General features: G+C 53.6%; 3 protein-coding genes across 7 annotated transcripts in view; 2 read left to right on the top strand and 1 right to left on the bottom strand.

Annotated features, from left to right (window-relative positions):
- The first annotated feature begins 1,998 nt into the window (after nucleotides 1-1,998).
- On the top strand, nucleotides 1,999-39,778 carry CNTFR (ciliary neurotrophic factor receptor). 4 transcript variants are annotated; one of them, XM_032860418.1, is made up of 10 exons: nucleotides 1,999-2,150; nucleotides 10,033-10,142; nucleotides 21,989-22,070; nucleotides 26,259-26,492; nucleotides 33,161-33,278; nucleotides 33,452-33,618; nucleotides 34,836-34,999; nucleotides 38,274-38,454; nucleotides 38,871-39,039; nucleotides 39,133-39,778. In XM_032860418.1, coding segments are annotated over exons 3-10 (1,116 nt in total). In that variant the 5' UTR covers nucleotides 1,999-2,150; nucleotides 10,033-10,142; the 3' UTR covers nucleotides 39,134-39,778. The 4 variants fall into 4 exon arrangements, with proteins under 4 accessions (XP_032716309.1, XP_032716310.1, XP_032716312.1 ...); XM_032860419.1 differs by having other exon boundaries at nucleotides 21,986-22,070; XM_032860421.1 differs by lacking the exon at nucleotides 10,033-10,142.
- An 18,885-nt stretch (nucleotides 39,779-58,663) lies between these two features.
- On the top strand, nucleotides 58,664-60,656 carry ENHO (energy homeostasis associated). The gene is made up of 2 exons (XM_032860417.1): nucleotides 58,664-58,853; nucleotides 59,848-60,656. Exon 2 carries the CDS (start codon nucleotides 60,005-60,007, stop codon nucleotides 60,233-60,235), a length of 231 nt encoding a protein of 76 aa, XP_032716308.1. The 5' UTR covers nucleotides 58,664-58,853; nucleotides 59,848-60,004; the 3' UTR covers nucleotides 60,236-60,656.
- A 52-nt stretch (nucleotides 60,657-60,708) lies between these two features.
- DNAI1 (dynein axonemal intermediate chain 1) overlaps nucleotides 60,709-60,948 on the bottom strand; it is a 58,695-nt gene continuing 58,455 nt past the window's right edge. For both annotated transcript variants that reach the window (XM_032860415.1, XM_032860416.1), the window contains one exon: nucleotides 60,709-60,948. This exon is cut by the window's right edge and continues 90 nt beyond it. In XM_032860415.1, coding sequence (XP_032716306.1) covers nucleotides 60,940-60,948 — 9 coding nt within the window. In that variant the 3' untranslated portion in view covers nucleotides 60,709-60,939.

The raw sequence follows: 60,948 nt of genomic DNA, 5'->3' as shown, positions 1-60,948 counted from the left end.
TGCGCAGACCCTGCCCCGGGACCCGCGGACTTCGGCACCGCTGACTGCAGCCCCCGAGTCCCCCGGTGGAGAAGGGATGTTGTCCGGGGCGAAGTCCCCACTGCTCTCAAGAAGGAGGCAGTGTCCGGGACACTGGAGGCTCTGGAGGTCAAGTCTGCCCACCAATGACCCGCCGATCTCGACGCCCTTCGGCCCTTCGAGGGGAGCGGGGCCTCTTGAGCACCCAACCTCATCCAGGCCTAGTTTTCGCGCTGGGCCCTCCTTCCCTCTCCCAGTTTCTTCGCACAGCCCCCGCTCTTTCCCGGTGCCCACCATCTCGTCCTCGTCCGTGGCTCGGGACTCTGGAGGCTGCGGGCCCAAGAGACCAAACAGGGGACGCTTACTGTGAGTGGAGATGGACGGGGTCTCAGCTGAGCGCCATTATTTCGCTGTGTGTCTTCAAGCACCAGCCAGCCCTCTCTGAGCCTCAGCCCCTGCTGACCCCTACCGGTTGCACCGAGGGGATTTTTGAAGCCACGGAAGTGAAAGTGAAAAGCCCCGGCAGTGGCTCGAAGAAGGTTTTTCCTTTGCAACCAGAATCCCTGAGGCACTTCTTGGGAAAGGGCCCGGGCACTCTGGGCAGCCTACTGGGGAAGGGCGTAAGGAAACTGCGAGATAGTTCCTTCCCCTCTCCCCGCCCCCAGCCCTGGACCAGCTCCCAGGAGGGGCAAGGCGCAGGGATTATGGGTCAGAGGTCAGGTGAAAAATCCATGGGGTGGAGACGGGGGTGGGTCACTCGCTCTCCGCTTCTGGCATTCAACCTTTCTGTTACGCTCTCGCTTGGCTTCAGAAATTGGTCGGGTTGTCTAACCTTAATCTCGCATGCTGTAGCCGGACTGGAGGCCTGGGGGCAAGTGAAGTGAGCACACTGGACGCTTAGAGGCCCAGGCTGCGAAAGGAAAACTCGAGGGGTGAACCTCCAGCGCCAAACTCGCGCGTGCCCAGCATTCTGGAACTGCCCATCCAGGCATAGAGGGGGCACCCTCCCTACCCGGTTTATCCCAGCGGAGGTTTCTCCCCAGGCTATGGGTTCCGTGGGGTGAAGAAAGCCAAGGTGGTTGTGGTCACCAGAGACTTGGTGGGATATGAGGGCCTGGGCTCCCAGCCTGTCCATCCTGGTCAGGGGGTGGTAAAGCCCCCTTCCCTCCGCGCGGGGAGTGTGTGTTTGTGACTGTGAGGGTAGTCTTTGCTGGGAGCAGCAGGAATAGGGGAGGGGCAGAGACTGCTGGCCTCCAGTACCCAAATTGGGGCCTGGGGGCTATGGCTGTGCTCCTCTCACAGAGATGCCGGCGGCTGGACCCTCAGAATGGGCCCAGGGTGTGCCAGGGTGTCGGTACGAGGCACTCAGGGCCTGAACAAGCGGGAGTGTTCAGCAGTAGAGACCTGGCCAAGGCTGAGTGAGACAGGGAGCGTGAATGAGCGACCTGGGAGGAGGGGGAAGGGGGGGCGCGCCCAGCGTCCCTAGGGGATCCGGCAGAGTGGGTGCGGGTACGTGTGCACGCGCGTTTTTGAGACCCGTAGTCGGCCCTGCGCGAGAAGCACAGGGGCCACAGCCGTCTGGAGGGCGTTCCCAGGAAAGGGCGAATGTGAGCGGGCCACGCGTGCCAGTGCGGGCGAGTGTGCCAGCGGGGGGAGGGTGCGTGCGAGCGCGAGTCGAGTGGGAGTGGGGGGCTCACAGGCCTGAGCGGAGTGAGTGTGTCCGCGCGTGCCAAGCGCGGGAGCGTGCCAAGGCGGGGGCGCGCGGGGGCAGTGGCCGGGAGGGGGTCGTGGCGCGCGGCCGCGGAGGCGCGGGGAGACAAGGCGGGAGGGGGAGGGGAGCGAGGGCGCGCGCGGCCGAGTGGGCGCCCGCGGTCACATGGGCGAGGGAAGGAGGGAGGGAGGCGCGCGAGGGAGGGAGGAGGATGGGGGGGTTAAAGCCGCCGAGCGCCGAGGAGCCGGTGCAGAGCGGGCGGCGGCGGCGGCGGCGGCGGCGGAGGCGGCGGCTCCAGCCGGCGCGGCGCGGGGCTCGGCAGCGGGATTCGGCAGCAGTGCTAGCTCCGCGCTCCGTGCCTCGCTCCCTGCCCGGGGTGGTCGAAGGGCGAGGCGCGGAGTCCCGGTGGCCCGAGGGCGCGGTGAGTACCCCGAGGCGGACCGCGCGCGGCCGGACCCTCAGACCCTTCGGCTGACCCACAGACCCGCGGCCCTCGTGCGCGCGGGAAGAGGGAGAGGACACGCGTGGGCCCGCGACCCGGGGGGAGAGGGAAACGGGAAAGTTCAAGGGAAACTTTGCCCGCAAACTCGGGGGCGGGGGCGCGTGAGAAGCCGCCCCCCGCGTCCGGGCGCGTCGGGTGGTTGGGCGTGGTGATGGTGGGGGCGGACAATCGGCTGGGGGGAGGTGGCCGGGGAGGATTGTCCTAGCGTCCCTATTCTCTCTCACCCCTCAGCAGCGCGCGCGGGGTCTGGGAAAATTCCGGAACTGGGGGGTCGTAATGACCCTCGCGCGCCCGGAGGCGGCTTCCTTCTCCCGCAGAAATCTAGACTTCAAAGCGCCCAGGGGTGTGAACGGACGGCTGTGCGTTTGCCAGCGTCTGTGAATACGCGCGCGCGCGCGCGCGCGCGTGTGTGTGTGTGATCCTGCCTGTGGTTTCCTCGTGAGTCCGCCTGTATGTACCTCCATGTGGTGGGTTTCCTTCAGGGTCTCTTTGTAAGACCTCCTGTGTTGTATGTTTGTGTGAGTCCGCTTGTGGGGTATCCCCATCTCTTTGTGAGCCTGCCGGTGTGTGTTTCCCCCGGTGCGGCTCTGTGTGAGACGGCTTGGGTGTCCCTGTGTTGCTCCGAGGAGTGTACCTCCCCGTATGTGGGGGTTGGGCCGCGGGGAGGTCACCAGACGGACAGCTCTGCTTCTCGGTTCCTCTCCTCTCCCGAGCCTCTCCTCCGGCATCTAGCTCTAGAACTCGCTCGCTCCCTTCGTCCCCTTCCCCCTTCAGTAGCTTCAGGCGGGCAGGACTATTTCACGCCTTGTTGAAAATTCAGAATTTTCTTTCCCTTTCCGTCTAGTCTCTTTTTGAGAAGCGTCTGTGTGTGTCTTTGTGGCTGGCAGCTTGTCTGCAAAACTAGGTGTATGTCTGCATGCCACTGGGGGAGTGTGTCTGTAACTCTACTTGTTTTGCTTGTAACACTTGGTATATTTGTGTCTGTGTCACTGGGAGTGTTCATGTGGCTGTAATCACGGAGGTGGGACTTTGAAATGCTGGGTATGTTTGTGCCTTTACAATTGCTGTATGTCCAGGGGGTCTGAAACTGTATTTTTGTGTGTCTAACTCTGGGTGTGATGGTGTATCATTGCATGTGTGGGGATGGGACTGGAACAATTGAATATTCCTATGGCTGCAGGGCTAGCCAGGGCTTGAGGGGTGGAGGGGCCTGTGTTTCTCAATAAACTATGCCTCTCTGTCTCCACTGTCAAAACCCACACAAATCCTCTGAATTGGTTCTTGGGGTTCCTGGTCAGGATTGGTGACATGGAGCTAAGGTTCACACTCCATCAGGACTAATAACTCCAGCAGATCCTGACCTTATACAAAGACTAGGAGTTTAAAATTCAAATTCAAGGCTTCTTGGAGCTTCAGAATTCATATCCAGATTCACACTGTGACATGTAAATGCATACGGACTCACATTTAGAATTCTCAGAACAATGGGACTCACACTCACATTCATACTTAAATTTGGGGGCTTATATCCAGCTCTACACTGCAGTCCTAGGGTTTACAGTCTGACTCACACTGGGACTCCAGGCTTACACTTAGACTCACACTTCTGTCCTGAGGCTCATAGATTTACATTGAGATCTAGAGCCCAGGCTCAGAATCTCACAGGGTTCTTATGTTCGTACTTGGTCCTCATTTCAGAGTCACACTTACATGCTGGGGCTCATACTCAGAGTCACTTTAAGACTAAGGGCTCACACTCAGACTTCCAGGGGAAACTGGGGCTCACATTTGAACTCAAGGACTCATACAGGACACTGGAGTTCGTGAACTCATGTTTCCATCTTAGGGCTCACTCTCAGATTCACACTAGCAAGATGACCACTTCCATCCTGGGCTCACTTAGAGACCCAGTGGTCACACTCAGACTTATATTCCTGGTGATTACATTAAACTCACTTCTATCCTGGGGCTTAGACTCACACTAAAGCTCTAGTGCTCACACTCAGACTTATGCTTCCGTCTTAAGACTTTTATATTCCCCATGAGGGCCCTGGGATTCACACTTGGAATCACACCTAGTAATGGCTCCATCCTGGGGCTCACATTCAAACCCAAACTAGGATTGTGGTGTTTACACTCCCAGTGAAACTTGGAACTCATTGTCAAATAAACCCCTATTTTCTTTGGTTTATGGTGTTTATGAGGGTAGTTGGGTAAGGAGCAGAGACTGTGACAAGACCTGTCCCCTCCAGAGGTGGGGAGGAGAGGGGATACATGTTTAGGCATGTCACTCACTTGGGCTGTGGGCTGATGGAGAGGGTGGTGGGGAAACCCTGACCCAGTTAGGGTTGAACATTTCTGTCTTTCTTTCCACGTGGAGACTAGACTGTATTGGCAGAACGGTCTGAGTGGCTTTTTGATACAGGAGTGATACATACTCTTTGAGTCTCCCATGTGCCGTGTACATCACATCCCCCTTAAATAGTTTTGGGTACCCCTTTTGTGGTAAGAGAATCACGTGTGGGTGTGGGGGAAGACTCATGTCCTCCCAAGACATTTTTTCCACCCCAGTCATCCTTAGTATGGAAGGAGTATGAAGGTTGACTTGGTAAGAGGGTAGACCTCTGGCTCCTTTGAACATTCCAGAGCGTGGGATCCCTGATTGGAAGGGAGATGGTAGCCAGATCTGTGGTGAGAAGGTAGCTGAAGGAGGAGACTGGACTGAAACCCACCTTCCCTCCTCTGCCCTGGCTGGAGAGGAGGGGTAAGGGCAGAGTGTTATATTGTGTCTCACGATGTCTCAATGTCTTTTGGAATGTCTGTTGTGCTCTTATCCTATCTCTGTGGTATGACCAGTGTTCTCTTCTCCCTAGAGCAGAGAACAGTAGCCCTATGGGGGAGAGTTGGGCTAGGTTGTAACCTATCTTAGGACTCCACCTGCCTTAGAGATGCTGCTGGGCTTACATGCCCTCCCTGTTATGGAGGCCAGCAAGTTAGGGCTTCCTGAAGTACACAGTCACCCCATGGGCACCTCGAGGGCAGTAGGAATCTGGCCCTTAGGCTCAGATGGCTGGGCTGTATCAACTCCCTGTCCCTGGAAAGGACACATGCTCCCCAGCCCCCCTATGAGGGTGGGGGGCTTGAAGGCAAGGCGGCCTGCTCTCTGCCCCCCCATGGTGAGTTGAAGTGTAAATGAGTCAAAACATATGGAGCAGATTTTCTTTGAAATGCAGATGGGTTGGGGGGACCATGTGTGCCTGGTTTGGTGGGGGGGGGGTCCCAGAGAGCTAGGAGGCTGAGAAGAGAGCTGACCCCTCCTCCAGACCCACCATGGGGTGAAGGGAATTGGGGAGACCTCAGCTGTGTAAACTGTGGCCCTGGATGACCACATCCACCCAGGCTCCAGCTTCCTGTGGGGAGGGGGTGGGGAAGCAAGAGGTCCCTGTGGGCTGAGAGTGCTGAAGTCATTACCCTCCTTTTATCTCAGTCTCTAGAGGGCAGAGAGAGCCCCCAGAGCCCAGAGCCGTGCTGGGTTGGTGGAGGGGGGATCACCACAGCCAGGAGCTCTGGGGGCCAAGGGGTGGAAGAGGGAGCTGGGGCAGATGTGAGGCAGAATTAGACCCTGCTGCTTGCAGAACGAAGTCCTGGAAGCTGGGACTACAGCTGCAGTGGAAGGAATGGAAGCCAGACTATGATGGTGACTTCTGGTCAGACTTTAGGAAGGTCCTGAGGAGTCCTCAATCCTGTCAGAGTTTTTCCAGACCTGGGAGGGTCAGTATGCCCCACCAGGCGGAACCTATACTTTCTCCTCACAGAAGGCATCAGGGTTACATAGTAATTGCCTGCGAGCTCTGTGGGACGGGGGACTGGGTCTGCTTTGCTCACTGGTGTACGCTGCCCCAGCACAGACCTTGTCCCCAGTAGGAAGACCATGTGGAGTAAAAAATGCATCTTTTCCTCTCCCATCCAACTGAGTGCTGCATGTGGGCAGGACCATATTCTCAACTCCCAGCACAGTACCTGACAGGGATTAGGTGCTCAATAAATGTTGAGGAATGATAAATAAATTAATGTTAAAAAAAAAAAAAGGCAAGGGGGGGATGCCTGGGTAGCTCAGTTGGTTAAGCATCTGCCTTCAGCTCAGGTCATGATCCCAGGGTCTTGCTTCTCCCTCTCCTTCTGCCCTTCCCCCTCTCCCTTCTTCACCCTCCCCCCCTACCTTCCCTCCAAACCCCCCTCCTGCTTGTGCTTTCTATCTCAAATAAGTAAAATCTTTTTTAAAATGTTGAGGAATGAATCTTTGAGTGGGACAAACCACGGGGAGAGGGCATTCTCTGGATTTTGTGACTTGAGATCCAACACACTCTGTTGTATTACCCCTACTTGGCTCAAAGAAACGCTGAATGATTTGCAGTCTACACTAAGGAAGGACTTGCCTGCAGTCAGAGAAGGAGTGTGGAGGATAGGCAGCTTCTTCCTTGAAAAGGTCAGGACTAAGGGAGACTGGGACAAGGTGATGACCCTGATTCTGTGGCAGGGGTTGGAGGTCACTTCTTTCCTCTCCCAGCTTCAGGATTTTTCAGAAGGTGGGAAAGCCCTTTTCTCCTCATGTGATTGAGTGTGTCCCTTGGTCTCCCTAGGTCAGGGTTTCTTGGACTCTAGCCAAGACAATGGACCCCACCTCTGAGCCACTGAGGCTAGGCTCTGAGGTTGTTTAGCTGCTGTAGACACCACAAATTGTATTAGTTATTAATGTTTGTCTGAGAACACGGGGTTCTGATCCTAAAAATACCCTATCCAGCCAGAGCCTAGGAGTTGCTGGTGTGGGCTGGTATAGCAGTAGTGCAGCCTGGTAAGATAGACGCTGGGAGACACTAGAGAGTATGGGGAAACTGAGGCAGCATGGGCAGGAGATGCACAAGAGACAGAGTCTCTGTTTTATTTGGAACAACGATTTATAAAATTAGTGGTGTCAGTTCTTCAAATTGTGGCAACATGTAGAGTAATCTATTATCTTATGCTGCAGAAAATTTCCTTCTTGGAAAGTTTGAAGATACATTTGAAATCAGACATAAAAATTAAGTAGTCAGTAGTAACCATTTCAAGTCCAGCTTTGGGATGTTCCAAAATAAGTATGTGGCAAAAAAAACCCAAAAACCTTCCCCAAGTAGCCTTTTCTGAGCCACTGCCCCCAACCCTACCTCCTGGAGCCCTTCCCCACAGCCTGAGTCCCAGTGGAGTTCCTGCACACCCCCTTTCACAGGCCCCCCTGACCTCACATCTGACCCTGAGGCCTCTGTGTATCTCCTCTTCCCAGAAGATGGATGTTGCACAGTGGTCCCAAAAAAGGTAAGAAGATCCCAGCCTCTGAGGGCAGATGCTGTGTGACCTTGGCTTGTAAGCTGACCTTTCTGGGCCCCTCTGTGAAATCGCAGGATGGGGGGCTGGGCCCTGGCCCAGGCCCGGAGAGAAGGCGGTTTTGGCACTCATCCAGGTCCCTGACGTCAATGACTCTCCAAATAATGGAATCAATATTGGGGGGGGCAAGCGTGAACCAGGCCCCAGCGATTAGAAACAGATCAGCACAAACCCGCAGCTGATTCTGATAGAGCTGCCTTGGAGAGCTAGGGTGGGAGGCCTGGAAGGAGGTAGACCTGGTGGGGGGCTCAGGAATGGAGGTGGAGCCACCAAGTGTCCAAAATATGAGGGTGCACAAGTAGGCAGAGATTCTGGGGCTGCCTGGGTTGGAATGATGGGGTGGGGGCTGCTGAACTAGTCCCTTCCTCCTTTGAGCCTGTGGGGTTCCAAGGCTAGGGAAAGTATGTGAATGAAGACTTTTTTCAACCGAGTTATAAAGAGTGGGCAAGGGGAGTTCAAAGCTCATTTCTCTGCTTCCCAGACTTGGGATCCTAGGCCATGTTAGGGGTCTCAGGTTATACCCAGGGTAGGGGAAAGAGCTAAATGAGACCTGATGATCTTTTGCTTGGAGGCAGAGGGCATTAATCCCAAATAGAGAGATGGGTATTCCCTTTCAGATTGGGAGCCAGGCCTCCTCCATCAGCCTGTGTCCCCTCAGCCTCCTAGAAGGCAGTAGGTGAGGAGGAGAGGGCCATGGGGGCCCACAGGGGCTGGCCTGGCGGCTTCTAACAAAAAACAGGAAGAAGGGCTGGGGGAACAGCTGTAATTATGGGGCATTTATTATTAATCAGATGAAATTGCTGGAAGCAGCTGGTGTAATGTGCGTAGCGATACAGACTCTGCAACCCCCCCCAACACGTGCACGCACACACACACAAGCCATGCGCAGTCTGAGCCTTGTTTGCTTACACAATTCTTTTCTTGTGAAGGCTAGAGGGCTTCTTTTTTTTTTTTAAGTGATTTCTATACCCAACATGGGGCTCGAACTCACAACCCCAAGATCAAGAGACACATGCTGTACTGACTGAGCCAGCCAGGCACCCCTGGAGGGCTCTTTATGGGTGTCTGTGTCTGTTTATGTTGGTGTGTATCTGTGTTTTTTCATGTCAGCCTGTACCCTCCTGTCCCTCTATTGTCTCCTTTCCCGACTATTTTTTGGCCTGATGAGTGTCTCTGTCTCTAATGTCCTCTCTGTCTCCCTGTCTTGGGACCTGTCTCTTGGTGTGTCTGTATCTATAACCACCAGCCAGCCTGTCTCTGACACCTTATTTTAGTTTGTGGCCATGTCTCTCTGGTTGCATCTTTGTGCCAAATCAGATGATGTGGAGGCCCTTTCTCATGGGTGTTTAGGTACCTGATCATGCCTCTGACAGACACATCTGGGACCTGTTTTTTTGAGGGGAAGAGAGGAAGTTGGACCCTGAGGATCTCTTGGGGTCTTGTAGAAAGTGAGGGCTCTGTTAAGTGACTGGAGCCCATAGAAGCAATAGTGGCTTTCAAGACAGCCCTGGGTACAATACTAGCTCCTTTATCAACTACCAGTTGTATGACTTTGGACAAGGTGCTTTTGTTCTCTGAGCCTCAGTTTCCTCATCTGTAAAATGGAAACAGGATGACCTCCAAAGGTTGCTTTGATGATTCTGTACAAAATGTATGTTAAGTACCTACCATGATATCTGACTCATTACAAACCCTGAACAAGTGTTAGCTGTTACAGTTATTACTGGAAAAGGCACTGTGCAGGCAAGAGAGAACTGCAGAGGTAAATTGGTGTAGCACACAGGCTCGGACTCAAATCTGTGCTCTGGAACTAATCATCTATGTGGTCTTAGGCAAGTTACTTAACCTCCCTGAATCTCAGTTTTTTCAACTGTCAAATGGAGAATAATTATAGACCCCACTTCATGGAGAGGTCATGAGGATTAAATGAGATAATGCATATGAAGTGCTTGACACAGTTCCTGGTACGTAACAGATGCTCAATAAATCATCGTGCTGACGAAGCAGAGGAAGAGGAGAGTATAATTGTGGGTGTTTTTGCCCTGCCAGTGGCCACGTGAGAAAGTGTGTGACGTTCAGGTACTTGTGCCTGTGAATTTGTTGTGTGGGAACTTTGGATTGTCTGGGGGTGTATGAGTATGTAGGCATATATGGTGTTAGGCCACTTCTGGCCTTCCTTTTCTCTCTGTGTCTTTGAACCTGAAGTCAGCAAAGGGTGCTCGAGGGAGTCTGGACTATTTCCAACTTTCCTTCTTGGAGACACTTATCTGCTGCCTGCCTCAGTCTCCCCTTCTCTCAGTGAGGTTGTAAGGAATGAGTTCTTTTTTGGACTCAGGCCTGTGGCTCCTCTGTGACCTCTGATTTGTGCCCTTTGCCCTCCTAGAATCCAGCCTTGTCACATCATCCTGCCCCCTTGGTTTTGGAAGTCCTGGAAACAGTCGGTCTGGAGGAGGAGGACATTGATGTGCTCAGTTTGCAGCCAGTGGTGAAGAGGTATGTGCTGGGGACCTAATGAGGCAGGTTCATCTCTGGGCATCAGGCTGGTGCAGTGGAGCTACAGGCTTGGGGATGTGAGTGAAGGAGGGCTCGAGATCCCTTCCTTCTCTTCCTCTGTTCCTCCTCCTGAGGCTTTTCATGCCCCTCTGATAGGTCCATAAAGGGGAAGGGACTTACCTGCAGTCACACAGGCAAGGGCAAAGCCAGGTCTGCAATGAGAGGGCTGAATCCTGGATGTGGGAGTATGTTCTGTCTCATTGTCTGGTTCCCTTTCTGCCCCCAAAGCAACTGTCTGGCGTGACTGGGGGAGCAGCTGGGCTTGCAATAGATGGGATGGGGGTTAGAAATTCCAAAATCTTCTGGGGCCAACCTTGGGGCTGGGCTTGACTCTCCCTGCCTTTCATTAAGGCCAGCCAAGGCCCCCGATTGGCAGCCCTGGGTGGGGGGCGTCCAAGGAATCGAGGCACTGGAGCGGAACGGAAGGGCCTATTGTCCAAAACCCGCCAGAGGCCCACAAAGGCCAGCCGGCTTTTCATCTCAGCTCCCAAACAGACTGGCCATTTTCCTGGCCCAGGAATGGGGGCCTGACTGACCCTTCAGAACATGGACTGGGGTGTTGTTGGGTGGGGTGGGGTATCCCAGCCTGACACATGGCCATAAAAGAGACTTAAAATGGAGCTGGGGTTCTGAAGAGGAGGAAGGGAGGCTCCAGAGGGGCTATAGAGAGTTAAGCTTGCAATCTCACTGTTCCCTGAGGACCCAAGGACATAGGGTAGTGTATCTGATAGAAGTTCTGATTTATGCAGCAACAGATAATAAATATTTATAGGGGGCACAACTGGGAGGAGTCTAAAGGCTTGTTAGTAAAGTGAGCTCTGGCTGTGAGGGCAAACAGTCCTCCCCCACAATTGGGAACACCTTATCTACTTGGAAGGGTGCTGGAGAAGAGAAGGCTAGTAGTGGTCAGGCAAGAGGCTGGGCTCCCTGCAGCAGGAGGGACTGAGGCCAGACAGCAGGAAAGTCTTCCTCCCAAAGAACAGTAGCTCTGATGCCCTGACCCGTATCTCTGGGGATCCCAGAGGATCGCAGAGAGCCGGGGAGGTAGAGAACACCCCTGGGGGTTAAGGGTTAGACAGCTTCTGTGGGCCCCCCCACCCACCCAGGAGGAGGCTGGGAGGCAAGACTTGGCAGTTCTGTCCACCCTCCCTCTGCAGCACCTCCAGCACTACTTTATAAACAGCTTTTTAATTTAACAAAGTGGATGAAAAACTGTTTTTGGAAATAAAAGATATCTGCTGTCTCCTAGGCTAGCACTCAGCCCTTGCAGAGAAACTCTCCTGGTTTCTCCCTGCTGCTGGTGGCTCCTTTCCGATCTCTCTCTCTCTTTTTTTTTTTTCTTTTTTTTTGTTTGTTTGTTTCTGCTCCATGGCCTTCCAGTTTCCCCTTGGCTTCCCCCTACCCACCTCCCATATCAGCCTCCCTGGGAGTCTCATCCTCAGTCTCTTATCTCTGTGTCTCTGCATCTCCTTTTGTCTCTCCTCTCCTCCGGGTCTCTCTTCCAGGGCTTGTCTCTCTCCTGAATCGTCTCTGTCTCCCATCCTGTCTCAATCACTGTCTCCCTCCCCCCCCTTCTCCCCCAACCCCTGTTCTAAATGGGTCTATTTAAAACACCCGATGCTGCCAAGTCAGAAAAGCGTCTCCTGATAAAGCGCATTAGGCGGGGGGGGGGGGGGACGGGGAGGGGGGGGGTGGAGGGAGGAGAGAGAAGGAGGGAGCAGGGAGCAGCGGGCAGATGGATTGATCCAAGCCCGTAACCCCATTAATCAGGCATCGTGGATCCCCCCCTCCCTCCTCCAGCTTCAACCCCTTCTGAGCTAAAAGCCCCTTAAATATTTATCACCCCTCCCCCATGGGGTGAGGGGAGGGGTGTGTGGTCCTTGGTGTAAGCATCCCCAGCTGCCTGGTGCTCCCCCCAGTGTGTTTACACATGTGCACATGAGCTTATACGTGCGTGCATGGGTGTGCATACCTAACAGGCCCAGGGCCCATCCTGTCTCCCTTCACCCCCACCATATAGAGGAACCCTGGAATCTGACCTGGGTCTTGCCATTCCTGAAGAGTTGGGAATATAGAATATGGAGACCTCTGGGGTCAATTGGGGGTCCTCAGGCCCCCCAAAGTGTAGTAACTGGAAGACTGGGTGGCACGGCACTATCATTCTCACAGGGCAGGAAGGTGAACTGGGGTCCAATGTCCAGATTCCGCCAAATTCCCAGAGCAAGAAGTAACTTGGGGAATAGAATTGGGGACTCCATGCTCCTAAAGTGCACAAAGGTAACTTTGAAGGCTGGCTGAAGTTCTCCCTTTATCCTCAAAGGGTAGGAGTAAGACCTGGAGGTGGATAGAGGACTTTCCATTAACCTCAGAAATTTAGGGACCTGACCTGGGCCATCACCCCCGGAGAGTGGGAAGAGGGCCACTCTCTGGGGTGTTGGGGGACTGGGTCCCACATCTAATGGCATATTGATCCCCCCGGGCTGCAGAGGTCAGTCAATCCTGCGACAGGAAGGGGTCCGTCGGAGCTGGCCTGAGGCAACTTCGCCCTGGGCGCCGGGAGCGGGGAAAGGGAGGCCCTGGCCGCCCTGGGCTTGAGGAGGGGCCCGGCTCCGAGCCGAGGGCCCCTTCCTCCCTCTCCTCCCCCAGCATCAAGTGCCACATCTCCTCCTGACTCAGACAATTAGATTCAAAGGATGACCTCACTGCCTGCCGTCCCTCACTCGCTCCCTCTGCTAGCTCGCCTCGCTTGCTCGCTCGCTCGCGGCGCGCTCCTTCCTCCCCTCCTCCCGGCCCGCTCGCCGCCTCGCTCGCTTGCTCACAGCTCAGCCCGGCCCCTAGCCCGCCCGCCCGGACTCTGGCTGTTGTTGCGGGGGGCTCCTATCGCCCCCCACCGGGCCGGCCCGGGCCTCCTGGGCCCAAGCCCCGAGCCCTGGGGGCCCGATGCCCGAGGGCTGCCGGGCGGACCCACGGAGCGCCGGAGGCACCGACTGGGCGCCTGCGCGGGGACCCAGGTCAGTGGCCTCGCGGCCGCGGGGCCGGAGAACTTGTCACCCCCACCTCCGCCGCTGAGACGCCCCCGCCCGCCCACCAGCCCGCCTCGAAGCTTCCCGCTCCTTTCTCGGCCCCCGCCCCCCGCGGCTGCTCGGCGCGCTCCCCCTGCCAAGCTGTCTCTCTTCTCCCCCCCCCCAACCCCCCTGCCTCTGCAGCCAGTGGGAGGGACTGGGACTTCCTGAGGTCCCAGGGATGGGGCCGGGGCCCATTGGCTGCAGTCGGCCCAGGCCTCAGAGAGAGGAGGGGGCTCTGGCTGTGTCCATTGGCCTGGGGGAGGGGACCACCACCTGGGTGGGAAGGGAGCTACCGAGAGAGAGGCCCAGGGTGTGGGGGTGACATCTACACAGAGGGGGATGAGCTCTTGATATCTTTCTTTTCTCACATCCTGTGGGCCTCTTGCCTGGCTTCATTTGTCCCCACCTCCTCGCAAACTTTAGTCCCCACTGCCTAGTTTCATTTGGTCCCCACAGCCTGTGTTCTTTTGGGCCATGTCACCTAGTTTCCCTAGACACTGCTGTCTGATTTCTTTTGTTGGCACTGTCAGCTTTCCTTAAGTCCCTATCACCTGGCTTTATGGGATTGCCCTACCTGGTTTCCTTATGTCCTGTGGTGCCTGCTGTCTGGTGTTTGCTTCCCTGCCTGGCTTCCTTGGAGCCTCTCATGCTCCCTTTAGATAGGGCATCAGGGCCCCAACTACACCTGGAGTGGTAAGTGCTAAGGATGTCAACAGCATTGCCAGTTGTTCCCGGGTTGGGGCCTGGCCAGCACAGCTTGGATTCCATTCTGCCTGGACAGGACAGCGACACAGCGTCCTTTCTTGTGATGGATGTGGGGTGCAGGGCTACAGGGTAGCCTTTAGGATTCTTGTCCTCAGTGGTTAGTTAGAGGAGCACTGGCTTGGCCAATGCTGTCCCCATCTCTCTTTGGGCCTGACAGTGATGACAGGGCCTTGGCAGGGGCTGGGGGTCAAGGTCTGGGCCACATCTCCTTCTCCTTACCTTGCCTCTTGCAGCCAGGCCTGACAGGCAGGTGCACTCTAGATAGTTGTGGGCACAGAGAGGTTTTGAAGAGGTTCGGGATCACACAGCAGGTGGGTAGGCTAAGAGCTGCTGCTGATTCTCATCTTGGAGAAGAGGAGTTGCTGAGGGGAGGCAGGAGGGGCCTGGGGAGTGGGCTGGTTTTGGGGGATTTTCTGGCTCCTGCTATTACCAGTGCCACCATCTCTTCACCCAGGGGCTTCTCACCACCAACACCCACCCCTCAATCTGGCCTGGATCTCTCTCTGCTTATTCCCAAATGCTGGGAAAGCAGGGTCAGGGGAGGAAGGAGCCATCTAGGAAATTATCCTATTTACTTGCTTTTTAGGGGCCGAGAAATTTCGTTCTTCCCTTTTCCTTCCTTCCTTAAGCCACCCTGAGCTTTAGCCTCCACCCCCCAAGTGCAGCTTGGGCCATCTGAGGTCCCAGTATGGAATGACTGTTGTGAGTGTGTATCTAGAGCCTGATGTAGGAGCGCAAGAGGCTGAGGGTGACTGGGGGACTCTGTGTTTCTGAAGGTGCAATGGAATCTGTGTGGAAGACAGACTGCTCTGAGTGTGTGATGGCATCCATATGTGAGCCCATGACTGTTGTAAGTGAGCACGTGTGAGAGTCTGTGTGTGTGACTGTGACTGCAGTACATGTGTGTACACAGTGTGTGTGAAGCTGCGGCAGTGGGTGTCCATGTGGGAGGCCAAGATGTGTGGTCACGGTGGTGAACTCTGAGTGCCAGTGTCTGTGAGAGGCCACTGGCCTGTGCCTATGAAGCTCTTGCTGTGTGTGTGTATGTGTGTGTGTGTGTGTGTGTGTGTAGGTGGGGAGGGCTTCGGAGAGTGCTGCCAGGTGGTAGTGAGAATCCACGTGTGGGCTACATCTTGGGGAGAAGTGAGCCCTGGGTGCTCTGTGACCCTGAATTGCTGGGGTGTGTGTGAGCCTGTGTGTCTACGTACTCATGCCTGTGTTTACCCATCAGGAACAGATTGCTCTGGCTTCCCCACTGCGAGGAGGGAGGAAGGGGGAGGAAGGATGGCTTGCTTTTGCCCAGCAGACCAGAAGCTTCCTCAGTAGTGTATGCAGTGTGCGTGCAGGGTAGGGGGGCAGGGAGAAGAGGACACTGTTACATGAAGACAGGCGAAATTTCTGTTCCCTCCACTCAACTTGAGCTCTGTCAGAAAGCCCATTTTCAGTTCTTTTTGTTAGAAACCAATGCTTCCTATGAAATGCTGCCCCTGCCTCCCCCCTGGGTGCATGCGGTACGTGCGTGCATGCGTGTGTGTGTGTGTGTGTGTGTGTGTACACAAGCTTGCAAGCATAGGCCTTTGAGGGCATGTCAGCCCCATAGCAGTAATGGGGCCAGGGGTGGGGTGCTGGGGTATAGTGAGAGATCCTGGGCAAATAGGTCTTTGTCCCAGCCCCCAAGTCTTGAAAGCTATTCTGTCCATCCTTCTCTCTTCATGGAGGGCCTGCAGCCTCCTTCTGGCCCTGCCTCATCGGCTGGGAGCCCTGTTCCTGCGGGATGCCCCCCACCCCACCAGCTAAGGGAAGTCTCATTCAACCCTATTGCTCTGCCCATCCCCTACCACTGAGGGAGTTCCTCCAGATGTCTAACCTCCTGCTGCAGTGGTCTTTCCATCCGAGAGGAGCAGCCCCCACTCCCTGCAAACTTAACCTGACTGGTACATGACCTTTTTCTAGGTAGAGGGGTCCTCCCGATTCTTCTAGAAGCCAGAGGAGACCTCGGACTGGGGCTAGGGGATTTGGTGCTTGCACACCAGTTTCTGTGAAGTTGTGCAGAGCCCATGTGCCCAAAGGGAAGATATGCACTTATCTGCTCCTTCATCTTCCCCATTTGAAGGGTAGGGGGCTCGTCCAGATGACTTTTGAGGGAGAAAGCCCAGACCTTTTGCACCTAGAGGGTTGCTTAAGCCCAGGCCTGCATATATGTATGTGTGTGACAAGCCCATGCCAGGCCACCAGGCAGCATGCGGGGCCCTAGGTAGGGCTGCACATCGGGGACATGGGCTGTGGGATTCAGACTGTTGCCTCCCCCAGGCACCTCCCCGCGGCCCACCCAGGCCCATCGTGGGAAAGCCCCCAGCTCCCCCCACAACATGCCTGCACATACGTGCAGAAGGGCACGCACATGCTGATCTCAGGGTCCCCGCAGTGCAAGAGGCTGGAGGTGGGGGGTTTGAGCACTCAGAATCCGGGCTGCTGCCAAAATCCACTGGAATCTTGTCCCCCCCAGGCCCCCATCTCCGGCTGTGGAGGTCACAATAGCAGGTGCGGATACCCGCCCCCCCCAACTCACTCACACTGAGCCGCCTCCTTTTCCACAACCTCAGCCAGCGGCTAGAGCTGGGGGACTGCTCCCCCTGCCTTCCTCCTGGCCCCCCTCCCACTGGTGCTGAGCTTCTCCTGCCCCCTTCTATGGGGAGAGACAGGGGCGTAATTTGGGTGGGGTCCTTTCCCCTGAACACTGGGGCTTGACCCTGGAGTCGTGAATGTGTGGTAGCCCAGGAGGAGATAAGGCTTGAATCCTAAACCCAGGCACTCCTATGTCCCTCGGGGTGGGGGCATCAATAGCTAAGAGGAGGGCCAGCTGTGGATTCAGAGAGAATGAGCCAGAGACAAGAAACTGAGAGATAGGAGGTAGAGACACCACAGGGAATGGGAGCCTGCACAGCGGTCAGCCAGCCCCAGCCCCAGGAGCTGGCCCCTGACCCAGGCCCACCCCCTCCCCAGTGGGGGGTCTGCCGGGCCAGCTGCCAGGGGCCAGGCCTCCCTCCTCAGCAAATTACCCACCCCCTAACACACACACCCTCTGGACTGCTTAGGCCTCTGCCCCCACCCCCACCGCCCACGCTGTCCAGGCTGCCTGGGCCTGGTGGGATCTGGGGGCCTCTTGGTCTCAGCCTCTCCTCCCCCTCCTGGAGCTTCCAGCCAGCCCTGACTGTCTCTCCCAGGCATTCCCTCAGCCAGTGCTGCTCCTCCTTGCCCACCACATCCTTGTCTCTGTCTCTGCCCCTGCTCTCTCATTTTCTCTTTCCACCTCCAAGTGAAGATCTCTTTCCCTTATTCCATCCTAATTCCTCTGCAGGTCTGAGGCCTCTAGAGTTCCCACATTTTTGAGTCCTTTAGTCCATGCTATCTCCTGTCCTGTGTCCTTGCCTTTTCTCAGGATGGGTCCTCTATAGCTGATGTGGGGAGAGGGAAGGGGGCAAGGCCCTAGGACAAAGTGTCTTTTCCCTCACACTGAGGGATTATGGAGTCCGTTACCTAGGCATACTAGAAGCTGTGGCCATGCCATAGATTAGGTGCCCTCCCGCAGATCCAAATGTTCCTGACCTCACCCAGGTCCAAGACCCTGGGTGGGTAGTGCAGGCCAGTGACTTTGGTTGGATTTCAGTTTTGGGGCATACCACATGGGCCCTCCCTGTTCATCCTTCAGACCAGATTGAGCCTACCTGACCCTCAGCACATCCATGCCGGTGGATGCCCTGAAGTCAGAACATACTGTTACACACCAGCACTCACACATGGTTAGAGCTAGGCCCCAGCCAGTGGTGCTCAGAACCCCCCACTCTGACTCTGGGTGTGGTAGGGATTCCTGAGGGTTGGGCCTGTGTAACCTTCTGCAGGGATACATAGGAGCTCTCCAAACTCATACCCCCCCTCCTTCAGGTTGCACCTTCAGCTGCAAGGGCTGAGGGTTGGGGACACAGGGCACCAGGGACCTTGCTGGGGCTGGCGAGAAGAGTCTTGGGCACTAGATCTTAAGCCAGACTTAGAAACTGAGTAATTGAGGTCCCTAAGCTGGAGCCTGTCACTGTGTCTGCCAGCGTCCCTGCTAGTGATTGCCAGCCTCTGTGGTGCCAGTATTACTGTGGGCTGCTGTTATTCTGTGTGACTGTCCGTGTTACTGAGTCTGACTGTCCGCATCCCTGTTGTTACTGAGGATGCACCTTCGTTGTTACTCTGTGTGACTGTCAGTCTCATTGCATTTTTTATTCTGGGGTTATTGTCACTGTGACTGTGTCCGTGTCAACAGGTATCATTGTCCCATTTGTTGGTGTCATTATTTGTCATTTCACTGTAATGACTGTTAGCAACCCTGTGTGCCATTGTCAACTATACCCGTGTCATTTTCACTGGGTGTTGTTCTCACTGTGTAATGGTGTCTTTGTGTCACAGTGGGACAGTGACAGGAAATTGGGGGCCCAGGATTTGTCTCTTGATGCATCACCTGTGTATGTGTGTAATGATGACATTGTGAGGTTCTGTGTCAGGAGAGGTGCTGGGCTCCTTGTGCTAACAGGAGTGTGGGCTGCTAGGTACTGGCCCCCTTCCTTGTTGGTAGAGTGTCTTCTGTTGCCTCCTCATCATGGGGCTGGGGCTAGCGGCAAGGCTGGCCCGTGCAGGGGTCTACAGAGAGCTTCAGCCAGTTTGCATGGCCCCTATCTGAGGCCATGGGATTTATCCTCCTGGTCTATCCCAGAGCCATGGGGTGTGGACTTGGAAAATTCCTGGGGAAGATGCTCTTTGCCCTGGGATGGGTGGCCTGAGGTGAGCTAGGGCAGGGTGGAGGTAGAGCCTGGATGCCTCTGGCCTCAGCTTCCCTACCTGGGAGTGGACCCAGCTGGGACTCTGAAGGAAGGGAAGAGTGAAATTGGCTTGGGGCTTTCTGGATCTGCAGGGGCAGAGATGGGGTGTGGTAGGGTAGGGTTTTAGTCTTCCCTTATCCCTTGGGGGCTGCACTTCTGGGTCTCCAGGGAGAAGACTTGTAGCCTCCAGGAAGGCTGCACCAACACCATCCTCCCTCTGCACTGGGGGAGGTGGGTGGGCTTAGAGAGATGCTCTAGGATGGGCACAGAGACCCTCTCTGGATCTGTCCCTTCCTCTGCCCTTGGATCTCTGCCCATCCCCTGTGGTTCCCATCTCTCTTTCTGGGTCTCCTCTCCCATTTCTCCCTATCTTGGTCTCTACTTGTCTCCTGGGTCTTGGCTCATGACTTTCCCTCTCTCTCTGCCTCTCTGCTCCCCCCTCCCTGGGTCTCTGCCTTTGCTGGGTGCCCCCAGCCATGCGGTGTCTGTTTCGGTATCCCATCCCCCACTCTTTGCAGCACTCACTCTCGCTCTTGCCAGCGCCCGTCTCCCATGGCTGCAGCCCCGTTGGCCCAGGGCCCGGCCCTTACAGTAACTCATCGGGCTGATGGAGGCGACTTTGATGAAGAAGCCACCCCTCCCCCTGAGGGGGCCTGAGTGTGTGTGTGTGTGTGTGTGCGTGCGTGCACACTCATGCCAGGCTGTCTTTTTGCCCCTGCACCCCCAACTGGGACCAGGAAGGAGCTGGGAACAGAGGGCCACCCTGGTCCCTCTTGGGTCCTAGATCGAACCTTGGTCCCTTCTGCCTCTGCGGGCCCTGGTTCCTGCCCCCTGTGGTAGGCAGTGGGTCCTGGCACTGAGGTAGTGTATCTTCCCAGCTGTGAGGACAAAGGCAGGGACAGATAGCAGAGGTGGTGGGGCAGCATCTGAGAGCTGCCTGCAGGGGTTGAGGTGGGGAACCAGGTAGGCCTGTAGCCTCTTGCCTGCCTCTCTCTCTCCCTCTCCTTCCTCCTTCCCTCCCTCTGAATTCAGTCCCTGGGTTCATTTCCTGGCCCCATTGCTCTCGGACTATGGGACTATGACGTTGGCCATTGTCTTAACCTTCTAGGCCTGAGGAGTAGTTGAAGATAGGGGAGTGGCTGAGGGTCAGCAGGAGCCAGGCCAAGTGGTAGCTGAAGCCCTGGGAGTCACCGATGTGGGAGGGACAGCCAAAGCCACCTGGGCCTAGAGAGACAAGCTGTGCCAGGGAGGGGTGGTCGGCGCACCTGCTGCTGTGGCTAGAGAAAGCCAGGTGCAGATGGGGAGGGCTTGCCTGGTGAGGGCTCAGTGTAGTCACGGGCAAGCAGGAGCCCCGTCCTGTAAAGGAGCCCCCGGAAGTCAGATTCTTCCCAGCTCTCACACTCACTGCTACAGGCTGACACCCACATCTGTCTCCTCCCTGCTGTAGCTCTGTTTGCAGTTTCTCTGGCAGTTCTCTGGCTGTATGTCTGGCTGTTTGTCTGGCAGTGTTTCTGACAGTGTCTCTGGCTGTGTCTGGCAGTGTGTCTGTGCGTCTGAGTGTCCCTGGCAGTGTTCTTAGTGGTGCAGAGACTTCCTGACTGAGCATCTGGCTCTGGCTCTGGCTCTCCTTCTAGCTGTGTTTTTGGGTGGATGCCTGTTTGTGTCTGTCAGTTTCTCTGGTATTTCTCTGCTTGTGTGTCAGGCAGTTTTTCTGGTGTGGTTTCCGACAGTGTCTCTAGCCCCCTTGCTATGTCGCTGCTGGTTTCTGTGCCTGGGTTTCTTGCTCTTTCTCTGGGGGTAGGTCTTGCTTGCATCTGGCCGAGCCTTTTCCAGTATTTTCTGGTGGACCCTTTGGTTGTGTGTCAGTCTTTCTCTGACCAAGCCTCTGCCTGCTTATCAGGTCCTAGCTACCCGCTTATCTGGCTTTACCTGACAGTGCCTCACGAAGTATCTCTAGTGTATCTCCAGCTGTGCATGCAGCTCTTTCTCTGGGACTCTGTCTGGTTGTTTTGGACAGTGTCTTGGCTGTGCGTCAGGCTGTATCCCTAATAGTACCACTTACTCTGCTTGAGTGTCTGGAAGTATTCCACTCTGGATCTCTCTTTCTGTCTGGTTGACAGGCCCCCTCTGTCTTCACACTGGGGTAGGAGAGTCCTGTTTGAGGCTTTTTTTCTGCAGGAAATAGTTACTTCTCTGCCCTTGGGTGTGATCATGTGTTGGGGTAGAGTGGGGGGCAAGCAGTTGGAGCTACCCCACGAAGCAGGACCGCAGATGAGGGGACCCCTGGATCCAGCCTGGCTTCTGGGGACATCCTGACTGTGCTTTGTGTACCTGCAGAGGTGTGTGTAGACACAATGCACATGTGGGCTGTGGGTCTCAGGCTCCTGAGGCATGTGTCTGGGGTGAAGGATGGGTTGGGGCCCCTGACAAGGAGTTACATGTGACATGCTCGCCTACTCTCATGGTCACTGTACACTGAAGCAAAAGCAGTATCTGACCTTGGTACCCTGCTGCTGTGAACATCCCAGAGGCCAGTGGCAAGGCCTGGCTGGGGGGCTGGGGGTTGCAGATATGAGGGGCTTTAGAGCATCGGGGTTTCAGGCCCTCTCTCCAGAAGCACAGCAGGGGACCTTCCATTCAAGGCAATTTGGAGAAGTATAGACCTCCTGTTAAGTTCAAACATCACTCTTTTGGTTGCAGTGCTTAGAGCTAATTAGCCAACCTCACTAGTAAAGTTTTTTTATTGTTGTTGGTTTTTGTTTTTAAAGTGGCTGTAGCATTACCAGTGTTCTATAACTCATCCGTGGTTGATGACATCCTACAGCTAGCAGCCTTATCGAACAACAAACCGCTGTAGGTTGCCTCCTACCATCTTAGCAAACCTTTGGCTCCAGATGCCAATAATGTTGCTTTCTGTTGCTTGAAAAAGAATCCTGAGCCCCATTAAGAAGGGCATTTGGGGTCAAGATACCTAGCCCTAGGGCTGGAATCACCCAGTCTCGCCTGAGAACAGGGAGGGGCTCCCCAGGAGGTTCCTGCCTGGGCTGATGCTGCCCCTCCCCCCACACCCCCTCACCCCCATTTCTCCCAGCAGATGGCTGCTCCTGTCCCGTGGGCCTGCTGTGCTGTGCTCGCTGCCACTGCCGTCGTCTACGCCCAGAGACACAGTCCTCAGGGTGAGTACTGGAGGAGAGGATTCTGGGGGGTGGGGTGGTGCTCCCTGCTGACCCCCACCCAAAGCCAAGCATGAGCCCTTTGTGACACAGCTGTGTGCATCCACCCAAGACCACACCCTGGCACGTTCTGGCTTGTCACTCACACCTGTGAGTCCTATGACACTGATATTCTGGGTGACCCACTGATGTTGCCTTTACCCACAGTCCTCCAGTCACTCCACGCGGTCCCATGCTGATGGTGTCTCTGGCTTGATGAGCTGTTCCTCTTCCTACTGGAGTGGGTGCGGGTAGAGGGTACAGGCAGGTGGGATGGGAGTTGGGGGCTGCCAGGGGATTTCTTTTGAAGTGGGGGTTTATGGGGGTGCAGTGGAAGGCACTGAGAGAGACAGAGGCCAAGACTTCTCCCTTATCCCAGAGGGAAGGTGGAGACAGAGGTGGCAGGCTGAGAACAAGATGTGGGGACGGGCAGGGCGACCAGTGGGGGAGGGCTGGCATCCTGAGGAAGGGACGGGTCTGTCATCTGGAATGGTGGGAGGGGGCAGGGATTGCTCCGGTAGGGCCACTGGCCCCCTACCATTTGTCCAGGGAGGGCTCAGTTCTCCCCACAGCCCACAAAGCAAGAAGCTGCCCCCTGCTGGGAAACAGATGCCCTCTTAACTTGACCACCAGCGCTCAAACTGCATTTAAGGCAACACCTCACATGGCTCCATCAGCATAAGGTCTGACCTTGAAACTCCTCAGACAAGTGCTGAGCTGTATGGAGCTCTCCCCTTGGATGTGTCCTGCCTGCCCCCCACCACCCTTGGCTGGATTGGATAGAGGCAGAGAAGGTTGGGGCACTTCTGGGGCCCAGGTGCAGAGCACACGCTGCCTCCCTCAAGGCTGTGGGTTAGAGGAGGGCAATGAGTCAAGACTCCTGTGCCTTCTTCCTTGTGAGACTGACACTGAGACCCAGAAAAAGCCTAGCCCCCATCCCCCTGGGCTGCTCCCCAGTGGGCAGGGAGTGAAAGGACTGCCAGGCCAGCCCATTAACCCCCACCTGCAGTCAGTCTGTCTTCAGCTTGTGTGCTGATCTCACTTGCTTGGACCTCTGGTTGCTGCTCCCCCTGGCTTGGGCCCTGCTCTGTACGGTGGGTGAAGGCAGAGCCACAGGTGCCCAGGGGCTTGAGCAGTGAGTCCGCCTCTCTTAGAGTGGATAACTGTCCCAGTGCATTAAGCTGTGTTCTTGTGTGGGTGAGACCATGTTCCTGTTCGAATGCATTTCTCGGGTTGTATTCTTGGGGGCTGTGCCCTGCATGTGACATTGTTCATGTGTGACTGTGTTCTTCATGGGGCTTTGTCCTTGTGGTTGAGACTGTACCCTGTGTGACATTTTGATAGTTTCTCCCTGTTTCTGTCTCTTTGCATATTTGTGTCCCTGTTCAGTTGTCTCCCTTATGGGAGACTGTGCCCTTATGTGTCAATGTGCCTCTGGGGGACATGTCCTCCCTGTGCATGTGTGTGATCGTCTTGTACTAGGTGTTAACTATCCCTGAACTGGGACTGGGTCCTTGTGTGGCTGTGACCTTGTGGACAGTTGTTCTGTGTGTGTTCTCCTTGTGGTGACTGTTTTCATCCTATGTGTGTGGTGATGTGAAGTTGCTTAGGACTCCCAGGGGACTGTTTCCAGCATGTGGTCCTCATGTGAGCCTGTGTGTACAGGTGTGAGGGAGCCATCAGCTCTGTCCTTCTGTGTTCTCCATGTCCATGACCTCATCCTGTCTCTGTCTCTCATCCTGGCTTCTAACAACCTTTTCACAGCTGATTCCTTTGGAGCATTTGTCACTGCGTCAAGGCCAAGAACCCCATCCTCCCCCTGCCGCTTGATTTAATTTCTGAAATGGACAGCACATCAGTAGGGGCACCCACAGGGCGGGAGGAAAGCTGTCCAGAGACAAAGGATTAAATCATTGCCATCTCTGGAGCTGTTTCGTGACTGTGTATATTGCTGTTGTTGTGTTGTTGTAGCATTTGTGACAGTGTGTGTCTTATGTGATTGTCATGTCACGTTGCTCCCTCTGTCTCCGCATTGTGGCCTGTAGTTGTCTTCTGTCATTGCGTTGTCATGTTGTCATTCCTGCCCTCCCCTCACATTGTTGGTTTGTCGTTGTTGTTGTGTTGTGTTTCTGTTTGCTTGGTGAGGCAGACAGGGTGACTAGGGAGCGTTAGCCCATTTGTTGTGTTGTTGGGTGGCTGTTTCCTCATCTTGTGGCTGTACCTGCCCCAGAGTATAAAGAACCACATCAGGTCCAAGTCAGTTCCGAGCTGCTGCTGGTCAGTGTTGACGTGTTGCCGCTGGGACTGTGGTGGCCACACCCCCTCCCCTTCGGTCAGTTTTCAGCCTCCTCCTCAGGCAGCTGGATGCAGAGTTTGTTCTAGTGGGGGGGGGGTTCAGAGAGGGGCTTGGCTTGTTTCCTGGAAGCTCCAGGTTTTGACAGGGGAAGTTGGGGGGGGCGCTCAATGGCTAGGGCTGGTGGATTGGGGGAGCTCTATGGCTTGAGCCTTGGACACTGGGCCTCTGGTCAGGAGGAGGCCCCCATTCAGTCTCTGGTCCAGCCTCACAGCTGTGGCCTCCAAGGCCCCCAGCCACCGCCCTTCCGCCGTTCATCCTTTGTTTGGCTGGTCCCAGGCCCCACAGATGAGTGGTCAAGGCTGGCTGGGATTCCTGCTTCCCTCTCCTCTGACAGGGGACAGGGACCGAGAGGCTCAGAGAGGGGCAAGACAGAGGCAAGCAGCGGGGGAGAAACCTGACGCAGAGAGATCCTGGCAGAGGAAGGGTGACAGAGGTAGCAGACTGGGACAGATGTTCCAGCACAGAGAAAAGCAGTACTGGGGAGGGGGCTATGATGGAGGGAGGGGGTTGGCTGGTGACATAGGGGGATCCCTACCTCCTGCAGTCCTGGTGGTGTTAACAAGTCTAATTAAGAGGCCACTGGCCCAAGTTAATTGGCTCGTTAACAGGAATTGCCTCTGAAAATCCCCCAACTCAGCGGGGTGGCTCTCTGGAGGGGAGATGTAAGCAAGTGTTAACGAGGGATCCCGCAGCACCCCCCACCACCGCTGCCCCCCTCCCACTTCGCTCTTCCCCTCCCACCCTCATTCCACAGATCTGGCCAAGACCAGGGAAGCATCTGTCCTTCCAGGCTTGGGGGGCAGGATGAGGAATGAGGAGATTAGATTCACATCGCCCAGCTCTGCATGCCTGCCTCTCCTGCGTTGTCTGTAGATCAGTGTCTCCGATTTTCTGTGTCATATTCACCTCCCCCACCTAGTGCTGCCTCTCGACAGGTGCTCCCTCCCACCCTTCCACTCCAGTCTCCTGGGTTCAGTCCATCATGCCTGGGTTGCGGAGGCCAGGGCTGGGGTTTGCTTTTGGCTCTGACAGGCCTCTCCTGGGGGCAGGAGAGGAATGGTCAGAGAGCTCTCTGGTCCCAGCACTCCCCCACACCCCTCCCAACCCCAGCAGTTCCTGTCTCACAAAGTTGATAGCTGCTAGGAGTTCTCTAGGGCTCTCACCCTGGATCTCCCTGCTGCTGCTGCCCGAGCCCTGGATGGCTGAAGTGGGCAGGTTAGGGGCAGCTTGTCAGGGGTTCCAGAGTGGGAGGGAGAGAGGCAGGACAGGAGACAAAGATGGGGACAAGAGACAGAGAAAGGAGTCCAGAAGCAGGTCCCCTCAGCTCCAGCTTGCCTGGGTAGCAGATGTCAGTGATTGGGGCTGGGTCTGTAGGTGGTGAGAGGTTAGGGTCGTGGGGGTCAAGAAAACTTTCTAAAGGACCTAATGACTGGAGGTGAACTGGGCCTTCACAGAGATTTAACCCCTCCCAGCATTCAACACACACTTTCTCCCACACACACACACACAGAAGATCACACCCTTTCACACACAAAATACCCAGACATGCAGGTGCACGCGCACGCATGCGCGCCCGCGCGCGCACACACACACACACACACACACAAATTTGGAGACACTCACAACCATGGAGAAATTTTACACACTTCTCATCTCCTGACACCCACACCATCAGACACAGAGCCTCTTGGCCTAGACTTCTCATCATAGGCTCTCATCTGCTCACATTCACTTGGTGGTGCTGGGCCAGGCTGTGACCTGTGACTCTTGCCCTATGCTCTCCCTGCCCCCAACAGAAGTACCCCACGTGCAGTACGAGCGCCTAGGTTCAGATGTGACTCTGCCATGTGGGACAGCAAACTGGGATGCAGCAGTGACATGGAGGGTAAATGGGACAGACCTGGCCCCCGACCTGCTCAACGGCTCTCAGCTTGTTCTTCATGGCTTGGAACTGGGCCACAGCGGCCTCTATGCCTGCTTCCACCGTGACTCTTGGCACCTGCGCCACCAGGTCCTCCTACATGTGGGCTGTAAGTGTTGCTCCCAACCCCTCATCTGACCGCCCCCCCCCCCCAGCCCCACAGTTCACTAAAGAGGATTGTCAGTGAGGCTTAGACCCTTGGCCCAGATCCAGTCCTCTTCCTTTTGGGGCCGGGGATGCTGCAGCACCCTGACCCTTGCCCTCTGATCCTTTCCTAACCTCTTCTGACCTCTGAGCCCACTGTTTCCCACAGAATCCAGACCCCCAGGCATTTTGCACGTGTATCTCTCCCCCCCCCCCCCCCCCACACCGGCAATCTGTGAGATCCAGAAATCCTGTTCCCTGTGACAAGATGGGCAGAGGAGGGCTAGCAGGGCCTGATCCTTCTGGGGCCTGGGAAGGAGGAATCGTAGGGTCACAGCTCTCAGCTGGAGAGACCCCACTCCGTTGTGCACTCTTACAGGGGCTAGCTATGCAGGTAGAGGAACAGGCACTCTGGGAGGCTCCAGGGAAGAAAAAACACTTCCTGGAGTGGGAGGCGCATGGAGATTGGGAGATTTGGAGGATACATTGACAAAGTCACCTCTGACAGAGACCTAAGTGCAGCTGTAGGCCTCAGAGGCTGGGAGGGTATGGAAGGGCCACTTGTCCTGGTGGTGGAAGGGAACTAAAGGAGAGGATGGGGCATATCAGGAGCCTAGAAGCTAGAGAGTGACACGAGCAGGGTCATCATGTCCTTAAGAGATCCTTCTCATGGTGGTGAAGAGAGACAGGTTGGATGGTGGCTGTGCCAGGGCAGGAAGGAAGCTGTTGCTGGATGCAAGGGAGATGATGAGGATTGGGCACCAGGGTGTGGAGTCAGGGCAGTTGAGAGGGGCTGGTTGGACCGCCAGGAGTTGGTGGTGCATTGGAGGTAGAGAGGACAGGAGCGTAGAGAGCAGGGGGAATCAAGATGGCTGGTGCTACCAATCACTGTAACAGAGGCAAGGTGGAAGGGTCTGTGGAGGAAAAGATGGTGTGTTCTGGGGTCACCTGGGTGGCTCAGTCAGTTAAGCGTCTGACTTTGATTTCAGCTCAGCTCAGGTCTTGCTCTCAGGGTCCTGAGTTCAGGCCCTGTGTTGGGCTCTGCACTGGGTGTGGAGTCTACTTTAAAAAAAAAAAAAAAGATAGTGTGTTCTGTTTGGACAGTAGTATGCAAGTCATCTTATTTCGGATTTCCCTAGAATCAGATCCTAAGATGAGAGTGTGTATGCAAGTAGTTTATTTGTCAGGTGGCAGAAACACCATAAGGAAATGAGAAAGTGCTAGAAAAAGGAAGTTAAGGGGACCAATAAAGACGGAGCTGCAACTGCAGCTTTGCCCTGCAGGGACTCTGAGGGCCCAGGCAGGACAGGGACCTGGGAGTTCTCCCCTCTGAGCAGTGAGGGAGATCAGAAGTTTACATACTGCTCATGTAACTCCTCCTCATCCTTGGTTGAAGGAGTCTCCTGGGGTGGGGGTGGGGATGCTTTAATTCCCCTGCACTTTTGGCTTGATGCCTCAGGAGGCAATGCAGATTTTAGTGACCAATGAAAGCTCTTAGGCACATAAATGCAGAAGAGGGCGGTAGGTATGGGCCAGGGATCTGCTAGGGCATCACCGACATTTGCTGTAGATATGTTGGGTTGGGGTCCTCGGGGGACAGTGGGAGTTGATGGCTGTAGCCAGTGGATCTGAGGGTCTGGGGCCTGGGCTGAGGATGAGATGAGAAAGGACACGGAGCGGGTAAGATGGCCAAGAGTAAGAACTCTGGGATGAGAAGAAAAGAGGACCCAGAACTGGGCCCTGAAGAGCATCACTTTAGAAAGGGTTGATGGAGAGAGATGAGCCACAAAAAGAGATAAGAAGGAGCCAACAGGAAGATAGAGGGAAAAGTGAGTGAATGTGATTTAGAAGAAAGGTTTGGAGAAGTTGGAATGAGGAACTTCTCAGTGTTGCTGAGGGTCAGCTGGACAGGCACCCACCAACAGAATATTCTGAAAAAAGTTCCATTCCTTTTTTCCTTGAGCCAAAGATTCACGTTTCTCCGGCCTCACCCCATATGGGGGATGCATCCCACTTTCTGAGGGTGGTTTCTTTATTCTCTGGGAGCTGCTGAGGGAAGGAGATACATGAGCAACCTGGGAGCAGGCCCTTTCCCTGTTGTTAGGAGACTGGCATGGACAGCATGGGAAATGTTAGACTGAAGGACTGCTCATGGTCATCCCCAAAACACTCACCCACTGGTGGGGTTAGAAGAGGTGTGAAAATACGTTTTGTTGGGGATATTCCTTTTCACACAGAAGAGCCTTCCTGTGTTTAAACTAGAAAGATAGCAATCATAGCCAAGTGTCTTAGTTGCAAGCCAGGGGTGGAATGACCCCTGTCGGCCAGCTTGAGAAATACGGGACCAACCTACCTGAGTTCTCCCGGGCCCACCACGACTAAGTGGAACACTCAGCCTAGCCCCATGTCCTTACACACAGAAAAGTGCCATGGAAAAAGGATGAGACCAATTTGACACCCCTCTTTTCTCGATTTGAGTCCTAGAAGTCCTTAGGATGGACAAGACTGGCCATGATGGCTAGACCTTGGTGACCCTAGGCCATATTCCTAATGACTTGATTTTTGAAAGGTCGTTGGAGGGAAATTGGGTCTAGAAGTGATGTCTGTGGTCTGTACCCACAGGACATGCCCACAGCTGCCCTGTTGTGACCAGAGCCCAGACCTTTTACAGTGCTGACCACTCCCAGGGCTCTGCCCGTCAGAGGAGAGCTGGCCATGAATTGGCTGTAGCATTAGTAACAGGTACTTATCTCTCATTACCTTATTTCTTTCTAAAGAGCTGGTCAGAGGAACAAGGGACGTTAATCATGATTGTCTCAGTCACTTTATATTAGTAACAAAAGACTGGGTTTGGCAACACTCAATATCAAATTATTCTTCTAGCCAGCACTCAGAGAATAGGACAGAGTTACCCCTGATTTGTGAGTCATTGAAGCCAAATTATTTAATATTTATCTGAAACATATAAGATTTTCATGTTTCTATTTCCAGGGGAAACTGACCATAAAAATATCCCATTGAAAGTCCCCTTAACCAGACTGATCCATGAACTGCTTTCCCCCAGTCCACCTTCCCACCCCCTGGTGGCTGCTCAGACAGGATGGTGAGAGGAGTGCCCACATCTGGAAACAGGATCACCTGCTTTCCTTTAGTACCATCCTTCGGTTTACTAGACACTGCTGATTCAGTGTCTTTCTGGTTTTAAGATAAAACAAATCAGTGATTTACTGATTTGACATGGACAGTTCCTTGTCCAGTTTTTACATATTTGCATTGACTGATCAGGACAGGAACTTCAGAATCCCTGGTGCAACGCTGCTTCCCCCTCAGCCCTGTTTGCTGAGAAGGAAAGAGCAGCTTGTGGATGAAGATGTCTGGGGGAAAAAAAGACAGGTGGGAGGCAGGAGAGGGGCATCTGGGAAGCCAGGAGTTGGGGTTCCTTAAGAGATGTCATGAGATAAGGCTTTGATGCCAGACAGGAGGAGTGTGGGTGGGGCCCAGGCAGGGCTGGAGCTGGAAGGGTCACCCTGCCCCACCCAGCCTGAGCTGGCCTGGCCAGGGGTGTGGGCAGCCTGCCCCTCCTTCTCTCGGGGCCGCTGGGCAGGCCTCGTGCGTGCTGGGGGCTCCAGCCCAGGCGGGCTGGCGAGATGAGAGGAAAAACATGCGGTTTGGTGGGCTGGACATGGAAAAACAAGCCAGTTAGGAGGAAAACAAACAAACCCTGGGCCAGCGGGGGCACATGCACACACGCACACATGGCCCCGTGTGGGACCCAAGGATGTCTTGCCACAGGCTGCCACAGTCACTTGGGCATTTCAGGAGCCCCCAGAAGGGGCAGCTTGGGATGCCTGGGCATCCAAGAATATGTCTGTATGCCCAGAGAATGACCTGACACGCGTATGAGTTTTTGCTCACACACAGCCTCTAACATGTTCTCATGTGGTGGTCAGTTCATACGTGTGGACACACTTGGAATTCTGGGCACTTTCCCACACCCACAGTTTGAAAAATATGTTCAGGCTTCAGCTTCATCTCACATACAGTGTTTCAGGTATGGAGTTGTGCTGTCCCCGTGTTCCAGACACGATGGCGTACTTACACATATTCTCAGAGTGCCTCAGCCCCTAGGCCGGACCCATCTAGGCGGTCCTGAGATCAAACAGCCCGCCCAGAGTCCCACACAAATGCAGTCTGCAGTCACACACAGCCAATCGCATGGTTACATGCTTGCCCAGGATTTTAGTCACATGCATGAAGCCTCTCAGAGTTACCAGACAGCCTCACAATTGCCATGTCTTAAAAACAGCTTCTTCCCCATCTTGCAGCCCACTCATAACAGGCCTGATCGCACACTGTCCCACAACCTCACACTTGGTCTCTCACAGCACCCCTACCTCCGCCCACCCGGCCCCTCAGCTGGGCTCCAGCTGCAGCAAGTCACTCCTTTTCTTCCTTTCTTTGTTTTTCTTTCCTCCTTTTCCCTCTGAGAAACCTGGTCCCTGTCAGGAAACCCAAGCCCTTCCCTACTCAGGGCCCAAGGCCAGGCAGGAGTAGCCAGATGACAGACAGAGCCCTGCCTGGCCCCCTGGTCCCCCATGACCTGCCCAGTCAGAGAGAGGAACTGGTTTGAGGGGGAAGCTGGTCTAACGGGAGAGGATGGTCATGGGGGAGTGGAGGGGACTGGTCAGTGGGGAGGCTGGCTGGTGGAGGGAGCGGGCCTGTGAGTCCAGTGCCTTGGCCCGCTCTGCCCTCCAGAGAGTCCCAGGCAGCAAGGAGCTGACTCTGCAGCCTTTAGTACCCACCCCACCCCCAGCACCCTTCTCCTTTGAAGCTGGGGGTAAGGGGGGGTGGTGGCAGGAGGCGGAGTGGAGGCTTCTCAGCCGACCTCGGAATGTCCTTTTCTCCTGGGGTGGCTGCCAACTCTGGCCTGGCCTGCAGGCCCCCACAAGGCACTTCCTGTGTCCTTGACCATCCCCCACCCCACCCTCATGCCTCTGTGTCCCTGGGCAGTTAGGGAAGGGATATGAGAGGCACACAGGATGAACATGGAACAGACACAAGATGGACACAGGGCCAGGGAGGCTCCCCAGGGGAGGCAGACAGCAGTGGATAGAATGCAGGTTGCCCCTTGTAGGGGTCTCAGCTGGGCTCTAGCAATCCCTGCAGGCGTGGGGCATAGAGCCACACCTTTGCCCACAGCGTAGCCCACTCTAGCTGCTACATACACCCAAGCTTCCCAGATGCCTCTCTGACCCTCTCATCTCTCCTGCTGCAAAGCCAGATTGGGCCCTGGGGGTTCAGCCCCGATACACATACAATTCCCACACACTGGACATGTACGTGCAATCAGAGTCACAGTCACGTGTACACTGTGGATGAAAGCCCACAGTTCCCCATGTGTCACCATGGCCACTCGACAAGCATAGACATGTACTCCCCCTTTCACAGTCCCTGGCTTATTGAACTGCCCCCCTCCCATTTCCTGTCCACCTGTCAGGCAGAGGGTGGGGCGGCGGGGGAGGGGGACATAGGAGGGAGGTGTCAGTGTCCCTGGAGCCACTGACGGACATTCCTTGCCTGGGTCAGATCACAGAAGCTGCCTCCTTCCAGGAACCTGAGCCGCCTGTCCTCACGCCTTATCCAATGCCTGAGTGTGGGACAGCTGGGCTGAGTGCTCACAGCAGCAAGAAGTGTGGTTGGATAGCAGAAAGGACTTCCCAAGTGTGTGTACATGTGGTCATGTAGGTGGGTAGCCCCATCCTGGGGTTGAGTCCCAGCCCTGGCTTGCTGTGTGACTCCAGGCGGGTCTCCATCTCTCTCTGGAACTCCGCATTCTAGATTGCAGGCTGCTGCTACCCTTGCTAACCAAGTAAGGGGCTTCTTAAGGGGTCTGTGATGGAGCTGGGGGCTAGGGCTTGGGTGAGGTATGCAGCAAGGGAACAATAGCTTCCTCTCAATACGCATGTGCACACACATGCAGTCAGTCATACATGGACACACAGTCTGAGCCATGCCCTAGATACTCCTGTGTATGTACCTACATTCCGTTATAGATCATTGATGTCATGGAGACATGTGTAACACGTGCACCCACGCATGTAGACACCTGGCTAGTCTTCCTGGGGAACCACCGGGCTTGGCCTTATGTTTCTTAATCTCTACTGGGGGAAGCCTGGGATGACTCTTCTCCAGGGAGTGCACTCTGATTATTCTAGCAACCAGAGGACCCAGTCAGGACACCCCTCCCCCCACCCTGCAGCCTCCGTTGCAAAGTTTTTCTCTGTGAATGGACACAACGTGTCAGGAGATGTGGGGCTGGGGCCGATTCCCCCAGACATCACCTCCGTCCTGTGATTGATGAGCTGAGGCCCGCAGCCCCCTGTTCCCCACAGTTCCTGCCTCCATTGAGCAGGTGGGGGGGGCTCCCTCTTCATATAACCCTTGTTTTTCTTTAATTAAACATCTGGCTCTCTGCGGCCTGCGAAGCCTCAGACCCTTGCTGACAGCCACCCCTCCCCAACCTCTGGCATTGCTGATGGGTTGAAGGGGGAGAGCTGGGGTTCTGGGGCCCACCTGTCCCCACACTAGTGCAGGGGACTAGGGGCTCCTGACCATGCTGTGCTCACCCCTCAGTGCCGCCGCGGGAGCCCGTGCTCAGTTGCCGTTCCAACACTTACCCCAAGGGCTTCTACTGCAGCTGGCATCTGCCCACCCCTACCTACATCCCCAACACCTTCAATGTGACTGTGCTGTGAGTAGACTTGCCTGTGACCCCGTTCCACCCCGACCTCTCACCTCTCCTCCAGCCACCCACCGTGCCCTCAGTCCAGACCCTAGCCCAGCCTTGGGCTTGACCTTCCCCCAACCTCTGCCGCACCTGACCCCTGATGTTGGTAACAGTGTCTGGGCCTCACCCTTCCCCAGGCACGGCTCCAAAATCATGGTCTGTGAGAAGGACCCAGCCCTCAAGAACCGCTGCCACATCCGCTACATGCACCTGTTCTCCACCATCAAGTACAAGGTCTCGATAAGTGTCAGCAATGCCCTGGGCCACAATGCTACAGCTATCACCTTCGACGAGTTCACCATTGGTGCGTGGGGTGGGGTTGGTCCCTGCAGCACACTCCGGTGGGAGTGTGTAAGTGGATGTGTGCCAGAGGTGTGTGTGAGCACCGGGAGGGAAGTTCACATGTGTGCATGGTATGTGTGGCCCATATAGACATGTGTTCATGGCATGTATAGACCTGTGAACATTGGCGTGAACGTCCTTTACCTGCAAGAGAGGGCCAAGAGACCTTTCCAGCAGCTCTTCCCATCATCTCTCTGGCTCCCAGAGTATATAGGAGGGGGAGGGGGGCAGGCTGGGCCAGACCCTTGTGCAGCTGCTGCCTTCCCCCCACCCCACGCTAATGGCTTCCTTACGGCTTGTGATGAATGAGGTGTCAGAACAGGAGACAGGACTGGGACAGATACCGCCCTCACCCCACCCCCATCCCCACCAGACCCCTTGCCTGCTCTTACCCCATCCCAGCCAGACCCCTTGCCTGCTGCTGCCCCATCCCAGCCAGATCCCTAGACTTCCCCTACTCCATCCCCACCAGATCCCTTGCCTGCTCTTCCCCCACCCCAGCCAGACCCCTTCCCCTACCCCATCTCAGCCAGACCCCTTGCCTGCTGCTGCCCCATCCCAGCCAGACCCTCATGGCTGGGGTCCCCCAGACTGTTTCTACATGAGCTGGGCCCTTAGACTCCCATCATGTTCTCAGCCCACTTCCAACCCAGATCTGCCACAACTGTGGACTCTCTCTTAACCTTGACCAGCTTTAAGAGCAGTTTCAAGCCCAGGCTCTTCCAGGGAAGAGTGTGTCTCAGTTTGGAACTGGAAGAGTTGAGGTGAAAAGCCAAGCTTGAGGGGAGTGTATGATGCTGGTGCAGGAGGGGGTGACCCAGGGGACAATGGAGGTAATGCTGGTAACGGTGGAGCCATCCTATAGACACAGTAATTGGGATGCTAGTCATTATTAGCATGGGGTTGGGATGATGGGATGAAATTTGGGATATCACTATCATGAGCTGGTGACAGTGACCGTAGTGACAGTCCTTGGTGGTGACAGGCATGTGAGAGGTGGAAATAATGGGACGGTTGTTAATGGTAGTTGCCAGAACTGACAGCAGAGAAGAGAGGTGGCCACTGTGACAACTAGGACGGTGGTTGGCAATGTAAGATGGTGGACATAGCGACTGGAGTTGACAAAGTGGGGTAATTCCCAGCAATTAGTGAGATAATGAAGCTGTGTCTCCTTAACAGTGAAGCCTGACCCTCCAGAAAATGTGGTAGCCCGACCAGTACCCAGCAACCCTCGCCGGCTGGAGGTGACTTGGCAGACTCCTTCGACCTGGCCTGACCCTGAGTCCTTTCCTCTCAAGTTCTTTCTGCGCTACCGACCCCTCATCCTGGACCAGTGGCAACATGTGAGTGTGTGCCCTGCCCACATCCCAAGCACCTGAGTCAGAGCTGCATGGCACGGGAGGGGTCCATACACCAGTATCAGCAGGCCGCTGTTCCAGTGTGAAGACTGGGCGCAGCCAGAGAGACTTTCTTTCCTCGGGGAGAAGGGATCAGATGGGCCTGGAAGGATGGATGGGACTCAGGAAGGTATCCTGATCTGAAGCCCTGAAGTGTTCCCTGTGATGTCCATGAGTGTGATGGGAACACATCTATTTTATGGCTCCCAGGGTAATGGGGAGAAATCCCAGAAGGGAGATGGCAGACAGGACAGGTAGGATTTCCATTTCCTTAATTCTGGCTCTCAACCCTGATCAGGCATCTCCCTCTTAGACTCTGGCCCAGGCTGTGGGCCTGTACTGGACACAAGGGGCAGTACATCTCTGTCCTCAAGGATTCACGGGCTCAAGGGCTCAAGGGGTCAAAATCAGGCAGTGGCGTCAAACATGTTCCATGGTATGGGTTCAGGCCATGACTAGTGTCACGGTCCAAAGTCAGATGTAACTGAGGGGTCCGCTCAAGTTTACAGGTCGGGAGGTATCCCAGGCCAGGAATGGAGCAGTGGTTGAGGGCCGGTCTGGGGTCAGCCTGTGGTCTGGGATGTTAATCAAGCTATAGTCGTTCTGAGGAGCAGCCAGGCATTTGGGGCCGACTTAGGGTTCCCTCTCCTTGGCAGCCCTGGGCCCATAGTGCTGCAGGCACTCTTTCTGGCCCATGAGGTCTGTTGGCTAGGAGTGGGGCTGTGAGGGTGCTCTGCAGGCTAACCCAGGCTGGTACCCAGGGATCAACCCACCCACTGGGCTCCAGTCCCATCTCCTCACTCCCCCCTTCCAGCTACCCTTTAAAGTACGTAATTTGATTCCAGGGTGCCTGTCCGGGTTGTAGGCCTGGCCCCCACAAAGGCTGCTCACATGTTCTCTGACGGAGTCCGGAGTCCCTCCCGCCTGGCCAGCTGCCCGCGCCTAATGCATTGCTAATAACCAGGGTCTAGTTTCACAAGCCCCCCTCCCCTGCTAACGAGCTACAGGCAGCAGCCCCGCGCATCGCGGCGCACACGCCTCACGGTGGACCTGGCGTGCCGCCCACCACACACACGGGAACATGCACACGTACACGTGGTCCCCAGCAGCAGCCATGCTCCATACATGTGTGTGACTAACACTGAAGGACTTACCCCCATACCCATGTGAGCCGCACAGAGTATGAGGACTCTGTGGTAAGAGCATGTATGGCCGCTGGCGTGCTTGCCCTGTTCCATAGCTTCTTGGCGTTACAGTTGGCTTGATTTATGGCTCTTTTGAACTTGACTTTCACTCTGAATAGAATCTACTCTGCCCGATCCTTTATGTTGGAGAGAAGCAGGTGTATGATCGGGAGGGGGTACAGAGGGGAGAGCAGAGAAAAACATCACTGGGATTTTCAGAGGGAAATGAGAGCTGTAGGCCAGGATGAACAGGAATGGGTACCATGAGGTCTGGCAGGGGCTTTCTCAGCAGGGACAAGGCGGGGCAAGTACTGGGACCCAGCATGGGTTCCCTGTATCTTCTGCTCTGGCCTGACTCAGCAGGGAGGCTGGAGGGCGAGTGTGACATGTGCCACGGCAGACTGAAGGGAGGACTCTGAGGCAGATGCCAGCTACTAGAGAATTCCTGCCAAGTGAGGAGCCATTCTCTTAAGGGTGTGGATTAAGGGATCAGTGACAACCTAGCAAGAAGGGCTGGAGGCTAGGGGATATGGCTGCCAGGAAAGCACTGGACTCCTGGGCCACATTTCTAGCAGTGTATGGTGCCCACCATAAGCCCACCAATGAGGTGCTAATTTGATCTGTTCTCTATAGCTCTCTCTGTGTCTACTCAGCCAGAGGTGATCTTTGGAGGGCTAAAGGGTATACGGGACCAGAGGAGGAACTGGGACCCAACTCCAGGGTGGGGAGAGTCTGTGGGGTCCCTCGATCTTCCAGAGCTGGGAGTAGGACTGACTGAGCCCAGCTCTGGGCCCTAAATGACTTTCACCCTGACCCTGACCTTTACCAGTGTCTCCTCCTCTAGGTCACAGATGGGAGCGGGAGGGGTCAGGTTATTGGAGGGGCTTCCTTAGACCTATCTTCACACACGTGAATACACACACACATGCATGCTTGTACTCCTGGCCTGTCAGGTGGGTAGCCTAGACCCCAGTGTTCCAGGAAGGGAGATTGGAACAGGGACCAACAAAGCCCTGAAGCCAGACGTGGCCCAGAGCAGCCCCCTCCTCCGCCCCTGCCGGCTGCCCCTGTTTACGAGGAGGCTTAATGAGGCAGCGGGTGCCGCTGAGATGAACCAGAGCCTAGCCTGGGACTGGGAGGGGCGCTGGACAGGCAGGCCAGCCCGAAGGGTGGGGGAGACCAGCAGAACAGGGCTGGCCCAGGCGGGGGTGGGGTGGTGATGCTTCTAGGAGGAAATGGAGCAGCTGTCCTGCTGTCCCGAAGCTTGGGAGCTGCCCCCCCACCCTTCTGCCTCAGGCAGGGTGATTACCGTACTGTGGCCTTCCCGAGGGAGAGGCCTAGCTGGGTCCAGGCTGGTGGGCGCATGGGTCATTTGTGAAGCCAGGCTCTGAGCTAGAACCCATGATGACAACAGAGCTGGCTGAAGTGTGTTAGGTGCTTCCCATGCGCCTGAGTCCTCACCCTACTCCTGTGAGGTAGGTCAGGAATGCCATTTTATAGATCAGGCCAGCAAGGCATGGGGAGGTTAAGTTACTTGGTCACCTGGCTGAGAGGGGATGGAGCTAAAACCTGGACTCAGGCAGCCTAGCTCCACATCTGTATTTACATCCTTTCTTCTAAGCACATCACCAGCTCTTCTCTTACCCTGTTACTCTTGTCACCTCCAGGCAGAGACTGAGATCAGGGCTCAGGCTGGGCGCTGGGAGGGAGCTGGGATGACAGCAGGGTTGAGCAGGGTTGAGATATTGAGCAAAGTCCTCCTTCTGTTCTCCCGGGGGTGCTTCTGGTCTCCTGAAAGATTTTCTTACTCTCCTTCAGGATCCTCTTCCTTCCCTTGGGGTCTCTTCCCCAAGATTTCTTTACCCGCCTTCGGGAATATTCTCGATATCCTCTTTCTCCCTCCGGGGCAGCTCTCTTTTCCTCCAGCAGGGGGATTTTCACTCTTTTCTCCCCAGAAGTGTTCTCAGTTCCTCTGGGGGTACCTCATTCTCCTGACCCCCAGGGCTCCCCACCCCCATCCTGTGGTCTGGCTGCAGGTAGAGCTGTCAGATGGCACAACGCACACCATCACAGATGCCTATGCTGGGAAGGAGTACATCATCCAGGTGGCGGCCAAGGACAATGAGATTGGGACATGGAGTGACTGGAGCGTGGCCGCTCATGCCACACCCTGGACTGAGGAGCCACGACACCTCACCACTGAGGCCCAGGCCCCGGGTAAGCCCCCCCTCGCCCCCATTCCCCCAGGGGGCCTGTGCTGTTGCCTGGCTTTATCTCCCACCTTCCAAATCCTCCCAGGACTTAGAGCCTGAGAGCCTCCACCCCAGGCACTCTGCGGGCTGCCACACTCCTGTCTGTCTGTCCTACCGAAGCTGGTCCTGGTCCTGGTCCTTGCTGTCTGGACATTCTTGGTAGGGGCCATCGGGTGGAAGGGTCATCTGAGAGCCATGGGGAAGCAAGATCTGCCTGGTGGGTGAGGCAGGACACGTCTGAGAGAGGAAGCAGGGGCTATCTGACGGGGGAGGCAGTACTTGCCTAACACAGGGAGCAGGAACAGTGTGCTTCATGAAGCCCCCAGACCTGGGTTGGACTGCAGCCCCGGCCCGGCCCTGAGTTCCCTCCATATTCCCCAGAGACCACGACCAGCACCACCAGCTCACTGGCACCCCCACCCACCACGAAGATTTGTGACCCTGGGGAGCTGGGCAGCGGCGGAGGACCCTCAGCACCCTTATTGATCAGTGTCCCTGTAACTCTGGCCCTGGCTGCCGCTGCCGCCACTGCCAACAGTCTTCTGATCTGGTAAGTCAAGTGAGGCTGGGTGGTAGAGGGGAGCCTGAGGGGACCCCCCCATCCCACCCTCATCCCTCACAGCCCCCTGCTCTGTCTCCCCAGAGCCCGGCATCCCATGAGGACATGCCAGCGCACCTGCAGAGGAGCAGGAGGCCAGAGCTGAGCCCGCAGACTCCAGTTTCTATTTTGCACACGGGCAGGAGGACCTTCTGCATTCTCTTCAAACATAATTTGTAGAGACCCCGGCAGGCCCGGGCCTGCCATCCCCTAGGCCTGCCACACCACGTTGGCCCTCCTTGGTCCCTCAGGGGAGGACGACCCCACAGCTAACCCACCCACCAAAGACCCCCCACCCCCACCCTGGCCCCTCGGGCTGGACCCTCCAATGCCAGCGACTCCCAGGAGCCCTTGGGGGGGTCTGAGGGGAACCCCTCACATCCATAATTTCTCCTCCTGCCCTAGCCTCCTGTCTGTTCCAGGGTCTCTGTTGCCACCATCAGATTATAAGCTCCTGATGCTGGGGGGGCCCAGCCATCCCCCTCCCCCCAGCACCCACACTTTTCACTCCCCCACCTGTGCCCATTTTGTATGACCCTCTCCTTTCCCTGCTCCCACCCCGCAGTATTTAATGCCCTGTCAGTCCCTTCTAGTCTGACTCAATGGTAACTTGCTGTATTTGAATTTTTTATAGATGTATATACAGGGGTGGAAGGGTGGGGGGTTCTCATTAAACGTCACCATTTCATGAGTCCTTGAACCAGACCCATTTGGGGAGGGTATCCTTCTTCCAAGGATCCCTCTTAAGGCCTGGAGGAGGGAAGAAATTCTGCTTAGAGACAACTCTTTCCACAGAGATGGGGAGAGGCAGTATTGCTCTCAGACAGGTGTGTCTGGGGGTGGGGGCTTTCTGCTGCTTTGGAGGATAAGGTTTCCTGGAGGCCAGGGGCAGAGTTGTGGGGGATGAGGGGTCCCAGTGAGGCAGGTCCCACGTGGGGATGTCCAGTCAGTCCTGGAGGCTGCTGAATCCTGACAGGGAAAGACCCGTCAATGGTCATCTCCAGAGCTGGCCTCCAAGAAAGCCTTGGCTTTACCCATGAGGGCCAAGATACAAGGTGAGAAGGCTGGACTTCATCCTTGGGGTACGGGGGGTGGCCATCCCTGTTATGCAGCTCAGACATGTCAGGGGTTCTAGCAGGTCAGGCCTGGGGCTCAGCTATGTTATGAGGCTCAGGGTGCAGAGTATACTGGGCCTGGGCGGGGCGGGAGGCTGCCTGAAGAAGGCCACTTGGAATGCAACTAGGGACTGGACCTGCGCTGCAGAACTGGAAATGTGGGATACAAGATTGACCCCAGGGTTAGATTACAGTTGAGACTCCGGGTGAGTGGGAGAGGAGCAGGCTTTGGTTTTCCAGGGTGCCCAATCTGTGGTCTAGTTCTATACCCTCCCCACACCCTTCCAGTGCTCAAAATGGGATTCCAAAGCCCCTTTGGTTTCTCCTCAGAGGAAAGGCCTGTGGCTCTGTGCCAGCCCCCTTCTGTCCCTGCTCAGGTCCAGCCCCTTGTAGAAGCCGCTGTAGCTTCTACCATGGTGGGGGGCCACTGCAGCTCCTTAGCTGTGGATGCCTCTGGCTGGGGCCATGTTGGCAGGTTCCTCTGGGCCTAGGGGTGGGAGCAAAGGGTTAGACCAGAGCCCCAACCTGGGGAGCCAGGCTCGGCCTTGCTCTGGGTGTCTGGGATGAGAGAGATGAATCAGAGGCATGAATACACTGACATGGATGCACAGTCCCCACAGCAGGTGCTGAGTGCCACACCTGCAGTAAGCCACTCATCCCATGATCATGCGCGCATGCGCGCGCACACACACAGACACACACATACCCCAAGTCAAACCCTTTACTTCAGACCAGGGTCAGAAAATGGACTTTGCTTGCTGGTGTCTCAGGCCTGCATGGGATCATGCTCCCAGGAGGAGGGATCCGTGTTGCCTCACACACTGATGAGTTACCCCTGGATAGGGCTTAGAGCTGGGGAAGGGGCTCAGAGTGAAGGTGGCTGGCTCTCTTCCAGGCCAGACACTACAGGAGGAGATGGTGTGTTCCAGGTGGGAGATCTCGTGGAAAACAAAGGCCTGATGTCAGGATAGAGGGGCCTGTGGCTTTTCAGGCTGAGTAGCCTCAGCTGTGGGAATACATGACCCCTCATTACAGGAAGATGCTCCCAGGATGGACATACTGAGAAGTGGCTGTGGACCCACCCCTGAACCCTGCATCCCTAATTTGCCTGTTTATCTGGTTTCTGGGAGATGTAGCTTGAGCCTGAACCTGTATTCCAGGTTCCAGGGAGCAGGGGCCACCAACTCTTGTGAAAGACATTGTATTCCTGGGATGGGTCTGAGCCTCCCCCTTCCCTGTCCTCGTGGTAGTGTGGCTAAAGTTCAGAGGTCTCCGGCCTGTGCTGCCTTCCTGCCTTGAGTGCCTTGGTCAGCCCTGACCCACCCACCGCCCACCCAGGGCTTGGGCATCAGCAATCTGGCCTCTATTAGCAACATGGGAAAGCAATTATGTAGGGTCTGGGGAGGGGAAAGAAGGGAGGGGGCTGCTCGTGCCTGAGAGGCCAACAGAGAGGAATGAGGTATCTCCCTGCCCCCAACCTCAGAGGCCCAGCCCTGTTCAAAGTGCCAAGGTGGTTGGAGGGTCAGTGTCGTTGCCTCTGACGGGCCTGGGCCTGGAGGTGGTCGTTCCTTTTGGAGAGTCAGCCCTCAACCTCACAGAGGCTGCTCGCTTTGAGGGCTGGTCTTAGAGTGCTGTCTGCTGCTGCCTCCAAGTATTATTGTCTCTCCATGTCATTATTTCCCATGGTGGTTCTGGGGAGCTGGGGTAAGTATAGACATCAATTCTTAAAGCTAAATCAGATCTCACAAAACTGCTGAGGGGGGCTGCCGGGGTGGCTTGGATCCCAGGCCCAATGTGTATGTTGGCTCAGCTTTTCAGCTCACTAGTTCTCTTTGCTCCCCCAAGGGGCACTGGAGATGGGGACCTTCCTCTATGCCCCATTCTTAGAAGGCTAACTTGTTGCTGCCCCATCCTCTTACTGCGTATTTCCAGCAGTCTCTGTCCCATTCCTATCTCTGAACATGTCTTTGTCCTGGTTCCTATCCTGTATTTCTCTCTATATCTCTATCCTGTCTCCTTCTCTGTGTATGTCTCTAACTCCTGTAACATCCAACCCTGTCTGTCTCTCTGTGTCTCCTCCCGGTCTCTTACTCTTGCCTTTTCTGTCTTCTTCTGTCTCTGTGTGTCTTTCCCCAGCTCAGTCTCTTTGTGTCTCTCTGGCTTTGCATGGATCTCCACCCCATTTCTGTGTCTCTGTTCCTCTTCCCTGACTCTGTCAGCCCCTTCTCTCTCTTTGCCTCCGTCTTTGTGTTCCTGCCCTGGTCCAGACCCCAGCCTGTGGCCACTGTGCCTCTTTGGCCTGAGCTGGGGACTGTCCTGGCTTCTGCTGCCCCCTCTCGGCCACCTGCCTGCCCTTCATTCCTGCTCCGGGTCAGGCGGCTAATCTGATCGTTGACACACCCGACCTCTGCCTTCCAGCAGCCAGCCAGGAGAGAGGAGGGTTGTTGGGAGGCAGTAGGCAGGAATCCCTCTGGGGCAGCCTCTAGGCCTGGAACTCCCCAGAGCCAGTGGGTGAGCTCATTAACTCCCTAGACTGGGACTCCGGGGAAGTTCATCCTACATGGAAAGGATGGAGAAAAGATTTGGGTGTAATCCTCACGCCCTTCCCTTCTCAGAGGAGGGCAGAGAGGAAGGAGATCTGAGGAGGCAAGTCTGATGGAGCCAGCATGGGGAGAGACTGCAGGAGAACTTTTCTGACAGGGGTACTCCAATGGGGAAGGGCTAACCTGAAGGTAAGTGGGCCAGTGTGACAGGATTAGTCTGAGGGGATGCTGGTCTGGGACATGCTGCTGTAGAGATCTCTGTTGGAAGGGCCAATCTGAGGGGATAGATTAATCAAGAGAGCTTCTGAAGAGTCCTGTCTGAGGAGAGACCACTCTGAAGGCACACAGGTCTGAGAACAGGACCACTAACTAGTCTTAGTTTGCCTAGGACTCTCTCAGTTCTAGCACTGAATATATCAAGTCTCGGGAAATCCCTCGGTCCCAGGCAAACTGAGACTGTTGGTCACCTATTTGAGAAGGCCTTGCCAACAGTGTTGGTTGGTCTGATGGGAAAGTCAATCTGAGGGTGCGTGGACCTGAGGGGGTCTGGTTTGACAGTGCCAGTCTGTGGGGAGAGGCTGTTTAAGGCTAGAAGCTGCTTTGGCCAGGAACCAGGCCTGTAAGGGAGTGGATAATTAGGGTCCTTCCAGAAGGGCAGTGGCTAGGAGAGTGGCCACCAGGGGGCAGAGCAAGCTCTCAGGAGAATCAAAGGCAAAGGCCCCAGAGAGGGGAGCCAGACAGTGCGGAGCTGAGTGCAAAGTGTACCTTCAGTATCGTGTGTCACGGGCCATCACCTGCAAGTTTGTGGTGAGGGTATACAACCACAGAGTTGTGGTTTTGTGTGATTAGGTGACCAGGGGCACATCTGTGGTATGTTAGCGTGTAGCCTGTGATGCAGAGGGCGTCTCATGTGGCGGTGGCTGAGGCCTTACCTGTGGCTGTAGGGAAGGGAGCAAGAGCACCCTCAGGACACAAGGACACAAGGCAGAGACGTTTCCTCCGGAGAGGCTGAGATGAGGAGAGGCAGGAACTAGGCTTCTCTACTTGTATCTAATGTTGCTGTCTGTAATATTCCTTGAGAATCTAAGTGCTTTGGTCACACACCGGCGCAGCCCCCAGACCAGAACGCACTCCTAGGGCCTGCCCACCATACTCTCCAGCTTCTCTCCTCCTGCCCCCTTCAGCTGGCATTCCTCCAGCTGGATACCACCCCTGCCCACCCCCAACCCCCCATTCCCCAGTCGTCGTTCCTGTCTGTCCTACTTCCATGCCTCGGTTCGTGCTGTGCACTGCCTGGATGCAGTCTTGAGAAGCACTGGAGGTCCCTCTGATGCTGCCCCCTGCTCACTCCTCTGCCATGGACTGAACACCCACTTTGTACTAGTCCACTGGCCCCCTGTTTCATTCCAGGGATCTGAAAGTACTAGGGGCTGCTAGGTTCTTGCCCAAAGGAGGGATCTGAGGGGAGACGTATGGACAAGGCAAGAGTGGGATCTCTGGGTTAGGAGGCAAAGTGAAGCCATCACATAATCACTTTACTCCATCGTACCCGTCCCCCACCACTAACAAGAGGAAAAAAGCCCAAACCAAAACAAAAATGTTGCTAGAAACTCAAGTCCAACCAAACATGCAAATTCTTTTTATAAACCTTAAAATGTGATAGCCAAGGAAAGTAACAGAAGATAATGTGCAACAAGTGAGTGGTATGTCTCCTAACCCATGCCCAAAAGGACCATTGAGAAAAGATGAGTCAAAATACCAGCCATTTGCACTAACATCCTGTAATCTGAGGAAAATGGATTTTTGTGTGAGTAAGTAGCCTTAGGAAAAGTCTTGGGGAAAGCCTTTGTAAGTAGAAGACCCTGTGTTCCTCCGTGAGACCACAGGAGAGGCAAGAAGAGCTGCCATGGCTTGGCAGCCTCCAGAGCATGGGGTTAAGGCTGGGGAAACAAGCCAAAGTCTACAGGATGGCATATGCCCCACCTCCCAGCTGGAACAAGGTATCTATGAGGGCCTCAGAGGAGAGACTCCTTGGGCCCCCCCCCCCGAGGAGAGCTCCTCGGGGCCCCATCAAAGTCAGCAGATAGCCTCAGCCAAACCACCACCAGGGCACAGAAATGGGGTGGGTGAGTTTGAAAGCAATATCCAAGTTCAAACCACAGCTCCCAGGGGCAGATAAATTGGTCCAGATGGGAAGGGGCTCAAGGACCTACACTCCAGAGTGAAGAGAGGTGTGCTAATTGTGAGCCATGCTAGATAGTTTTAAGTGGAAAGCTAATGGCAATGGCCCTTAGGCATTTGGATCACAGCCACAATATAGGTAGGAAGGAAGTAAAGAGGGAAACTGGAGGGGGAGAAGGAGGGAGGGAAGGGAAAGGAACAAGGAAGACAGGATGCAAAAAATAAAGGAAGAACCCAATCTAGAAGAAAACAACCAAAGCAAGTTCTTCCTGTTATCAAAGGCCTTAATAATAGTATGAAATCCAGAAAACAAGAACTCAAAGACAAGATGATAAGACAACAAAATGAAACGAAAAGGGAGATTACAGAACTAAGGAAAAATAGCAAAGGACACAAATGATACAATTGCAGATACGACAGACTAGCAGTAACAACACAGAATAGGTATGGCTGAAAATCAAAGTAATTTGTAGGAAAGGCTTTGAGATCCTGAGAGTAAATATGAATGAGAAAAGGTAAAGATATTAAAGCAATTAGAGTGAAGTTAATAGAACAAAGGCAAGCTACCATAAGCGTGATTGCTGGCCGCCCTAACGTTGAGGTTCCAAAAATGGAACAGAAAAAGACACTTAAGGTATGACATAGAGTAAAACTTCCCGTGAAAATAAGGAAAAACTGAATGGAAAGTGAACAACCTATGCCAGAATAACGGATACAGAATAATGGGCATTAAGATACACTGATTTAGTCACTAAACTTGGAAGATAAAACAAGAATACTTAAGGAACACAGGCAGAAAGAGCAAGTCATATATGGGGACAAATTCAGTCTGATCTTAGAAGCTCTCCAACACAACATTCCACAAGCCAAAGTGAGGAAGCAGTTATCTATGAAGTTGTGAGGGTAAACAAGTATTACCCCAAAGCATAACCAACAAAGTGGCTGATCTCAGTCACTGCTCTGGGGATAGAGAACCCATGAGCTCTTCTGAAAAAAAAAAAAAAAAAAAAAAAAAAAAAAAAAAGAAAAAAAATTCAGTCAGCCAAGAGTTAGTCAAAATGAGCTGAGGAAGGGAGAGTCGTGGTAAAAGGACCTGTGGTAAATGGCAATTCCCTTTAGGTTAAGATTAAACTGGGAATTTCAGTTGCAGAACAGAATGTAAATAAAAACTCATAAAGTTAGAACAACACTGGCAACATGATCTGGAGAGAAGGGGTGGGAAGGAGAGCAGAAGTGCTCCCAGCATTTGCCTTAGATAGTTGCAAGCAACTAATGGCTTCTAAAACTGACACATAATGATACAAGTCCTACTCCAGCCTCTTTTTTTTTTTTTTTAAGATTTTATTTATTTATTTGACAGAGACCACAGGTAGACAGAGAGGAAGGGAAGCAGGCTCCCTGCTGAGCGGGGCTCGATGCGGGGCTCGATGCGGGGCTCGATGCGGGGCTCGATGCGGGGCTCGATGCGGGGCTCGATGCGGGGCTCGATCCCAGGCCCCTAGGATCATGACCTGAGCCGAAGGCAGAGGCTTTAACCCACTGAGCCACCCAGGTGCCCCCTACTCCAGCCTCTTAATCAGAACTGTTGTTGTTGAGAAGGGTCTTTTAGGATTGAATATTTTTTGAGGTGAAGAAATATTTAGCTGCAGTTCAGCATTCCTTCATTTTCACGTGAGTTTCTTCTCCCTCAGTTAAATTCAAGTATATTTTGTATGTTGTATTAAAAAAAAAAAAAACAGCTTCTGTAGTATGTCCCATTCTTATATAATTTTTCTACTTCTCTCTTTTTACATTACCTTCCTCCTCACTTCCTGCCCCCACCCCAAAGCATTCCGCTCACCAAGTGTTAATACTGACCGTTTCTGGGGGGTGAGACTTTCAGTGAGAGGTTGCCTTTTTCTTTGTATTTTTTTGTACGTCATATAATTTTTAAATAACAAGCCTGTTTCTTTTTTCAGTCTATTTTTTAAAAATGCCATCTATCCATTTCTTTTGTTTTTAGATAAATCACTTAACCTCTCTGAACCTCAGATTCCTCATCTTCAATCTGGGGACAACAAGATTCCCATTAGAGGATGTTTTGAAGCGTGTGCAATAATATGTGGTGGGCTTAATAATGGTCTCCAAATATTTCTGCATCCTAATTGCCAGAACCGGAGAGTGCGCTCATATGGCAGAGGGATTGTGCAGCTGTGATTAAGTTAAGGCTCTTGAGTTGGGAAGATTATCCTGGATTATCAGGTGGTCCCGATGTAATCACAACCATCCCAATAGAAAAGAGGTAGGAGTTAGAGTCAGAGATGAGGTGATAGGATGATGGAAAGGGACGTTGGAAAATGGAGGAGGGGTCTACAAGCCAACAAATACAGGCAGCCCCTAGAAGCCGAAAAGGCAATCGATTCTCACAGCCTCCAGGAGGAACTGGCCCTGCCCACACCTTGACTTGAGCTCAGTGAAACTGATTTCAGACCTCTGACCCTGACTGTAAGAGAATAAATCCGTGTTGTTCAAAGCCACTAAATTTATGGGAATTGATTAAAACAGCAGCAGGAAACTAATACACCATCCTGTGTGCTGTTCTCTTGGCCTTCCCATCCATCTCTTTCATCCCCCCAGCTCCCACTTGTTCAATATTCAATTCAAGTTTCCCTGACCTTGCCTACCTTCCACTGCTGCCTGGAGACAGGATAGGCATTTTCCCCTCACAGCACTCCCCACTCTGGGTTACGGCTGCTCAGGTCTCCCTCCCAGGCTGGGCATTGGTGCCAAGAAAGCTTAGCCCTCTGTGCCCACCTAGCCCAGCAGAGGACCTAGCTGGGTAACTATTAAGCTAACAGATACATAAATGAGGGCTAGGTGAGTGGTTGGTACCATATAACTAACCACCACTCTATTCCCCAGGTGTTAGGATCTCTCCCTTCCCCATTACTACCTGGCTGTCTCTCCCAGCAGCCTGTCCTCCACATACACATACTCTTTCAATCTCTAGCAAACCAACCTGTGTCTTTATCTCAGACTAACTTCTTTAGTCCTTGGTTTAAAACACACGCCTGTTGTGAGTCTGTCAGCAGGTTTACTGTCACAGCATGTGTGTCATGGAGACCTGTGAACCTCTTTTGTGTATATTTCCTGGATATGTGGTGTGTGTGTAGTGAGGGTAAGACATGCATAACTCTGTATGGAGGTGTGTTTTCGTGCACACGCCTGTGGTCTGGGCAGGCTTGTTATTTCTGTATCCGTGTGTCTTTGCTTGTATGTATGTGTGCCTCTGTTTTGTGGGTCATGTGTGTGTGTGTATTAGTGTGTCTGATTTCTGTCCCCAAGGGATCTGATGGCCTGAGGCAGGAGTTGGGGTGCAGGGATAACTTACTGAGATGTTAATGGAGTTTTGTTCCAGTACATTGTTCCCTTTCTTATCTCAGGCAGAAAGCTGGGTCTTTTTTCTCCCTGTCTCTTGGGGTGAGCATTGCAGGCCCAAAGCTGAGTCATCTTCAGACTTCTGGAAGCCTAAACTTCTTCAGGGGATTATGCTGAGGAAAGGGGGCAAAGTATCCAGAGAGTACTCCCAAATGAAGAGGGGATCTGTGTTTGCATGAGCAGGTGGGACCCTCAAACACTCCCTAATAATGCCCTACAAGTGCAGGATGAACTTGGGAAGTCAGGACCCTGGATGTTGAGCTCCCAAACTGGACATCTCAGCAGAGACCACGTGAATCACAACATAATACACTCAGGACCTTTGCACAATTGGGGAGGAAGGGGTGAGGAGTTTCTCCCAATATGACCTTATTACTAGCTCCAGGAGCAAAGACCTGGGAAAGGAGTTACATTCAGTTTTGCTTTGTTTTACCATTGTAACCATTTTAAGTGTATAGTTTTGTGGTATTAATTATGTATAGATACTTTTAAAAGATCTATCCATTTACTTTAGAGAGCAAGCACACCTGTGCAAATGGGCAGAGGCAGGGGGAACCGAGAGAGAGGGAGAGAGAGAGAGTCTTCAAGCAGACTCTCCTGATATGCGGAGCCCAATGTGGGGCTTAATTCCAGGCCCCCGAGATGGTGACCTGAGCCAAAATCAAGAGTCAGACCCTCAACCAACTGAGCCACCCAGACACCCCTGAGGTATTAATTATACTGTTATAGATTGTTGCACAACCATAGATTCCATTTTTTAAAAATTTATTTATTTATTTATTTGAGAGAGAGTGAGAGTGTGGGGCAGAGGGAGAGGAAGAAGTAGGCTGCCCACTGAGCAAGAAGCCTGACACAGGACTTGGTCCCGGGACCCCAGGATCATGACCTGAGCCAAAGACAGATGCTTCAGCGACTGAGCCACCCAGGCACCCCTAGATTTCATTTTTTTTTCAAAGATTTTATGTATTTATTAGAGAGAGAGAACACAAGCAGAGGTAGCTGCAGAGGGAGAGGCAGAAACAGGCTCCCAGCCGAGGAGGGAGCCCAATGCAGGGCTTGATCCCAGGACTCTGGGATCATGACCTGAGACAAAGGCAGATACTTAACTGACTGAGCCACCCACACACCCGACTAGATTTCATTTTTATAAAATAAAGAAACATTACCAATTTTACACACCTGAACACCCCAACCTCTGTGCTCAGTGTCCAGTTGTGGGGGGCAGTATGAAGAGGCAGAGGATACCCCTTACCCCTCGGGGGAGGGGCAGGGGAAGGATGAGAGGGAAGGGCAGGAATAGTGAGGACCCTTGTACGGTCAGTAGTGGGCCATGTGAGAGCGGGGGCCGCAGAGGAGTGGGGCTGAGCTTCCAGGGCTTCTACTGAGAGTCAGAAGGCCTTGGGAGCTGGGAAGATTTGGTCAGCTTTGTGTTTGGGAAAGACCACTCTGGAAGTCCTGCAGAGGAGAGCAAGGAGGGTGAACAAAGCGGCCATAGCCAAGAGGTGATTTGAATGAATGACGTGGAAGGCCTGAGAGCAGGTAAGAGAAGGACCCAGCCCAGGTGAGAGACAACAGTGCTTTTTAGAGCACAGAGTCACCAAATCTTGATGAACATGGAGTGAAGAGGCAAGGAGGAGGAAGAGCTTTGCACAATGCTGTCAACTGGGAGATGGTAGCACTGTTGTACTGAACTAGTTAGCACAGAGGCCAGATAGGCTTTGGGGAAGTTGGAATTAATCATGGCTCACACATTGCCTATGGTCACACAGCAAGTAAGGCACACATGGGCTCAAACTGGACATGTCAAGTGTAAGGCACTAGTTGGGACTTCTTGGTAGAAGGCCTTAGGTCAGTAGGTAAGAGAATGGATTCGGGTCAGACAAACCTGGGCCCCTGTTGACCTTGGACAAGGTGGTTAATCTCCCTACAGCTCAGTTTCCTTAAGTGGAAAATGGGAAAGGGTTGTACCTCATAGGGTCTTTGTAAGGATTTAATGAGATGATGTATATAAAGAAATTAGCACAGTGCCTGCCATGTTGTAAACACTCCATAAATCTTAGTTCTTAATAACAACAGCAGCAGCAACACAAACCTGTCTGGGCCTTGGGACTGGGGTCTGAATTAGCATTAAGGCATTGTCAGCATAAAATGGTCACAGAACCCATAATGCCGAGGAGGACCTCATCACTTGAGAGGAGGAGAGAGTGGCTGCAGAGAGCAACAGCTCAATGCTGAGGAGGGGCCAGAGAGGTAAGGGAGACAGACAATGCAAATCAGGGTTTCATTTCAGACGCTATCACTGCTGCTCTGGGGCCTCAGGAAAACCTCTTGATTTCCTTCAGTCCCAGTTCCTTCATCTGTTCCAAGGACCTGTCTTGCATGCAGGCAAGGGATAGTTATGATGAACGGAAAGCTCTGACAGAGTCTAGGTGCTTGACTGACAGTGGTTATTTTTGGGGCACTTGGGCAGCTCAGGTGGTTCAGGGTCTGGCTCTTGCTTTGGCCTCAGGTCATAATCTTGGGCTGTGAGATCCATGGAGCTTCATGTGGGCTCTGCTCGGGGTGTGGAGCCTGCTTGAGATTCTCTCTCTCTTTCCCTCTGCCCCACCGCTCCCCCCTCCCTCTCTAAAAACTAAAGAAATAATACAATAATTGTTTTAGAGGAGGGATAAATGGTCCCAGAGAGGGTAGCCTCATGGAAGACAATGAAAGATGGAGTTTCAAAAAGGAATCAACAGCCTCACCGCTGCCACGAAGTCAACAAAGACAAGGACTAAAAAATATTCACTGGATGTGACAAGGAGGTGAAAGTGACCTTGGCGAGCCAGCTCCAGGATGGTGAGAGCAGAAGGTGGGGGCAGCAGCTAAGGAGTGTCAGGAGGCGGGGAAGCAGGTGACAGCTTGGCAGGGATGCTGAGGAGTGAGTGGGTGGGCAGGGGGTAGCAATAGGCATGGTTTCAAGATAAGGAAATCAGAGCAGAGTCATGGCAAGGCTGCCTATCCCAGAGTGACTGCTTCACGCTCTCCCTGCCCCCACCCGCTGAGGACTGGCTCCAGCCTTGGGATCTTTCCTCTTCACACAAGGCCTCTCTGTCTGAGCACAGACCACAGCGCAATCCCAGGGCCCTGGGTGTGTCCTGGGGCCGAACCTGGGTCACCCAATGCTGAGGTCAGGCACCTCCTAGCTCTGCCCTATTTGCTAGTATGGCCTAAGAAAAGTTGAAGTGGTTCATGCCTTCTGCGAGGTTTTTGCTTCTGTCCCTGTCTCCCCTGCCTGCCTGGATCTGCACAGCCCAGGGGAGATGGACAGCATTAATAAAAATAGCTATTAATTATATTCTTTCTCCAGGTACTTTCTCACCAGTAGTTAAACACACCCATGTAAGAAACACATAAGAGATTTTTAGGGGACACTTGGGTGGCTCAGTCGGTTAAACAGCTGCCTTTGGCTCTGGTCTTGATCCCAAGATTCTGGAATCGAGTCCCGCATCCGGCTCCTTGCTCAACAGGGAGCCTGCTTCTCCCTCTGCCTGCCACTCCCCCTACTTGTTCTCTCTCTCTCTCTCTCTCTCTCTCACTGACAAATAAATAAATAAATAAAATCTTTTTTAAAAAGGAATTTTTAGAAATTGAATATGAAGTTCCTCTGGTTCCATTCCTTGTGTGTCTCTTCTTCTTCCCCAATTTTTTACAATAATCATCTTAAGTCATCTCGATTGTATCAGCTTCTTACTCATCAAACCACTCAGATCTGATGGCCACCACACCCCCCATCTCCATTGCCCACTGTCCACTGTCCATTGGAAAAACTTCTTGCCAAGATAATCAACAATCTCCTTTCTTTTAAGTCCAATGGTTCCCTTTTCTATAACTACTAGACTTCTACTATGACATTCTGGATTGCTGACCCCTCCCGCTTTCTCAAACCTCTGTCCCTTCTTTGCTTCTCTGACACTGTGTTCCTTCCTGGTTTTCTTTCTACCTCTGTGACAGCTACTTCCATATTTATTTTGCAGATTCATCTCTTCTCCTGAATCCATTAATGTTAGTCTTGTGGACTCCTTTATGCTTTGTTCAGATGGCCCTCCCTTCTGGTGGGAACAGCCTTTCACTCACGGTTATCATGGGAGCCAGCATGTTATGACCTCCCTCCCCTGCCGTGGATCACTGATACAGGGACTGGCATCTGACCAAAGCCAGGCTGATAAGAGTCCTAGGAATTTGGAAACTGGAACTGAGAAGGGTAAACTGGAACTGAAAGAGATGAGCCAACATCTTGCTGGGTATACCTGGATTTAAGCAGTAAAGCTGAGAATTGTCAGAAACTGCATTTATTATTATATGGGCTAGAGAAGCATAGGAAGTTTGTCTGGAGAGAAAAAAGGAGGGAAGACAGGTTGGGGACAACAAGCAGGGCTTCCCAGTTTCTCAGATTCTCCCAGTGGACCACCATCCCGACTGCCAGGACCTCTCAGTTTCTTCATCATCAACATTAGAGAATAGCCAAGAACTCAGCTTCTGTGATTCAGCGAGACTCAGGACCATCTTAGCTTCCGGCAGTTTGAGGTCAAGGCTGAAACACATTTCCTTGTCCAAGCAAAATTCTTCCTCTGTTGGCCCTTAACTGCTTGCCGACCACCCGTTTTGGATGTTCCTACCCTGTCAGACAAACATGATGGTTCTTCTCATAGTAAAGTGAGTTGACTGGAATGCCAGTGAGGGAAGGGTGTCATTCCAGAGCAGGCTGAAGAAGAAAGGCTACTCGCCCTGTCACTCCAGCCTAGGATGTCCCATGACTCCAGAAGGCATAGTTAGAGGGGTTGAAAGTGCCCCTTTTAGCACTCTGAAAAACATAGCACTAAAAAAGAAATCACTCTGGGGCTCCTGGGTGGCTCAGTGGGTTGAGCCTCTGCCTTCAGCTCGGGTCGTGATCTTGGGGTCCTGGGATCGAGCCCCACATCAGGGGGGGTCTCTACTTGGCAGGGAGCCTGCTTCCCCCTCTCTCTCTGCCTGCTTGTGATCTCTCGCTCTCTGTCAAGTAAATAAATAAAATCTTAAAAAAAAAAGAGAGAGAGAAAGAAAAGAAATCACTCCAAGTGCTTGCACAGCTCTTGCATTTTTGTGGCAAACCAGAGGATTCAGAGAGCATGGTTCTACAAATTTCTAGTATTGATTATGGTAGTAAAAATATGTTGTATTCACACATGTCCTTCACCTTTTAACTAGTTTTCCTATATGGGAAAATTCACATTTTAAAATCCAGTCTCCTTTGTGCGGAAGTCAGAACTAAAATTTGCAGCATCCTATGCAGCTTCTTTATAGGCATACGCTACATGCTCCCATGTGAGACTTTGATCTGGAAGTGAGCCATGATACGAGTGAGGTAAATATCACTAAAGTTCAATATTTCTGGTTCTCCTTTCCTTCTGAGCACCAGGAGGGTTGCCCTTCTCTTGTCTCTTGATGTTAGGTTTGGCCACGAGATTTGTTTTAATGCAATATGAGCAGGAGCCATTGCACATTTTTCCTCCCTTTACCACAACAGATGCTGAAAGTTCCTATCAAGAAAGTGGCATAGGGGCACCTGGCTGGCTCAGTCTGTAGAGCATGTGACTCTTGATCTTGGGGTTGTAGGTTCAAGCCCCACATATGGGGTATAGGGGTTACTTTAAAAAAAAATCCTTAAAAAAGAAAGGAACAAAGGAAAAAAGAAAGGAGGGGGGAAGGAAGGAAGGAAAGAAAGGAAGGCATCATAAGATGGTGAAACCTCCATCAGCCTAGATCACTGAGTGGTCACAGTGACCAGACTCCCCACTTCACTCATGCCAGAACTGCAGCACAAGCAAGAAATACATCTTTGTAAGATCTGGGGGTCGTTTGTAACCATTGTTATCTGCCTAATTCTGACTGATACAGGAAGGAAGCAGGTTGGGCAAAAGACTTCAATTTCTGCTCTTGCTGGTAGTGTGAAGTGTCCACTTTTGGGGGGTGGTAGTGGCAACAGTGGTGGTTTCCCAGTGGTTGCAATATTGAGCTCTTACCGCAGAAGTGCTACAGAGCTTGTAAAGCTGGCAGTCGAATTAAACTCTTGGTGCTTAGTATTTGGAGAGGCAATGGCTAGCTATGGTTTCCTCATCAGGTCGTGTGGTATGGTTTGAGTGTTGTTCCTAGAAACTGAGCCTCAAATTCATTTGCCCAGTCCTCCTAACATTTCTGAGCTAAATAATATCTTTTTGACAAATACCTTTTATGCTTTAATTATCCAGGGGATTCTATTATTTGTGAAAAAGAACTCTGATGAAATTACTATATTTAGTAAATCTCATGTTCCATCAATTACAAGAGGCAAGTTATTTTATGAACTACAGTTGACGCTCAACACGGGTTTGATCTTACGATTTTTAAAGTAACATTTTATTTCTCTAGCTTTATTATAAGAATACATTATCTAATACATGTACAAAACGTGTTAATCAACTGTTTATGTTATCAGTAAGGCTTCTGGTCAGTGGTTAAGTTCTGGAGGAGTCAAAAGTTATACATGGCAGGCATCTGGCTGGCTCAGTGGGAAATGCATGTGACTCTTGATCTCAGAGTCATGAGTTCAAGCTCTACATTGGGTATAGAGATTACTATAAAAATAAACTTAAAAATGTTTTTTAAAATGTTATACATGGATTTTTTTACTGTGCAAGGTGTTGGTGCCCCTAACCCCTGCATTGTACAAGGCAGGGTCAACAGTACTAGGAGAAAAGAGGCTAAAAAACTATTACATGCCATTAATTGTAAGACTGTATTCTGACTTCAGAGTTGCTTATTTTTTTAAAAAAGATTTTACTTATTTATTTGCCAGAGAGAGAAAAAGAGAGAGAGAGAGAGAGGCAGTACAACCAGGAGGAACAGCAGAGGGAGAGGGAGAAGCAGGCTCCCCAGGCTGGATGCGGGGCTCCATCCCAGGACCCTGGGATCATAACCTGAACCGAAGGCGGACACTTAACTGACTGAGCCACCCAGGCACACCTAGAGTTTTTTAAACTTGGGGAGGTGGGGAGTGCTTTAGGATGAGTAAGTTATTAGCAAAACGAATTCTCCCCAGATGAAACTGACAGCTGATTATGATTTTAAAAGAATTGTATCATCTGGAGGAAAATAAAACCACACCCAATCCTCATAAATGCAGAGATCTGTGATTGCTCAATCCCAGGATAATCCCCAAAACACCACGAGAAAGCGTAGTGCTAATCGGTACAACGCTCCACAGACAAATCCTCCACAATGATGCTCTCGGAACACTGGATAAGGTATCACATCCCTGTGGGCAAAACATGGGGCAGCCAGATTGGCTACTGAGAAACTCTGTAGCCAAAGAAATGAATCAACAAACAGATGCCTTGAGATTTCCTAGTCCCACCATTTTCATTGTCATTCATGGCCAAAAAATATATGAAGCTTGGGATTACTGACCACTCTACAGTGAATTCTTTTTATTTTGTTCTTTCTTTCTTCCATCTCTAGATACTAGGAGTTTGGGGGTTATTTTTGGGCAGGGGGGTAGTGGTTTAAAGGCAGTTCAAACAAAGGTAATGAGATTATTAGAAGCCATATTAAGCTTCGTGATTGTCTGAAGTGATGTTTTTTACCTTGTGGACCAGAAAAATCTTAGAAGCCAGTCTGGTGGTGGGGATGGTAGGGGCTGGGCAGGGCAGGGGAAGGAAATGAAGGAGCCTGATAGGAAGTAACAGAGATGAGAAATAGAGTCCTAATAGCTTTTGTGTCTATTAGTTCCTGTTATTCTTGAAGCGTCCCTGTCTTTGGGTTTCGATATCTGATTATGTGTTGTTTTTGTTTTTTAAGAGAGGGAGAGGGGTGGTGGGATGGGGCAGAGTGAGAGGGAGAGAGAGAATCTTAAGCAGGCTCCATACCCAGCACAGAGCCCTATGTGGGGCTTGATGTGGGGCTCAATCTCATGACCCTAGATCTTGACCTGAGACAAAATCAAGAGTTGGAAGCTCAGCTGACTGAGCCACACGGCAACCTGCTCACCCACTTTGCTGATTTGACTATTACTCATTTATCGATAACTCATAAAATGTTGTCTTCAGCCTGAACCTTAGACGTGCTTATCCAACTGTCTATGGGACATCTCAACTTGAGTTGTCAAATCTAGCATATCTAAAATGGATTTCATCATCCTCCACCTCCCCCACACACCACCCCAGGCCCCTGCTGAAACACCTCTTCTCTCTTGTTTTCTATCTCAGTAAAGGGAATCACAGTATCCCTAGTCACCAACCTGGAAGTTATCCCAGACTTTTCCCTCCCTCTTACTCCCCATATCCTGTAGGTCTAAGTGTCTAAGTTCTGCCAATTGTAATTCCCAAATATCCTCAGTGTTCTTTTGTTCTCTCCAATCCTCTTCCCGTACACCATTTCAGTCCTTTGTCATTACTCACATGCCTTTAATCTCCCTCCCCTTCCACCCAGCAGCCCAAATCATCCCTCTAATTTCTGGATATGATCCTATTTACTCTTATGCTCAAAATTCTTCAGTGGCTCCCCACTGTTTCCAGGATAAAATCTGAACTGCTGCAGCTGGGTCACAAATTCACTCATATTACACTCAGATGTGCAACAATGTAAGTCTCTTCTCTTTCCTAGAACTGGTTTGATCTTGCTCACAATGCCCCCACCCTGCTGGGTAACAGGGGCAGGGGAACTAAAATTAATCCATCTGGTAAACTCAGTAGGGTCCAAAATTTTATTTTAGACAGCCTGTAAGTATGACTCAGTCTTTCAGATTATCTTACCCTTCCCTTTCTTGTTTTCAAGATAGCATTTGGATTTATTGGGCTTTCATGTGAATTTCATGGCACTGAGGGAAGGGACCCCTTAGCCATATGGTCCTTGGGGTTGTGTCAGTTGGCATTTGCTGAGACACAATGGGTTAGGTATAAATGAGTTGGTGAATTACAACCTTGAGAGGTTGTAGCTACCTTGAATAGCTATTACTAATTACTATTACTAATAATAGCTACCTTCAGTAGCTATTACTTAAACAACTTTACAGATGAAGAAGCTGAGGCTAAAAGAGGGTGAGTAACTTGCCCAAGGCCACAAAGTTAGTTAAATGGCAGAACCAGGACTCAACACCCGCCCTGATTCTGGAAGACATTTGGATCTATGGCTAGAATTCCAGAGATAAAGTAAGGCTGGATTTGGGAAGCACTGAGGGTCTTCATGACATAGCTTCAGAGATGTGCGCATCCATGGAGACTATGTAGAGTAGAATGAGAAAAGGGTCCTGTTCAGAACACTTAGGAGTCACTGACCTATGAGATAAGGTAGGAAGGCCTACCTGACAGCTTCTGCCCAAACTGATCTTCTTAGGAGAGATTCTAGGTTGGAGAGAGTCAGGAGCTTCTAGGAGTCGTGCCTGGTCCTGTCCCAGCCATGGCGGACTGATCTCTCGGAATACCCCGGTACTCTCTATCCTAGGCTCCCCTACAGCGCAGCAAAGCACGAACCCGCGACCAATACCAAGTTGGAACTCAATAAATATGCCCAAAGTACTTGTGTTGGCAGAGCTGCTCACACCTCCTGGGGCCAGGGAATGTAGAGCCACCTATAGACCCTCTAAAGTGGGGACACTGGCAGTAGCTGTGCAGAAGTCTAGGGGGGCTTCCAAGATAAGGACGTTCAGTCTCCTCCTAGATGTGGGGACCCAAGGCCTTTCCCCCTTGGATGAGGCGGGCAGAGGCAGATATGGACGGGCAGTCTCCTCACGCATGAGGGTCCAGAGGCCTTTCTCAGATGTTGGAAGTGCAGCTCTTCCAGGTGTTGAAGGTGCAAGAAAACCCTGCGAGTAGATGAGCCTGGTTCCCACCCCTTTCCCCCAGAGGGATCAAGACCTCGTAGCCCCTCCGCTCTTATTCTCGGCCCCGCCCCACGCCTGCACCAGGGGCGATCCAGTCCCCACCCCAGCGCGCGACCAATCGCCCGAGAGGCTGGCGCAGCTAGCCAATTGAATGACGGCAGCGGCGCGGAGATGGCTCCACCCGCCCACTGGCCGCGGGCAGCCGCCAGCCTCCCTGGAAGCGAGGTCCTCCGCTGTTTTTGCTGCCTGCCGAGCCCAGCCGAGCCCAGCCGAACGTAGCCGAGCGCAGCCGAGCCTAGCCGAACACCGCGCCCCGGCCGCAGCCGCCGCCCGAACGCCGCCGAACGAGCTAGCGAGCAGCCGCGGCCGCGGAGGAGGCACCGCCCCAGGGGGAGGAGGTGCCGGCTCGCCGCAGACCGCCCGCGGCAGAGGCCGCCCCGGTCGCGCGGTGGCGGGAGCGGCCGGCGGAGGCTGCGCGGCCGAGGGGGAGGGCCGGGGGAGGGGACATCGCCCCTGCCCGCCTCCTCCCGCCCCCCCCTCCCCCGCCCAGCGCCCGCAGGCTCCTGAGTCTCAGTCGGCGCCCAGCATCCCGCTGCCCCGGACCCTCCCTGCGGGCGCGCACCGGGCTCAACTCAGGTAAGGGGGCCCTCCCCCCATGGGCACGGGGGTCGAGAACCAGAGACAGAGGTAAAGAGACCCAGACCCACCTGGGGACATAGAGGCACAGCCGGGGAGAAAGAGACACAAAGAGACACACGAGACTCACAGAACTACAGAGACAGACCCCACGGAGAAGGGGAGAGAGACACGTCCACGGGGACAGAGTGACATACAGCAGGGCAGAAAAGAGAGACCGAGAGACACAAGAGACCCATACACACAGAGACCCATACAGAGATACACAGAGATAGACAGGGAGAGAAAAGACACACTCAGACACTCAGAGATGGGGACGCGCAGAGACAGAAAGAGAGGCACATAGAAGCCAGCTGCCCAAACATAGAGGTGGGTATGCCAGGCAGAGGCACACATCTAGGCAAGGGAACCAAAAGATTAAGAGCCAGACACACAGACACACACAACTGACCTGGAGAGACAGTCTCACAGAGAGGCACACCTAGGTACACAGCCTTGGATACACAGACCCACACATGCGTGCCAGGGCCTCCACAAAGTTCCCTCTGTCTGAGCTGGCACCTCTGGAGGTCTCCTGGGCTGGCTGGCTGGAATGCTGAGAAGGGGGAGGTGCCCAGGCCACACCAGTGCTGGTCACAGTCCCCATCCTCTAAGGCCTCGGGCTTCCTGGGTCTCATCCACTCATACAGTGCTTTTGAGAGCTGGAAGCTTGGTGGGCAGGGCCAGGCCATGCCCACCGGTTCTCAGGAGAATGAGATACAGGATGTCTACTCCAGCTTCCCCACTGTGGCTGCACCCCCGTCCAGGTGCCCAGAGCCAGGCCTGAGGATGGGGGCGTTGCCTCTGTGGGGTACTTAGACCTGTTGGGACCCAGATTCCTCTGCTGGGGAAGCCAGAGATGTGGGAAAGGACTCTCCTCTAGACCCCTCTCTTCCTAGGCTTCACCCTACCCCTTCCTCCTCACCACCCTTTCCTCTGCTCTCTACCGCCACAGGCTCAGGACTGCAGGTGGACATCCACTGCCCAGGATTCACTGAGTGTGGACAGGACAGCCTCTTTGGAAGGCCAGCTGTACTGGAGTTCTGCCTCGGCATGGACCTTGCCATCGAGCCAGCCCCGTGGTCTGTGCTGGTCTGAGGGTGCTGCCTGTCATGGGGGCAGCCATCTCCCAGGGGGCCCTCATTGCCATCGTCTGCAACGGCCTCGTAGGCTTCTTGCTGCTGCTGCTCTGGGTCATTCTCTGCTGGGCCTGCCATTCCCGCTCTGCGGACATCGACTCTCTCTCCGAATCCAGTCCCAACTCCAGCCCTGGCCCCTGTCCTGAGAAGGCACCCCCGCCCCAGAAGCCTAGCCATGAAGGCAGCTACCTGCTGCAGCCCTGAAGGCCTCTCACCTCGCCTGGAGTCTGGGGCCTAAGTCTGCCCCACCCAGAGCCTGGAATCGGGATCCCAGGGTCTAGCCAGCCTGGGGTCCAGAACCCAGAGTCCAGCCTGTCTGGAGCTGGACCTAGCAGCCCAGAGTCGAGCCAGTCTGGCTCCACGAGGAGCTCTGGTGGCCCTTGGTAGACAGGCCTGGGGTGGGGATTCCTGAGTTGGTGCTAGGGCCAGGGCCATCTCGACTCTGCTCCATACTGAGGGCCAGGGACTGGGACCACCTCTCCCTAGGCCAATTGCCTCCAGGCCCTTGAGGTTGGGGAAGCAAACTGGAATCCATGGCAATAACGGGAGGGCGTCCAGGCTGGGCCCCTCCTCAGGTCCTCCCACTGTTTGCTGGATAATAAATGGAACTATGGCTCTACCCTGAGATTTCCTCCTCTTCCTGAGGGCCCTGCGGTAGCAACATTAAAGGTGTAGGGTGAGCTTCCAGACACAGGTTTATTTGTGCAAAGTAGGACAGGATAATGGTTGAGGGCCAAGTCCTGGGGTGAGGTGCTGGGATCAGGGCCAGTGTAGAGTGCTGATGGTAGATGCTGGGACCTGGTTAGGGGTGGGGTCACATACAGAGTACTAAGTCTGGGCTTGGGTGCAGGGTCAGGGGTTACAAGTAACAGGTTCAGAAAAATGGGACAGGGACTGAGGCCAGGCCCTCAGGTCTT

Source organism: Lontra canadensis, unplaced genomic scaffold (assembly GCF_010015895.1).
Source record: "Lontra canadensis isolate GAN:19392208 unplaced genomic scaffold, GSC_riverotter_1.0 scaffold19, whole genome shotgun sequence".
Taxonomy (NCBI): domain Eukaryota; kingdom Metazoa; phylum Chordata; class Mammalia; order Carnivora; family Mustelidae; genus Lontra; species Lontra canadensis.
This window is presented reverse-complemented; position numbering and strand designations above follow the sequence as displayed.

What these genes read in the sequence shown, in the direction of transcription:
- CNTFR (XM_032860421.1), top strand. Translation starts at nt 21,989, where the DNA reads ATGGCTGCTCCTGTCCCGTGGGCCTGCTGTGCTGTGCTCGCTGCCACT. An exon ending in GGTCCTCCTACATGTGGGCT is followed by an intron (nt 26,493 to 33,160) that starts GTAAGTGTTGCT and finishes CTCACCCCTCAG; the next exon opens with TGCCGCCGCGGGAGCCCGTG. An exon ending in CACTGAGGCCCAGGCCCCGG is followed by an intron (nt 38,455 to 38,870) that starts GTAAGCCCCCCC and finishes CATATTCCCCAG; the next exon opens with AGACCACGACCAGCACCACC.
- ENHO (XM_032860417.1), top strand. Translation starts at nt 60,005, where the DNA reads ATGGGGGCAGCCATCTCCCAGGGGGCCCTCATTGCCATCGTCTGCAAC.